The sequence below is a fragment of the Ostrinia nubilalis genome, chromosome 3 (assembly GCF_963855985.1).
Source record: "Ostrinia nubilalis chromosome 3, ilOstNubi1.1, whole genome shotgun sequence".
In the NCBI taxonomy this organism is placed as follows: domain Eukaryota; kingdom Metazoa; phylum Arthropoda; class Insecta; order Lepidoptera; family Crambidae; genus Ostrinia; species Ostrinia nubilalis.
In genome coordinates, this window is record NC_087090.1 from 698,481 (window position 1) to 770,569 (window position 72,089).

Consider the following 72,089-nt stretch of genomic DNA (forward strand, 5'->3'; position numbering starts at 1 on the left):
TACGTGTGGTAAACTTGTTTAGGTAGTCTTGTTGTAATACAGATAACAAAATGTCTGACAGTGCTGCCACCTAGTGTATGTATGTGTAATGTGTACTAACTACGGGTTTGTCAAATAAATAATAGTCTGTGCTGAACAACCAATGCGTTTTATTAGGTTATGGGCCCAGTCCCGACTTTTTTGTAAAAATTACCAGTTTAATTCACATTGAGTTGCACAAGAATGGCTGTGAACTTGTTAGTAAACGTTCCCAAGTTACGCGGACGAGAAAATTATGACGAATGGGCTTTTGCCGCCGAAAATTACCTCCTCCTAGAAGGCTTGGAAAACAGCATCAAGCAGGAAGATTGTGATGGCGTCAACGCTTCAAATGATGCGAAGACAAAGGCAAAATTAATTATGACCATCGATCCGTCATTGTATGTCCATATAAAAGGCGTAAACTCAACCAAGGCATTATGGGACAAACTCAAGAATATGTTTGACGACTCCGGTTTTACTCGCAGAATAAGTTTACTCAGAAACCTGATCTCAATAAGACTCGAAAACTGTGATAACATGACTGCATACGTTACTCAGATAATAGAAACATCTCAAAAACTTAGCGGAACCGGGTTCAACATAAATGATGAGTGGGTGGGCTCATTGCTTTTGGCCGGTTTACCAGAGAAATATGCGCCGATGATAATGGCCATTGAACACTCCGGAATTAATATAACAGCAGATGCAATCAAAACAAAATTATTGGATTTAGAAGTCAGTACCGGAAGTGAAAATTGCATAGAAACAGCATTTGCCGCCAAACACGTGCAGCGTAACAAATATGGCGTCTCTCATTCGTACAACAACAAAAGTAATAATTCAGCAATGAGAAATACGCAAGCTGAGTCAAGTAATTCAAGTGTGAAATCGACCAATGGAAAGACAATAACTTGCTATAATTGTAAAAATGTTGGCCACTTCAAGAATAAATGCCCATACAAGAACAAAGCATTCCAGAAAAATAAACAAATGAATGCATTTAGTGCCGTATTTTTGAATGGCTCATTTAGTAAGCAAGATTGGTACATTGACTCCGGGGCAAGTTTTCATATGACATGCAACAAAGACTGGTTGAGAAATGTGTCTGAAAATCCACAAGTTACAAGTATTATGGTTGCCAACAACAACAAAGTTGAGGTTATGTGTTGTGGTGAAGTACAAGTTACAACTTCTGTACATGGCAAAGAGTGTGATGTGATCATAAAGGATGTGCTGTATGTACCCAGCTTGGCCACCAACCTGATATCTGTGAGCCAAATGATCAACAATGGAAGCAAACCATCTTTCAAGTCTGATGAATGCCGTGTATACAACCAAAACAATATGTTGATAGCTACAGCATCACTGGAGAATGGCATTTACAAGTTGAACTTGAGTGAAAATACCAGTTCTTGTCCAGCAGTAGCAGCAGTGGTTGACAACAGAACTTGGCATAGACGGATGGCACATATCAACAGCAGAGCTCTCAATTTGATGAAAAATGGAGCAGTTGAAGGCATAAATTTTCCTGATGAAAGCAACATAAACATGACAAGCTGTAAAGTGTGTTGTGAAGGGAAGGCAACCAGGTTACCTTTCACACATGTTGGCACAAGAAGCTCTGATGTTCTGGAAGTGATACATGCTGACATTTGCGGCCCAATGGAGACAAAGTCAATTGGAGGCTCCCGCTACTTTCTGACTTTAGTAGATGATTATAGCCGCATGTTGTTCATCTATTTTTTGAAGAGTAAAGATGAAGCACTGAATTGTTTTAAGGAATTTAAGAGTATGGTAGAAAACCAAAAGAATAAAACAATTCAAGTATTCAGAACAGACAATGGTAAGGAATTCTGCAACAGTGCCTTTGATAGTTTTTTGAAGAGTTGTGGAATAATACACCAGAGAACCAACCCCTATACTCCGGAACAAAATGGTTTAGCTGAAAGACTAAATCGTACCATCATAGAAAAAGAAAGATGCTTACTGTTTGACGCAAATCTAACAAAGAGGTTCTGGGCAGAGGCTTCGCACACAGCTGTATACCTGAGAAACCGTTCTATTTGTGCAGGTTTGAACAGCAAGACCCCTTATGAAATGTGGACAGGGCAGAAACCAAACCTTGAACATGTTCGCATCTTTGGTAGCAAGGTTATGGTCCACACTCCCAAGGAAAAGAGGTTAAAATGGGACAGAAAAGCTACAGAATACATATTGATTGGTTACCAAGATAATGTCAAGGGTTACAGAGTATATAATCCTAGCAATGGCACGATAACAACAAGTAGAAATGTCATAATAATGGAAAACAAAGATGATGATCACTGCAGCAATAGCCAAATGTTGGTAGAAAACAGTGAAGAGATATTGCAAAATGTAGTTTCAGAGGGGAATTGTGAACAGAATACCTCAGATGAAGAAATGGATAAATCTCTAGAATACCATGATGTTGATACTACTGTACCAACTGCAGAGGAACCTGAACCTAAAATACAGCCACCACCACCTGTAACACAGGAAGAATCTGGACGTGGAAAGAGAATAAGAAGGCCACCTAAGAAGTATGGTTTTCTAAACATGACAGTTGCTAATGAAAATGAAATGGATGAAGGTTTTCTGACATTTACTGAAGCTATGAGTGGATCTGAACAGGAAAGTTGGAAGAAAGCTATCGCAGAAGAATTAAGATCATTTGAAGAAAACAGTGCATGGGAGTTAGTTAGTGTACCTGAAAATGGAACTCTAGTAAAATGCAAGTGGGTGTTTAAAAAGAAAAGTGATGTGGACAATAAAGTGCGTTACAGAGCTCGATTAGTGGCGAAAGGGTATTCGCAAGTGCCTGGTGTAGATTATGAAGAGACATTCTCTCCCGTTGTGAGACACTCGACATTGAGACTCTTGTTTGCCTTGTCAGTGAAATTAGGACTTAATGTAAGTCACTTAGATGTTACCACTGCATTTTTGAATGGTGAGTTGAAGGAAAACATTTTTATGGAATTACCTGAAGGTTTTAATAATGCTAAAGATTGTAATTGTGATAATAAAGTTTTGTTGTTGAAAAAGGCAATTTATGGCCTCAAGCAATCTTCTCGTGCATGGTACCAAAAAGTTGACACTTGTTTGAATGACCTGGGTTTTAAAAGATCTGAGCTAGAGCCTTGCCTTTATACAAAAATGAGTAATGATGTAAAGTTAATTATTGCCTTATATGTCGATGACTTTTTTGTGTTCTCAAATAATAGCACTGAAACTAGTAAATTAGTAGAAATATTGAGTCAAAAATTTAAGTTGAAAGATCTGGGTGAAATTAAAAATTGTTTGGGAATGCGTGTAACTATTGATAAAGAACTGAATGTTATTAAATTAGACCAAGAGCAGTATATTGAGAAATTGTTAACAAAGTTTAATATGTCAAATTGTAAAATGTCTGATACTCCTATAGAAGTTAAAATTAATTTGGAAAAAGCTGAAGTTTGTGATAAACAATTACCATATCAAAGATTAATTGGCAGTTTGATGTACCTTGCTGTGTTAACTAGGCCTGACATTGGATATGCTGTAAGTTTCTTAAGCCAATATAATAATTGTTATGATAATTGTCACTGGACACATGCGAAAAGGATCTTGAAATATCTAAAGAAAACTAAAAGTTATTGTATACAATATGTAAATGATGAATCAGAATTGCATGGTTTTGTTGATGCCGACTGGGCAAGCAATTCTTTAGATAGAAAATCTTTTACTGGATATTGTTTTTTAATGTGTGGTTCTGTTATCTCTTGGCAAACTAAAAAACAGAGTACTGTCGCCTTGTCGAGCACCGAGGCAGAGTACATGGCAATTTCAGAAGCTTCCAGGGAAGCAATTTACTTGAGAAATTTGTTTATAGAAATTACTGGTGTGTCATGTACACTAAACTTGTTTAATGACAGTCAAAGTGCTCAAAAGTTGCTCAAAAATCAAATGTTATATAAAAGGTCCAACCACATAGATGTGCGCCATCATTTTGTCAAAGATCTAATCACCAGCAATATAATTAAAGTTAATTATTTAGACTCGGGTAAAATGCCAGCTGATGTCTTAACAAAAAGTTTGCCATCTGTAAAACATTATTTTCTGTTAGAAAAATTAGGTTTATGTTTGTTGTGATTTATTAAAATGAAACATTTTGTTATAGAGGGGATGTTGTAATACAGATAACAAAATGTCTGACAGTGCTGCCACCTAGTGTATGTATGTGTAATGTGTACTAACTACGGGTTTGTCAAATAAATAATAGTCTGTGCTGAACAACCAATGCGTTTTATTAAGTCTAAATACGAGTAGCTTTAACTAACGGCGTTCATCGAAGCTGTAACTAAAGTATGCTGACAATAAAAGAAGATACAGTACCACCATTGACTCCAAGCCTTGTGTTGTTAAAATTACCCACGGAATAAATGAGCATGTGTATGTGAAATTCGATGTCAAATTCTATTTTGTAAACTCGCACTCATTCGGCACAACATGTCGAACAATACAATTTTTTTTACAGGATTTAACCTTAGTAGACCGCTATGAACATATTGATTTCACCTGCGAATTAAAATATTTTCTTCACTTTTATTAAGACTGCAATTAATTAATTTATTATTAAGTCGAGCTACAATTCTTCGTCTTCCTCGGTCCCTCACTGATGAGGGGCGTGACCACAGATAGTGTTCCTCCACAGACTGCGGTAATAAGCAGCTGTGTGAGCTACAACACAGCAGCTAAATATGTTTTATTATTCTATAGTTCGATTAAGGCCTGCCATACGAAAACATAACCCTCCTTCCAGCGCAGTTGGGTAACAAATACTCTGCACTCTGTAATTGTGAGTAACTGACAACTCAGTAACTGTTAGTGACCTGTTTTTGATTAGCAAGAGCTACTGTCCCCGAGTGTTTTGTAACTGCAGGAGAAGTTTTAATAGGGTGCGCGTGGTCTGGCCATTGATCACCTGCTAATAGCTTTACGATGACACGCTGTTTGTGCACTTACATCGCGGTATATAAGCTACAAGATTACCTAACGAAGTTAGAGAATTATAAGTAAGGCAAAGTAAGTAAGGTAAGGTAAAAAAAGAAAAAATTAAATTATAAGTAAGGTAAATAAATGAAAAAAATACTGAAAAGTATAGACTATAAACCTACTTCATTTACCGTTGGTCTCTAATGTATGTTCACAGTACATAAAGTAATGTAATTAAATGACCATCTATAATTATCATCATCATCAGCCACCGAACGACTACGGAACCTCCCTCAATGATTTACATATTGACCAGTTGTTAGCGGCCTTCATCCAGCACCTTTATGAAGACCATACACTTGATTAAAGGATGATAACACCACCTCATCAGTCAGCCATTTTTATGAGGTTATATTTTATTAACCTAAAATGTGTCATAGTGTTTCTATTCTTTGTTATTTTTATTTTATTTTTATTTTATTGTTAGGAAAACAAACAGCATTCTATAACACATATAGAGTTACCAATTAAACTTCACATTTGCCAAAATAGTTTTCACAAATAGTTTTAGCACAAATGCTTAAAAAAATCCTCAAAAAATCTAAAATCGTTGTCACCCTACCCCAACTACACGATCTCCTTATAAATCCTTGCATTTTTCCGAGCGGCACCGAATCGGGAAGTTGGGCGTTGATACATGAAGGGGCTTACGTAGTTTTAGCAACTGCCTCTATCTTTTTACTTTTAGCGTAATCTTTTAGGCTTTTCCTTGGACCTCCTTATCACTGTGGTTTTGAAAAGTTTTTTGCCGTTCTCATTTAGGCTAGTGGTAAAGAGAAAGAAATAGTAAATCTCTTCAACAGAAAACACCAACCTATCACTGTACACATACAGTAATTTTAAAGAAGAAAGATTTGATTGTTTGTTTGTATTGAATAGGCCTATGGGGCAGCAAGGTTCTGAAGTGGAGGCCGCGTACCGGAAAACGCTGCGTGGGACGTCCACCCACAAGGTGGACCGACGACATCATAAAGGTAGCAGGAAAGCGCTGGACGCAGGTCGTTACCAACCGGGCAACATGGAAAGCATTAGGGGAGGCCTATGTTCAGCAATGGACGTCATATGGCTGAGATGATGATGATGAATAGGCTCCGAAACTACTGGATTCTTTCACCGTTAGAATCCTACATTATTTCTGATGGACATAAGCGGGGTCAGCTAGTTTTCTAAGAAAGAGGATAGCGCTTTCTCCAAAACGTTAACAGGCTGTGCAGGAGTTCTGTTGCGTGATAATGCGGCTCCCGTTGTATTATGTGTGCGATTTCTTGATGCGCACTATCGGCACTATATGAATGCAGTTTCCACGTGTATGTAGGAGTAGGCACAATGCAGGAGTTCTGTTGCGCGATGATGCGGCTCCTGTCCCACTTTATACACATGAGGTGCAGACCAGGCAGTTCGAAGCTCGAAGGACCATGTAGGGCAGCGGAGATGTTTGTTGTTGATGATGTTGATTGAAAGGCCGTGTTTCACAAATGTAGTTTATTGCCAGGTCTGCACAGTTTAAAATAATACAGCACAATCACAGGTGTAATGGCCGGAGTACGAAACGCTACTGGGCGCGATGGCGCTCAAATACAAACGTCACAAGACCGATCGAATGAAAGAATGAATGAGTTTTAGTGTTGGAACCCAACAGGCTGCAAGCTCTCCAATAAAACATTCCTCCCCTTCTGGCACTATCGGGCAAAAAGATAGTAAATATTTAGGACTTGTTTGAAAAGGCATAACTTATATGGGTGTAAAGTTTATTCCTGTCAATTACACCCGTACGGGGCTACGGGGCTACGGGGGCACTGTCACAATCAATCCGCTCAGCATTCTCAGCCACGCCTCGTTCCAAAACTTAATAGAGCAGATAAAATTTTATGGCGCTGTAAAGCACAGGTGTACTGTATAGGTTTCGCTTTTCTGATATTACATAGATATATTAGTGAAACAACAGATCGGTGACGCGAGTTGAATTAACTTTGTTTCTTTTTTTTTCCAATATTCTTCGCAAACAAGGCGGTCTCATAAATACTACAAAGGTTATTAATTCCCTAGTATTTACTAACAAAATAATTACATAATATAAAATACATAAATCAAAAACACAATACATTTACCACAAACAACGATTATAACAATTTATTACTCATTTATCCACACAGCTGGCTACACTTGTATAATATGTAACCAATAAAATATAAATATATCAACATACATACGTAATAAATGTTGAGTACTTAACCTACGTAACGATATGAGTATGTACATTGACCGTGGGAATTGTAAGAGTGAAGTTTAAAAGACAAACATGTATTCTATTTCGCATCTTTATAATTTATTTGAACTTCCCTTTTGTAAAAGAAAAATCATACCGCTTATAAAATTTTATCTTTTACTAGCTTTTCGGTTTTTTATATAACCTATGTACACATAAATGTACACACAAACATACATGTAACCTGTGTACACTCAGCAGTAATGTGGCTTTCTATTGGTGAAAGAATTTTTTAAATCGGTTCAGTAGATCCCGAGATTACCCCTTACAATTTGACAAATATACAAACACACAAACTTTTACCTCTTTATAATCCCAACTAATATTATAAATGCGAAAGTAACTCTGTCTGTCTGTCTGTCTGTCTGTCTGTCTGTTACGCTTTCCCGCTTAAACCTCGCAACCGATTTTGATGAAATTTGGCATAGAGATAGTTTGAGTCCCGGGAAAGAACATAGGATAGTTTTTATCCCGGTTTTTGAAACAGGGACGCGCGCGATAAAGTTTTTCTGTGACAGACAAAATTCCACGCGGGCGAAGCCGCGGGCGGAAAGCTAGTATTAGTATAGATTAATCTTTGAACTGAAAATAATTCAAATTGGTAATTTGAATCCAAAATACTAACAAAATCTCTGAAGCACAACAAATGTGCTAAAAGTAACCCATTAAATATTAAATCAACAAATTGACGTTCCTCCAATAAGTAAATCGAATTGTCTCGCAAAGAAATAAGACAGATTTCCATTTTTGACGATTTATTATTGCGATAATAAATCTTGTTATCTTTCGCTGTAGTACAAGATTAGTATACAAGGTTAGTTTAGCTTAGTTAGATTTAGATAGTGTTAAAACAATGTATTAGTTTTGTTTATCCATTTTAGACGATTCTCACCTATCCACGATTTTAATTTTGTCAACTGCTATTCAGGGCCTTTATCATGATAGCAACTGCGTCAAAAAATAATAATAATTCCGCTAGGAGCGCTGTACATTCTGTAATGCATTTCATGTATAGTAATTAATAAAAAGAAAAGGTAGCCCCTATGGGGCACTTTATATGTCTCCTTATCTTTTGGGACCTACCAGCGCTTCGAGACAAACATAATTATGGCAAGTGTAATTTTTTACACAGTCGCTAGGGAGTACACCTTTTGTAAACTCATGGTAAGGGCCCTGGTTGTCGAAGTCGTTGGGCGACAGGGCGAATGCAAGTCGTCGACATGATTCTTTTGTAATAAAGCCGCCGGTCGCGGCCTGTCAACGGGCTTGGTGTGTAGAGTCCTCAAGCGAGACCGGATCGCGACCGGATAGCGTGGTGTGAACCGGCCATTATTTGAGGAGCAAGTTAATGAGTCCCTTTGAAGTGTTCGACCCTTTTGTTGGAGTTCGCAGCAGACGTCACGGGCGTGAGGTCCAGTGAGAGGTTGAGAGATTGCGTTTATTGCTGAGATAGACGTGTCAAATATGATTTACGTTGTAGCTTTAAATCAAAGAACAATAGAAGAGTTTAGGCCAATCGTTAGCTGATTAAACTATTTTTATATTATAGAATTTGATTTGTATGAATAACCTTCGGTAAAATACGCGCTCTACAATGTACCACAAAGGCTCTTCGTGATATTTTTTCGAACTTGTTAAGATTAAGGTTTTTTGATAATACATGTTACCTGTACTTTATTTAGTTCTATTAAGTAAGCAGGTTGACTAAATCCTGTAATCTGTTATCCAAACCGGGAAGCTATAGGAAATCAATTATTTGTTGGTTACCTAGATATTAAACTCAGAACCACCAAGGTCTAAACACGCACTGGGCGTGATCCTATCAAAATTCAGATGATAGAGAACTCAGTCAGTTATCCAAGTGCTCTCCTGACAGCTATCTACCAGAGGACGGCGAGCCTAGCTGCGTGCCGCGTCTCTCCCCGTAATTACCAATAAGCCCGCAATTAAGCCGGTTCGGTTTTCAGCGGATTCCAACTGTTTTATTAGCAGCTACAGTTTCCTCAACGCCAAAGGATTATCTCTCGCACTTTGAATAGGTTTTCATGCTCCAACTACGAGAATAACTTTGTTAAGGATTTATTTAAAGGTTGAGCATTAAAGTTATATAGTTCTGACGTCATAGCCTTTAGCGCCCGCCCTCGCAAACCAGTCAAGCGCGAGCGGCTATAGTTAGCCCAAATCATAACTTTTGCAATCGCCCCAAGGGGTTGACTAGCGTACTTAACGCTTATAACGATTCCAAGCCGTATTGTTTGTTTATTACATAACCACATAATGTGTGGCCACATAAAAAAGAGGTTTTCTGAAGTTTCTTTATGTAGTAAAACTTCAGCTAAACCAACGCGTGCAGATCGCGTCGGCAGGACTAATGACAGGAGGCGCGTCCTGTCATTGAATTATGCACGCGCATTGATCGCCATCGCCGATGTAATCTACACGCGTTGGTTTGGCTGAAGCTTTAAAGGTTATTCTGCTGTGTACTGAAATATGCAACTTTTATTATCATTAGCTTACTTTATTCGCCAATTAAAACCACAGTAACTCATTCCAAATCTTAAACCCAATGCAGTTTAACTCGTGAAACTAATTTCGAAGTGCCGACCCAAAGATTACAAGTCGTTAAGCGCTCAACATTCCGCCTTTCAATTTAACCAACAAAGACACAACAGATCAAGTAAAAACCCGGCATTAGGACAGCCCAAGACTAAACAGCCACATCACTACACTGAGAAAAGTGTTTGTTTGCTACTTACACAAAAATATTGACTTCCGAACTGAGTGTTAACCTATAACCAAACCAAGTTATGCTCATTAAAAATGTGTAAAGTATATTTTATTCCAGTATTAACCTCCAGTTTGCAAGCAGTAACCAAACTAGTTTTTCAGTGTTATAAAATTTGCAGATATATTTAGGTATCTTTTGATGGTGACAAGATAATTGATAAGAACTCATGTTATTACTGAAATTAAAAGACTTGGTATTGGTAGAGTTTTATACAGTCAGAGTATTTTGGGCACACCATAGCTAAATTAAATATTCTTATACAATAGACTCAGATTACTTTCATTCATTTAACAGAACTATCCATGTTTTCCTGTAGCTGAGGGCTTTTGTTGTGTTGTCTTTTGGACACACCAAAGCTAAACGAATGGATATGGGAATCGAATTAAATTGCTACATTTTTTTTACATATTACGACGATTTCTGCCATTCCTTGAACTGTCTCACTTCTCCCAGCTGTGGGCCGTAGTGAGCCGTGAGCTCACCGCAGCCAAACGGCTGGATAACGGAGTTTAATTGCCCGCATTAACCCTTCCAGCTGCAGATCACTCCGGCCGATTCTTTAAACTGCCATTATCAATTCGAGGGGCTGATGATAATACTTCGAAGATTCAAATGGGATTGGGGTTAACTAGATTAGTCTTATGACGAAAGATTGGCCGCGGTTTTGGATCTTAATTATTGAACTACTTCTTGAGACTTAAGAGCAACGCAGGAGAGATAGTTTTGCTTACTTTGCAGTCTTAAACCTGCACTTAACTATCCAAAATTAATTAAAACTAGCAGACTTGGGGCCCAGAAGTGAAAATGGAAAACAAATTACATAAGTTTAAAATAAAAAAGTAACAGACTCTACTAGCAGCTAAGTTAATCTCTGTTACCGATTTTGTTATTATTCATTACTCAGTTTCCAAGATTTTTTATGCAGAATAAGGCAGGTATTCATTACTAATTCTCATCAACTGAACTCCAACGAACTACTGACCATCAGTTGATGAGAATCAAATCTACGAGTAGGTTTGTGATCGTTATTCATCTTACTTTCGCATGAATCGGTACATACATGAGGGCGCCATCATCACGTTTACAAAACACGTGCGAACGTCTTTTATAAACTTCTAGCACAATATCCATCAAAAAACTACTCGTGTGAAGACAAACAGTCAAGCTCGGATATGACGCGACATTAATATCGGACGAGGCGTCAGTCAAACGGAGCATCAATATCCTCCTTATCTGGCCACACCAGCCCGAGCCGATATTCCTCATTTTTTTGCTGGCAACACATGTATTCTATTGCCTTTAAAAGAATCAGTTTCAAGGTTATTTATACATTTTTCATACATACTCGTACAATTTAATGTCAATCAATACTTAAGGCAAACTTAATGCCATATGTCATTCTTTGCCAGTTTTTCTCAGGACGAAGCGGCAAGCGAGAATTCAATATCACATCGGACATAGGTACCTTCAAATAAATAACTAAGCATGCTAACATTGGTTTTTTCGTTATTTCTATTGAATTGCCCGAGTTTTAGAGAATTATTTAAGGGTTATAAAATAAAAAGATGTGCATCAAACTATAAGGATATTTTTGAAAGTAATGGAATGATACGAAAAATCATATTTCTATTCTGAGTCCCAAAAACTGATGTATGCAACCAGGCTAATAGTCACATATTTGCCGAAGGCTATGTAGAGCAGAGCGGCGTAGAGTCGTTCTTTTTGGTTAGGAAATATGCTACACACCGGATCAGCTATATTCTTCTTGTCAATTCCATAAATGCTCGTATCTTTTCTACGAAACTAGGACAATTAAGGTAAAGAAAGCTTTATACATTGGAGACAATATTTATTCAGATAATTACAGGAGAAAAGAGAGTGGACAAAGTTTGCGTTAATGTAAAATACGTATGTTACAAGTCTATTTATTTATAATCATAAGTTAAATCGGCCCTTAGAACACAAACACACATTGTGTCTACCCCATTCTGTTTTTCTTCTGAAACTTGTGGGCACCAACACCTTTATACCATGTCTTATGCAAATAAACTATAATCATTTATCTTTTTTTTTTGTGTGACAGGAGGCAAACGAGCAGACGGATCACCTGATGGTAAGTGATTACATTATTTCATGTAGGTTCCCCGTTGCTTAATACCTACACATTAAGCCATGGACCATAAAAAATTCTTACAATGGCAACGTAACTTAACAAACAAAGTATTCCCAGAAGTCCCTTATAGTTTTAACAGAACAAAAGATGTTTGATGATATTTCACCCGGCGCCATCAATCCCCCCTTATCTAAGGCCCGTAGCGCCCCCCATTCCGGCGTGGAGGGACGCCGGATTTTTTAACGTCACCCGAATTATGTGCCGGCGTTAGTCAATGATCGTATCGGTAGACGAATATTGTTGTAACACCTGAGCAATTGAAAATCTTGCGGGGCGATGCGATAAGGGTTCTGTTTTTTACCTAAGGAATTTATTGTGCACTTGTATTGAAAAAGGGTAAAATCATAAGTAAGTGACTTCTGATGTGTCTTAAAATACTTAAGTTACAAATAAATAAATATCCTTGGACATTTTACACTGCGCCTCTAGTGCCAAACTAAGCAAAGCTTGTACTATGGGTACTAAACAACGGTTATAAACATACTTAAATAGTTTTTTAAGAATAAACCACTATCTTAAAATAAAAAAGCCACATTTTTTAAATATTTTTTCTCGACTGACCGAGCTGACCTAACTTTCAGGTACCTAACTAATTATTATCGGTCTTGTACCAGCCTTTTTAATACCTTAATTAGATTGTAAAATATTGGGTCTAATTATGCCTGCTAAGCTATTAATATTATGTTTTAAGCAAATAAATGTATTCTTATTCTATTCTTATTAATATCCACTAGTTTTTTTCTGGACGAGGGTTATGTAGCGTTAAATTTAATTAGGCTTAACATTTTCTTTAAACATACCTAACTAATTTTCTAATAATATTTTTGTACATAACTGATTTTTTAATAATTACTCGTACCTACATAATATTTTTTATAAATATACCTAGAATCAAACTCAAATATACTTCCAACAAATGCCATTCATATTACAATACAATACGTAACTGTAAATATCTTCGAACATCAAGTCTTTACGCTAACCTACGGGATATCACCCGATGACACTCTATGGTAGACATATTCAACTAGTTCTTTAACTCATACAACCCATAAGAATAAGCCATAACGAGTCAATAGTCATCTGAATCTGGCCAAGCACGCTCTACCGTAACCACAGCAAGAAAATTTTTATTAAAAATTTAATATGTGTACCGCCTTCCCCTTCATTTGTTTTAAGTAACTGTCCTCTCTATAGGTTGTCTGGAAGAGATCGCTTCATAGCGATAAGACCGCCTAATTGTACCTTATGTGTTCCTTTTCTTTCTATTTCTTTTATGTGGTGTACAATAAAGAGTATTTATTATTATTATTATTATGTGTTTTGTGCCCCATAAATTAATTGCAACTAAACCACATCGTTTAACATTTATTACACAAGTTAAGACGTCCACATCCAACCCAAAACGGTGATTGTTAATTCAGGACGGCCTCGACCGAGCTACATTTAATTCTGCGCCACAGACGCCTTGCAATCAACAAAGGTTCGCGCAAAGTTGGCGGCGAATTGGTTAAATTTTCATAGTTCACGTATGAATTTGAGTAATTTCGGACTTACGCTCCGCTCTAGGGTCGACACTCGATAGTATTTTAAAGAAATTAACTAAATTTAATGTAAACTAGCGGCCGCCCGCGACTTCGTACACGTGGATCCCGTTTTACCCCCTTAGGGGTGGAGTTACGTAAAATCCTTTCTTAACGGATGCCTACGTCACAATATCAGCCTGCATGCCAAATTTCAGCCCGATCCGTCCAGTGGTTTTGCGTTGATAGATCACTATGTCAGTCATTAAGTGTCAGTCACCTTTGAGTTGTATATTTCTTTAGATTTAGTTAATTTCTTTAAAATACTATTGCATTAAACGCAGGTTCGAAAGCCGCTCGACTATTGTGGTGAGCCCACTCGTAACACAAACATATTTAGCTTACCACGAGCTGTTAACGGGTTTATTAGTAATTTGTGCAATACAAATTACTAATAATCTTTTAAAAAAAATCTAAGTAAGTTTCAATATCCCATTGTAGAGTTCATCATTCTAACTATCGCATTGACATCAGTAGTTGTTTCAAAGAAAACAATACGAGCAATTAGTTAACAGCCCTATTAAACTCAGTTCTAATAATAAAATTAGTCACGTTTAACCCAAACTGCTTTGGGGTGTTTGACTTGAATACCATTTTGTGGTTGAATGAGTTTGTAAAACTCCCAACTACACCGATTCGAAAGGCATTGAAAACATCACTTCAACGTTTGTATAATTTGATTAAATTTTGAATCCAAAGTTACATTGTGAACATAAAATAAACTGAATTAGTCAAAAATGACTGTTGAATTTTATTTTAATTAGTCTTTTCACATCTCATGTTATCACAAATATAATATTGTTGAACTATTATTTATAGAGAAGGTGTTGTAAGTAAATTGCTTTCATAAAATAGGTGTATATTGACGGATTGCTAACGGATAATATTAATTGATACATAAAAATAAATAATATAATCCATGATAAAAAAACAAGTGGCCAACTAAACCAAGCAACTTCTAGCCTATTTAATTTACGATAATTTATAGAAAACAAGAGTAAATACGTTTATTGAAACAGTTGCATTAATTTATTTTATAATAAGTTAAAAATAATGTCTATTTATTTGCAAAATTACATACTTACTCTCCATAACTAAGTAGGGCACATTTAAGTTTTGACCAGTATTTTGGCACTAAAGAACGTCAAAAATAATTAAAAAAAAGTAGCCAATTAATTAATTTATGATATTTCTGATCCGAGGAACGCGGTTTCGAACCCCGTAGCGCCGCTGAAAGTTCTGCCCCCACTGAGAATCGAACCCGGGATCTCTAGACCTGAAGCAGGTGGTCTTAAAATTAGACCACAGAGACTAGTCTTATTGCTAGGAAGCGATCTCTTCCAGACTTGACTGACAGTAAATTAAGTGATCTTGAAAAATGAATGTGACTTGTCGTATCTATAGTAATCGTAACAGCAGTCGTGGCCGAGCGGTTAAGGCGTCTGACTAGAAATCAGATTCCCTCTGGGAGCGTAGGTTCGAATCCTACCGACTGCGAACTTTTTGCATTTATTATTTTATGATAATTTGTCAATACATATTTCCTGATCATCTTGGGCTGAAAACCTGCTAATATTTTTACTGAGTATTTGAAAGACATTACCTTTAACACAACAGTGTGGTTACCATGAGTTAACGTTAGGTGTGCTCGCTAGCGACTGCGTAAAACATTACATTAAATGTATGACAGATAGTATAGCGCCCCTAGCGGCTACTTTCAAGAACTAAAATCATAGAATTTTTTGACGCACTCGCTAGCGAGCACACCTAACGTAAGCTCGTGGTAAGCACACAGATAACTCCAAAATGCCTTTATAATGTTTTTGGAGAAACACTTAAAATGTATAGACTAAAACTTGATAAAATTACAACTACATGCAGTTATTAACATTTCCGCGGAACCTGGTGCCCTGGCTCAAATCCAGTCCACTTTTGCATTTTTGAACATGACGATAAAATCTTTGAAAAGGTATTCTCAGTAAATAAATGTTATAAAGGGCTCTTAAATAGTCTTCCGAATTCTCTTTATTTACATTTACTAAGTCTTCTATAATTCTCTCTACCATACGTTGCCCTTTCACCGAGACATCACTCTACAATCCGATCGGAGCGCTTATTTGCTAAGCCCCCGATAACGAGGTCGGAGTGAAAGTTGTGCGTATGAGTCACTATTTTAATGAACAGTAGTATTTGGTGCTGTTATATTTGGAGGTTAAATTAATGCCATTTTAAGCCAAACGTATTGAATTGGGAAAACGTTTATCATGAGTACTAATGTTATAAAATACATTTTCATAGTAATTGAAAGATAAAATAAAATAAAGCTTTGCACTAACCAGGCAAACTTATTCGCACAAGTCAGATCAGCTTCGTTTCAGCTATGACACTAGTGTTCAAAAGGTTTGGGTTACAAAAATTACAACCGGACATGAAGATTATTATACTTTGCTGATTTCTGTCCTATTTTTGTGTGATTATTTGTCTGTATATCAAAATTGTTTGTTTCCCTAATATAAATAGAGAAATATTTTTGAATGATATTCAAAGATTTATTTCTTCACCGAGATAGTGTGGTACCTACGATAAAATGTAGTCTTGAGTTATAGAGAAGCGCAGCTTATTTCACCAGCGCATCTGGCATGTGAATTTGTGAAAATTGTATCTATTGAACTGTTTAAATCTGTTTTATTTAATTAAGCTAAAGCTAACCAATACCATAACGAATCCTACATTGTAATAATTGTAAACAACAACAGCTGCTAAAAATGAAAGCACTATCAATAATATCTCTGCAATTTGTGTATTTGTAAGCTTTTTGTTTTCCGAATACATAAAATAATTTAAATAAATAAAGATTACAAAGTGAAAAGTATAGTTATTAACCGTTGCGTTGGTGTCATAATAAGTTGTTTGTTTGTAAGGAGTAGATCTTTCAGCAATATTTTATCTGGTGGTTCACGTACGGTACTACAAAGTCGTCTACGACTGCGGGTTTGAATTCCACTGGGGACACATCATGTTAGTGTAATGATTACGTACAAGCATAATACCGTTATTTGTCAAAATCAGTTGAGTACTTACTTTTAATTTAGTTTAGAAACAATATCAGTCAGCGTCAAATAGTTCGTGACAAAAAGTGACCAAAAAGTTGATAACACAACCTTATTCCAATTTTATTGTAACAAAGATGTGTTGCGAAGTTTTTGGCTACTTGTCACGAACTTATTTAACGCTGACTGTACCGTCATCATCGTTTAGTAGGTCAATATTTCAATTCAAGGTGAAAGTAATTAATGTCTCTACATACGTTTAGGTTTGTAGAAACGTGTATCAGCAGTCGTGGCCGAGCGGTTAAGGCGTCTGACTAGAAATCAGATTCCCTCTGGGAGCGTAGGTTCGAATCCTACCGACTGCGAACTTTTTGGATACCATTTTTGAACGGGGGTGTAGTAAATAAAAACAAAACTACTAACGGGGGTAGTATTATGCTAATAACTAAGCCTACAAGGTGGACCGACGACATCGTAAAGGTAGCAGGCAAGCGCTGGACGCAGGCCGCTACCAATCGATCAACATAGAAAGCATTGGGGGAGGCCTATGTTCAGCAGTGGACGTCCTATGGCTGAAATGATGATGATGATGATGAAGCCTCAGTTCTATCCTAGTTCGTTCGTTCGTCCACTGCTGGACAAAGACCTCCCCCAAGGATTTCCATAATAACTGGTCCTGCGCTGCCCGCCTCCAACTTCCTGCTTCCCCTGATCGTCGTGCCATCTATTAGTACCCCTTTAATAGTTTATCCCCTTAGATAAAATTGCCCGTGAAAGACTGACAGACACTCTTCTTATTAGTGCCCCGTTTTTACTACGGCAACTTAAAAAGTAGTTTGTTTTGCACCCTGTATATTTTCATCTTATAAGCTAGCTCCATGGCTCCCAGTCGTTTAGATTGTTGACGCGGGCGGCTAACAAGTGCACTCATTGCTATTACTAACTGCGATAGCGATCGGTCGCTATCAAACTCGCTGCACTCCGAAGGTGCAAGTGCTTAAATCCACGCCTGCATTTAAAAGAGTTTCAGTAAGCCCCAAAGGAAAAGTAAATCAGGACTGTCGAGTGCATCAGCACTAGGTCCAAACGTGGAATGCCTAAAGTACCGAGCTGCCAGCGAATAGCAACCATTGTAGCGCTAATAGAGAAGCCAAATGGTTTATTCAGTGGGTGATCTCAGAAGCTCATCCGCCTCGAGGCAGATAGATCGATGGTTCCAATCTTAGTGCGATAGAACTCATTTGATTTGTAGCTGGAGGACGTAATAATTTCTTCTACAAAAAGTGGTGACATTGCAGGAGGGATCCTCGGTGACTGAGCGCTGTCAGTGCGCCAACTCGGCATTGGTAGCCAACCACAGGGGAAGACCGAAGTGCCGGTATAACAGTGTCATCTCTCTCTTTCTCTCTTATAGGCTTTTTAGCAGATAATAATGAGGTCAAAGTGGAACTGGTTGCGAGTTTGATAAGACCAGCAATCCAAACTGATCGCGATTGCGTTCCGTAACACCATCACCGCTCCGGACGTCCGCATACACTGGACGCGCCCGCTCTGCTTAGCAGGGCTGTCCACAAGGCGTGAGACCATTAATAATATTCCACGATGCTACTTTTATAATGACACTTTTATGAGCATGATAAGTGACTGTGCTGCTCAACGAGTAAACAGTGTACTGCTCGATAATTAAAGTGGTTATAAAAAGTTAAGTGTTATTAGCGCTCTAATATTCGCGCCCGCACATGCAAAAAAAATGGCTAAAGAAGAAGGAGAAGGTATGTATTACAAAAGCTTGTATTATTAACCAATATTTAATGAATGGAAAACTGGCAGATAATGTCTTATTGCATTTAGTGTGCCTTACATTCCAATGTATATGGCATTCCTATAAAATGACAGTTTGCAAAGTAGGTCGTCATAAACGCTTCTAGTTAAAAAAAACACCAAATATTCTGCTGTTTCAGAATATTTGGTATTACAGAAAGTAAATACATTCTGTTGCGTCACCAAAGCTCATTTTTATTTCGGAGAAAAACCTGTTTTCATAATATGCATTGCTGTTAAAATAGTAAGACACGGGCCTTAACGCGACGTTTATTAATGAGATACATTATGTAGGTACTCACGGCTTGACGTCTCTTACTATTTTACTTGAAATGGAACGCGAAAGTTTAAAATCTTATGCAGTGCTGTATTTATTTCCAGAACGCTGGCAGCCCTACAAGTGTCCGGTAATTGGGTAATCCAGTTAGCAGCGATTCTGAGTATCATCCTTTAGTCCGCATCCTTCTCCGTTGCACTGGATTTCCGCAGTCGTGTGTTTGGATGAACTTACAGCATACAAGTTTTAGTAAACATGACACTGTCAACGTGGTTACTTAAACCAAGACAGTAAAGGCCTATTTAAACCTGAGCGATATTCGCTGCCGCTGTGGGTAGAGGTACATACCGCGCGGGTTTCGCTCAGGTATTTAGTATCAAGTACCGCGGCTAGAGCGTTTTCTCTGCCGCAGACGGTAGCGAATACCGCTTAGGTCTGAATAGGCCTTTGCTAAGGCATACGCCACTCATAGTGCTCGTGATACTGGGCTTGATTCCTACGTGGAAAATAGGTGCATAATGGCAAAATTACATTACACTTTCGAGGGGAATTTATACACAACACTCATTCGTTCGTTTCAGCCAAATGACATCCACTGCTGGACATAGGCCTCCCTCAAGGGTTTCCACGACGACCGGTCCTGCGCCGCCCGCATCCAGGCATCTCCCGCGACCTTCACCAGATCGTCGATCCACCTTGTAATTGTTATTTGAATGGAGACACTTAAATACCTCCAAATAGTTTGCGCCACGGACTGGACTATAAAGTTGTGCAAAATCTAAGCGAGCGAAGTCAAGGGCATGGTCTATACTAAGACAGATGTTTTATTACTATCATTAAGTCAAGGTGAAAGTGTTACACGCCTCTACATACGATGATGTTTGATAAAATGTGCAAGAGCAGTCGTGGCCGAGCGGTTAAGGCGTCTGACTAGAAATCAGATTCCCTCTGGGAGCGTAGGTTCGAATCCTACCGACTGCGAAATCTTTTTATTTTATTTTATGTAAATAATCGACTTTGCAATTTGTATATTTCATTAAAATTAAAAATTAATTTCACAGTCGTAGCTAAGCAAAGTGTATAGACATCGTTATCAATTTCGATTAGATAACATCACATAAATCAACTTTTTTTAGCTAACTTATTGAAGCGTTAGTAGGTATATTGAGGCCAATAGGATAAAATTAAAGTATCGCCTGCTCTACATTCTAGAAAATCTTCTGAAAACAGATCGAGATAATTAACCGACTTCTTTACACTTGAAATTCGCAAGTAAAGTCTATGTAAGTATGTCAGACCAATCGTCACATTCATAGCCCTCATAAACTCAATAGTCCATCAACTCAAGGGGATCAACAAAACATAGCTTGTAAGCTACGTATTGTTGGATCTCTCTCTGTTTTCACGTTTGGTAGCAGACTGTATCCATTGACTGCAACTAAACGCCCTTTGAGCTCAGAACTTTCGAAGTTCAATAAAAACTGTGAGCACATTATTATGTACTAAGCTTTAACCAAAATCGCAAAAGTGCCGAAGATATAAAAAAATAAATAAAAAATAAGTATACATACTTATTTTTTATTTATTTAGTTTGATTAGATTCCAAAGCTAAATGAACTAGTTTGTTTGAACACCTTGTATAAATCAACTGTGTGTATAACCCAAATTCAATCTAAGTATTCCAAATTCAATATTTTACAATAGTTTAAGGTGTACTAATCTAAGTTTGTGTAATCCCTTAGGGCCTGTAACCTCGGCTAAAAGGGCTGTTCCTCGCTTCTGAGGGTCGTAACCCGGCTCTAAAATACGGTTGACTTAGGCCGCTTACTATGATAAATACAGAACTTTGATAAAGTACGACACTTGCTAATGTTTTGTCTCGAGCTGGAATGACAAAATATTAGTATTTTAGAATGTATAATAATTTATGGCCAAAATATTCCTCACACTAACATAATGTCAGATTTATTTGCATGCCACCATAGGCATCTGACATGGCTCAATTGGATCAATAGTGTAACACCGTGTTTTTCAAAGAACGAAATCATGTTTCTTAAATAACCATTAATTTAAGTAAAATAAAGAAAGACACGGGTCTTAACGCGATGTTTATAATTGAGTAAAATTATGTACTCACGGCTTGACGTTTCGGCTGCTATGCTGCAGCCGTGGTCACAAGACCCGTGTCTTTCTATTTTAGTTGAAATGGAACGCGAAAGTTTAAGATCTTACATTTATTTAAGTATGTAATGTTCTTACAAAACTTAGAGCAATATCTGCAATTAAAGTTAATATGTGACATTATCATTTACCAAATGATCTTCCCGTCATGAAAGATCTTAAAATCTAAAATTATATAACTCAAAGGTGACTGACTGACTGACTGACTGACTGACTGACTGACTGACTGACTGACTGACTGACTGACTGACTGCTGCGGCTGAAATTTGGCATGCAGGAATATGACGTAGGCATCCGCTAAGAAAGGACTTTAGTACGAAACTCCATCCCTAAGGGGGTAAAACGGGATCCACGCATACGAAGTCGGCCGCTAAATATGAATATGAAATAAATTCATATTTAATTATCACTTCACGGGATTTATTGCAACAATATCTATTTTAACGGTAAATAATATTTACCCTCCCGACGTTTCGGCTCGGTTGCACGAGTCATGGTCGCGGGCAGACTGAAGATAGAAGACTGAAGTGATAATTTTATAGTAAAAAATGCAACATTATCCTGCTTTCGCCTCCGAGATTTATTTTACCGTGTAGTACCCCTGTACGACAAGCCAATCCGCACACAATATTCAGCGTAGTAGTAGTAAAAAACAAAAGAGCGGGCAACCCCACCCCTACCACGCTGTGGGCTCGTTGTCCGAGCGGTCTCATTCCTTTGTGCGCACGCGCAACGACCGCACGCAGTATAAGAAAAATGCTTAAGTGACGTCACCAGGACGTTTTTACCGACAAAAAACGTAATTATTTTAAGTTGTGCAGTGTAGTGACGAGAATTAGACCCAACACAAGGTTGGTTGTAACAACTATTTTGTGTAAGTGCTCGTACATTTTTATTATAAGCGTTGTGACACGACGCGTAACTTTGACCCATTTTTAGCTCCAAGTTAACGCGCGATGTTAACCAGTAGCCATTTTTTGCTCCGAGGTAATGCGAGATGTTACCCAGTAGCCATTCTTTTGCTCCGAGGTAATGCGAGATGTTACCCAGTAGCCATTTTTTTCTCCGAGGTAATGCGAGATGTTACCCAGTAGCCATTTTCTGCTCTAGCGAGTTAATACGAGATATTAACCAGCAACCACTTTATATTCGGTCATTTTTGCGGGTCATTTTTTAACCAGTAGCGTTAATACAAGATATTAACCAGCAGCCACTTTATGTTCGGTTATTTTTTAACCAGTAGCCGTTTTTTGCTCTAGCGAGTAAAAACGAGATATTAACTACCGAGATAGCCAGGTATTGTAATATTATTCACTTTTACGAGTTAAGTATCTTCTTTTCGGCCATTTTTAAAAGCCGTAAAAACAGAACATAATGAGCTCATACAGAAAAATGTTGCGTTTCTACGAAACTACCCACATTAAGAGCTTGCCTTCTTTGCCTTACACCTTATGAACCATCAACCGTCTTGGAGCATGATGACCCGGCGCCGCGGACGCACTCGCCCCAGTCGAGCCTCCGCCTGCTTTTATAACGACCGATGACCCTGTGGCCATACACATTGTTCAATGCTACAAAGGGTAACTGAATAATTTTTTTGTTTCGTATTTTTATACATTACACCAATCGATATTGGTCTAAATACAAAGGCTAGTAAGAAAGAAATAAGTATCAGATCAAAATTCAAAGTGCATTTATGTAGATTCATTACTTGCTATTATAAGGTCAGAATAAAAGATCCTAAATAAACCTTAGGCCGGTTTGTTGACCGAACCGAGTCGAAGTGGAAATAAATGCCTACTTTATATATGAAGTATGACAATATGTCGTGTTTTCTATGCAACGACTCATATTAACTGACATGGTGATTGTGAGTACTTATCAGTCTCACATTTTTTTTTGTTGGAAACTTACAAAGATCTTTCTACATTTCCGGTCGGTCGACCAATTACATCGACGGTCGACAACTATAACTCATTATAATCCTCTAAAACGGGAAAAGAGGTATTTATTTGATATGACAACTAATCCAGGCTGCTGCACTGAATATATAATTTAAGCTTTAGCCGTTCGCATAACTGTGTGAATCGAGGCTTTATACAGAGGCCGTACCGACAAGCTACGCCCTGCTGTATGGTATGATGGGCTAAGACCTATCACCCGCCCGCGGCGCAACCACGCCGCCTTCCACAAGCGCAGGCGCCTTTATTTACGCCGCAGCGCCGCGCCGCCGCCGCCGCATGCCCAGCGCTGCCAGCGCAACGCGGGAAGCGCCATTAAAGACCGACCAGAACACCAAGGTAACCCACGTCCCTAGACGACGCGCCATCTATGTACAGGTATGTGCTGGCCGCTTAAAATATTTTTATTTTAAATGCAATGTACATATTATCCGGTTACAGAATTTATTGGACCGAGATACCTATTCGATTCCCGAATCGAACCCAGATGATTTTTTTCATAATCATCATAACCATGCGAGTAAACATAATTAATTATACAAACAAATAATTATACACGTCGGCGCAGAGACGTTGATATTAAGAATATTCTTAATCGCATCCGTCGATACGAGTACATTCTGAGATTACCCACTTGTTAAAAAAAAAAAAAATGTTCCTTGATGGTGGACTTAGATAGCGTTTATATAAGATGCTAAACAAAGTTTATGTGGTTTAAGCACTTCAAAAGGGATGATATTTTAACCGCAATTAAACTTTTAACAAAAGATTCATTTATGGTTTAAAGAAACTTATTAATATAATATGTTTATTACATAAACACGATAGCCATTGAAAAGCAAATAGAATTATGGTCTTATTTTAACGGATGTTTGTTTTGTATCTGAACAAACAGGCAACATTTTTGTTTGTCTCTTTGCGGCCTTGCTTTAGCCCTGATATTTTTACAAAGTTTATTTTTTTATTCATGACGTCTCACCAGCTTGTATCTATAAATAATAGATAAAATCTAAGAGCTTCCTTAAACTGTATCGGTATCGGTACATAAGATGATGTCATTTTTTCTTGTATTGGAAAAACATTATTATGTAGGTTTGTACCTACTAATCAATGTATGATTAATGCTAATAATACTATTGATAGTCTTACAAAGTAAGGCTTCATCATCATTATTATTATTTATTTACAAAAAAAAAAAAAAAAAAAGGTCAGTTTTAACTCCATGTACTGTTTTACAATTGGTTCGTATAAATTATTTATGTATAACGTTAGAATTCTCATAAGAAGAGATGCGACATCATGAAATACATTGAATCATTTCTTATCTTGCTAAATCTTTTAGACAAGCAAAGTATCTAATTATGCGTTAAAGCGATAATAACTATGTCTTTATAAATATAACACAATAATAATTACATTGTAATCAATGTAATAGAAAATTATTGACGCATCAAAAAAGAAATCGGGCCGCTTGTAATAACAACCGGACTAGTGGACTTTGGTCAGTCAAAGAACGAATCAACCACATAAAATAAACTATGTATTATGTAGGTACCTACCAGTACTACCACTACTTGTAACCTTCAATTTAGATTAAGGACATTTTTTAATAATACCAAAAAATAATGCGATATTATTTTACGAATCGATAACGCTGCCACAAACTCATAATAATGAATGAGTCTTTCTTCCCTTTCTATGAAGTATAAATTGAGAATTAGTATTTTGTTATTTTTTCTTAACATGATTATAAAAATTCAATCATCACAGTCATAATACTGAAGCTGACTGAATAAAGACACGGAGTAGGAGCTTGGTTTAATATTGTCTCAGAAAATGTTAGACGCTTTGGTTTCAGTACATGACATAAAACTATTTTTTGTTTCTTGAACTTTGTTTGATATTTAGTCATAATTCATATTTTATCGTCTGGCGTAGAGATTTCTACACGATTAACATGAATTAATTCCAATTAATTCGCCTTAGAATGGCGACCATTTTTTTTTAGACGTTAATACGTTTTTTCACTAAAAATAAATAAATAAAAAATAAAAATAAAATAGAATGCCGGGGCAACAGGTACATCAGTAGTACCATATTGCCCATTTAAGCTTACCTTTCCTTGGCAGTGAGTTTTGTATTTGGCAGTCGTTGATCAAACAAAACGTACCAGACTCCGCTATACACTCCGCAAATAATAAATAAATTTTAATATCCTTCTTTCGACATTTTACACTACGCTCCTAGTCCCAAACTGAGCAAAGCTATGGGTCCTAGACAACGGATATAAACATACTTAAATACCGTTTTTATATACATAAGTACATATTATACATAGTAACACCTAGACCCATCACAGAAATTAAAATGTATCAATTCAATTTCTGCCCGGCCGGGGATCGAACCCGGGACCTCTCGGCATAGTAGTCCGTTTCGAAACCACTACACCAAATGACTGACAAATAAATATTTTTACAATGCTCAATTACATCATTGTACCTACCTTACTCTATTTTCTTAGCATATTCTAAAGTCGGGTGCATCCTATAATAACATTAAATAACCACCGCTTAGCAATATCGTTAGTGAAATCATATAATTTATTGAAATATATAATTATTTTAATAAATATTATAATTTATAGGTCAGGTTTCAAGAATCAAAAGATTGCTATTAAATAGTGCTATTAAATAGAAACCAAACTTTTTCCTCGCAACAGTGTTACTTGGAATCCAAATTAATACTGTTTTGGAATACTGGTCAAACTGTATCCAAATAAATTAATAAGTTTTAATTAACCACATTATTTATTTATTTAATTAAAATGCAAGTGAGCTTATGTTTTACAACAATCAGAGTGTTAGCCTTGCAGTCACTGTGATCGATTCGGTGTTAACCACTACCGTCGTCAAGCTCAGTTCTGAGATGAAACTGGATAAATATAGGAAAGGAGTGTCGACACGAGGGCGTTCGGCCCACACAGCACGCGACACGCGGCAGTATGGCCTGCGGTTTGCGCCGCTGTCAACGTTGACACAATTAGCCAGTGTGCTGGATAGACAGGATGCTCTGTCAACTGTCTTGGCAACTTTTTACAATCAGTAGTCGTACTTAACAGTTAATAGAAGTACAAATAAATGTATATAATAATACTCTATAATGAACAAAATCTTGTTGAGACCGTGATACTTGTTATTGTTATGAATAAGTGATGCAATACGATTATAATACAAAAATATTGCTTTATTATGTATTTAGTACATTGACATTTACTCTCTTAACCATTTAACATGGACATTGATCCATGCTCTAAACATCTACACGGTAAAATAAATCTCGGAGGCGAAAGCAGGATAATTAGATGATCAAACGAACTTACCAAGTGAAGTTCGATCTGAATTATCCTGTTTTCGCCGAAGAGATTTAAGGTCCCTCCCAACCCGAAGATTTCTATATCTTCTTCCCTGGAGGTAAACGTCAATGTCATCTCTTCTCTAAATATAATGAGACCGCTCGGACAACGAGCCCACAGCGTGGTAGGGGTGGGGTTGCCCGCTCTTTTGTTTTTTACTACTACTACGCTGAATATTGTGTGCGGATTGGCTTGTCGTACAGGGGTACTACACGGTAAAATAAATCTCTTCGGCGAAAACAGGATAATTCAGATCGAACTTCACTTGGTAAGTTCGTTTGATCATCTAATAATAGTTTAAAATATTATAAATTCATATTTGTGCCTAAATCAACTTTTACCAACTTCAACATCCACTGTAACGCACCTACAGTCAAGTCTTATAATATCTTTCTGCTACAATTTCATTAACCTCTGCAACGCCATTGGAAACAATTTAATTCGCCAGAGGGTCCTCAAGACGGCTACAATAAAATTTCTTCCACATTGAGTGGTAGTTATTTCACGAGTGCCCATCTCTAGCTTGGGACGAGATAGTTCGCAGTAGTGATGTGACTCTTCTAAACGTTTTTACGTTTGCGTGTTGAAATAAAAGATAACAAGTGTGGTTAGGCTAGGTTTTACACTTTTTAGTAGTCATTCGATGAGAGGCTCAATTTGCACTTAAGGAACATTTTTCAATTTAAATAATCTGACGCGCTTCGAAACAAATATTTGGCAAATCCTGAAAGCACCTGAAAAAAATAATTAAACACTGTTTTCAGGATAAAGCTCTTAATTAAAAATCCGTTAATTCTGAATTAATTAAATAATTGCCTGGAAAAGATTGATACCACTGATAATATCACAAATAATCGTTTATTTTCTGTTTGTACTTTAATTTCGCCCAGATAATCGATACTTATCTATGCTGTTTATCGACACCGAAGCATCCCTAGCCCGCATTGAACGAATTCACCGTTATTAAATTCTTGTCGGGCAGGTCATCTGTCGTCGCACTCATTTCGCAGTACGTGGGTTCGCACCCCGGGCGGGCCAGTGTTTTATTATTGTTTGATGCTGTAGGCCGGCCTCTCTGGTCAGTGATTTCCGCAGTCATAAAATGTCTGAGGCTTTTTTGCTTTGGATTTATTTGTTTCAAAATTATTTTGTGTTTTTTTTTCATAAAAAGTTTTATTAGAAAACAATCTATGAATGGCTCATCTGCTAAATTGCTCTAGCACAATGAAACCATTCAATTTTGAAGTACCTACGTTGTTTGTTGTATTGAATCATTCGGCTTGATTCCTGAATTTTTCACATGTGTACATGATGGACTCCATAACTATTTTTATAGTTTATTCCTATTTCTTAAAATCTATGATTACTCAAAAATTAATTACAAAACTGGGATTATTAAAAAACGCAACTGAAATATTATTCGGTTAGAATACCCAACAATTATGAACACAGCTACAATACATTGGGTACTTTAATGTAAACAAACACCCTCGCATCTCTATAAAACTAGTTCAAAACAAGCATTATCTAATGAACGTTATTAATTTGGGAAGTTCCACGCGGGTTAAGTACAGTCGAACTACAAAGCCGCGCTAAATCTGCGAGCAACTGCGAACCGAAACAATAATAATAATTACGATGCGAAATAAAGTATGCTAGTTCATGTGGGGCCAGTAAAACAGCGGGTAAAAGTTTAGCGTAGTTTTTAATGACAGTCGTGAGTTTTGCATTTCGTTCGTCCTTAGCGAAAGTAAGTAGCCCTTTGGGTCAAAACTCTTAACATTATTTCTAAAATTGGTAGCCTGTCTAGAATGATACCTATCTCCTAATTGGAACTCTCTTTACTGCAAATACTGTTTTTAGCTGCTGAAACTGTGTTTATTATTAAACAGCATGGCAATTTTATTTGTAATGCGTCGCTAAGTTACATTGTAACGCCTCGCTAAGTTAATTTGTCATTAGAATAGCCATCATTTTAAAAGAATTAATAACGTCCGTACAAAGGTACATCAACAGCACATTTTGTGTGAAATAGTACCTTTACAAAATACCACAGTATTAACTTGACGTGAATTAATTTTCTCTATAGCCTCCTGTTCGATAACGTATAGCGCTACGATTCGTTCCTGTTCGAATGCGTAGCGTTACGATTCGTAGCACTTGTCTACGCGTGAAATAGAGCAGTCTACGGGACTATTCCCACCTCTCGTTCCCACCACTGCAACTCCTGTGTAGCCAGGACACAGCTTGACCGCCACAAAAACCCAACCAATGAAGGTCAAGTTTGTCCAGGGGGAAAGTTAAACTGTCATTGGACCCGCAACGAAATTAATCAGAAGAACATAGGAGGAGTTCGAAATTAAGGTTCGACTTCGAAATAGAGCAGTCTAGTTCCCCGCCGTTTGCGTGGCTCCCGCTAAGCGCACTTTGATGGCAGGCTTACAAAGTGGCCTATTACACTTATTTACGGCCCGTCCAGCAGTTAGGGACAGCACGCGGATCATTACTGTTTTAACCTTCGCACCATGTAAAGTGTCTTTCTCTCTTGCCGAGGGGGCGTTAATTATCAATCGCCGTGTAATTTATTTCATTGAAACTTCAACCGGTTTAAAAAAATGAATACAGACAGTTATTAATTACAATCTTGCATCATGAAAATGAAAATACTTATAAAAGAGACTAAAAGGTAGTTCATCAAAAAATGTTTCATACATTTTATGAGCTCTGAAAATGAAATTCATATATTGATTTTAAAGTCATTTGATCGTCTTATCTTGATGTCAAAACAAACGAATGAAGTGTTTTGAGAAGTTACTTCAGCTTTTGATTGTGTCAGCTAACTAATTAACAAAAACTGACGTCATCATCCCTCCTCCACGCCCCTATCATACAAGCCCCCTTAAATTGTCTTAAGCCTAAGCCGCAGAGTTACAATGCGCGATTTATGCCTAGGTCACAAACTTTAGATTACGATTACTAAGCCTTATTTATCGCCTTTGTTTCGAGGGTAACTCGGCTTAGATAACAGAGACGTGACTTGCGATTAATATTTAATTGGCTTATGAATTTTAGAATTTAATTTAATTATAACAACGTTCAATTTCACGAAACAACATCGGCTTTTAGAAACAATTTTGAATACATTCTCAAACTCAGTATTCTAAGCAGCCTTTCAGCCATTTTAGGCCTTTAAACATTTTTTCTTTGTTGCTCTACAGAAAAAATGCCCACTTAAAGGAATACAATCAAGCCTCAAAATACATTCCTTTGATAGTAAAAACAGCGCATGTATAAATAACTTTAAAATAAATGGAAATAAAAGGTTTTGTCTAGACTTTCTTGACTAGTAAGGTCATCCAGCCCTTTTTTTATTTAGCAACTTTAAAACCTCAATGCCATTTTTCAACCGACTTCAAAAAAGGAGGAGGTTCTCAATTCGACCCGTATGTTTTTTTTGTTCGTAACCTTTAATCAAAGAGAATATAGACACTATCAATACCTTTTAATCTTCAAGCTTTACATAGAACTAACCGATAAAAGACAAAGTGAAAGAAAAACGCAAATTTCGCACTATTGGGGACGAAAATAGAAAAAAGTGTTGACCTAACAGGTGCGTTACAAATGATGACGTGTTTTCAATTCGATTTTTTTATTAATTTAACTGAATTAGAGACGTGAAATGTAGATCAAATAAATTTGAGTTTAACTCGATATGAACCATTGTACAATACAATTATTTTGCTTTGCGAACTTGGCTGCCACATTGCTGTGTGTCTGAATTCAAATCAAAATATTCCCCGCCCTAGGTCCGTCCCTGTCAAGCCGCCCTGCCCTAGGCCCTCACATTGTAATTAAGTTTTGAATAGGCCAGCTTGACGCCGCGAAGTTTGGTTTATTGTAGACATTTCCATTGAGCAAGAGTTATTCCTTATTTCTGATGAGTTTCCATCTTTGGACCGAAAAGTCACTGTCAAGAAATAGACTCAAAGTTTACTTGGACTTATTACCCCATTTATGTTGCTAGTACCTAGTCACTTTATACCGAAACTCAATCAAATTATAATAATACTAGCTTTCCGCCCGCGGCTTCGCCCGCGTGGAATTTTGTCTGTCACAGAAAAACTTTATCGCGCGCGTCCCTGTTTCAAAAACCGGGATAAAAACTATCCTATGTTCTTTCCCGGGACTCAAACTATCTCTATGCCAAATTTCATCAAAATCGGTTGCGAGGTTTAAGCGGGAAAGCGTAACAGACAGACAGACAGACAGAGTTACTTTCGCATTTATAATATTAGTTGGGATGAGTATCTACCGAATCATGACACAGACTTTACAAAATATTATGTGGTTCTGTGTTCCAAAACAAACTTACTTCACTTAGGGCTATTAGCGAAATTTTGACATCATTTTTAAATACTTACTTGCTAAACGTGATATGCGTGTGGTGGACGTCCTATGGCTGAGATGATGATAATGAAACGTGATATAATATGCTTGTGTGAGAATGGGTTGGTATACTCGTAAGTTCAGAGGACGACAAACGAACTACCAACCTGGTCAGTACTCCGACGTTATTATACCATCGAACTAATGTCGCCTGATTAGGTAAGTACTTCGTACTTTAACTTCGAACTCCTTCTATGTTTTTCTAATTAATTTCGTTGCGGGTCCAATGACAATTAACTTTCCCCCGGGACAAACTTGGCCTTCACTGGTTGAGTTTTTATTGGCGGTCAAGCTGTAGATCCTGGCTACACAGGAGTTGCAGCGGTGGGAACGAGATGTGTAGTCCCGTTTGTTTAGCTAAGTATATGTGTAAACATTTAAACAAAACTGTGTTAAAAAATAGGTAAGCAGATTAACTGTCGTCCAAATCCAGCCCTGTGGGAGCAGCGATGGGCAAGGGCCCTCATTGTAATTAAGTTCTGAATGGCCGCTCGCCGCAAACTTTGTTTTATTGTTCGAATTTTCAATAAGTGTACACTGTAAGTTAGCCCTTATCTCAATGTGTAACTTGGATATCTTGTTTTGATTGAGAAATGTATCTAATTCTAGTTTACATTTGATGAAAGTTTGCGACTAGTTTGTGGTTTTTTCACTTACAATAATTTAAAAAAATACAATAACAATTAAAATCTTACAGCTTTTTTACCTTTACATCGAGCGAGAGCTTTCTGCTAAAAAGTAGTGCAAGCTATTTCATAGAGACTGTTTTAAATGTTATTATAACCCACAAATAACTGAGAAATAAAAATTAAAACTTTTGTGTTAATAAACAGCATAAGTAGGTGGTAATCGACTGCCTAAAGTTTTATTTACTTTAACTAACTAAAACTGGTAACTAAATGAAAACCAGTCTAATTTACAATTACATGGTTCTAATTTTCAATTTGCTTTAAAAACATGAACCATCTTTGTAATAGTCGGATAAAAACGCAAAATATATTTTAAAACAATTCTCGGATGAATACGAAGTTGCGTCCACAAAGCGTTAATTTGACATTTTCCGCTACAAGCGTATAGTCAGGTATAAAAATCAGGTAATAAAATGTCTCTACCTATCTATGTATGTATAGTAGTAAGGTTTTTATCTTAGCAAATCGCTTGATTATTACATTATGATCAATAAGTCCTTAAAATGAAAACAACTCCCAACCAACTTATGGCCTAAGGCGTATAGCTTGTTACTTGGAAAAATTAACATAATTTATCTTTTTTAAAACTCCTAAAATAATTTGACCTTGCTAACAATATTATAATGTTCTGACTTTTTTTAGAAGTATAATTGAAAAGGTATTTCTGAATAGAAATAAAACACTAAGAATAGACAGTGTTCTCGATTACAACCTCAAGGGCGGCAAAAACGAAATAAAAGCTGTTATTACAATACACCTTATGTATTATTATCACATAGACGGTAATTAGTCATTAGTGTGCACAAAACCTATTCTAACTAAACACACAAACTTTTCAGAAAGACCACAAAACAATATATCTTGTTTTTTAGTAACTTGAAGATATTTAGGTCAATTTCGAAAAACCTGATTCTTCCAAAACTTCTTTTGATAACTACATCTCTTTGAACGGAGATGGGTTTTCACAACCCTGTCTTTCTATCTTGATTTTAAACGCAACCTCTTCAGGTGCAGTCGTTTCAAAACCACTCAGATTTTTTTAACATCGAACTGTACACGCATTCGCGCGATTTTATTAAAAATACCGGCTTTTTATGATCGGCTCTGCGGCGGCTGCTTTTGTGCCCAACACTTCCGCACAAATGAAAAATGTTAGACGCTTTGCGATCGCCAGCAATTTTTTTATTCATTTAAAACCTGTACGTTACAAAACAAATGACACAAACAACCGCCGCAAAAAATAAAGTAGAAAAGAGATTATCTACTTTTCTCATTAACGCTTACAGTGGACGTACATTTTCTTTTTGAATAAAATGTTGGTTACCACGCTGTTATTAGAATGAGTCCGTCATTAGCATCAAATAACATACTTTTATGATTAGTAAGTTTATTGTAAATATAGTTGTACGTACACTTTTAGTTCCTTTTCGTCCGCAACACACCCACTTCTGGGGAAAAAGCCCAAAGATTACCACAATGATCGGTCCAGTTCAGCCTACATCCAGGAACTTTCCGCAACCTTCACTGTCGTCAGTCGCCGTCGGTCCAATCATACCTTGACGATCTAGAGTGGACTTCATTTTAGTATTATACAAATTACGTAGTTTTAATTTCAAAATATAAAAATAGTTTAATGGAAAAATATGCAGTTATCAAAAAATAAAACGAAATTCCATAATTTTTGAATTAGAATAATTATAAACAATTTCGAAATTATTTTACTGAAATAATGCGATATGTAAATAAATTCTCAAAATAAATTCATGTTGCCGCTACGAGACTCAAATATTGAAATGAAAAATGTAGATATTTTTGAACAGCTATTCAAAATGGTAGCAATATTTTTTACGTATATTTTTTACTTTATTTACTTTCTACGTTTTGTATTGTAGGTACTTCGCAAATCAAAAGCACAGCAAGATTTCAGCCTGAGCAGTGGCGCCGCCCTGGTGGCAAAAAATCGCGAATGAACCCACTGAAGAATAGTCTGACAAAAGGCTATTGTCTATTAGGGGCGTGAATAGGCGCGATAGTGCTGAGTTATTAGCTGGCGAGCGAGTGAGTGAGTGAGGCGAGCTGATGCCGCAAGTGATAGGAGCAACCACACGCGAGCGAGGAGTCGCGTGATTAGTAAATCAAGTGATCATGGCTCAAACTTCGTGTTAAGGCTGGTTTACACCCTGTAGCTTCATTTAACTACCAATAAAAAATAGGCTACCAATAATAACATTCGTAATTCAGTTTATTACTCCAGTCAATAATTATAGAGAGAAACGCGTGGAACACAATTTGAACATACCAAAAGTCCCCGCCCTTAGCCCTTGAGCCGGAATATCTGAAAGCTCAAATAAACAACGTACAGTTTCATAGAAAAGTGCCCGGTGAAAATCCAATTAAAGCCAGGCTTTAAAATAGCCTTACAGCCTTCGAACGGGAGAATATGAGGGTGAAATTCGCGCAGGTTTCCATAGCAGTCGTGGCCGAGTGGTTAAGGCGTCTGACTCGAAATCAGATTCCCATTGGGAGCGCAGGTTCGAATCCTGCCGGCTGCGTTTATTTTTCTTTTGGACCCTTTAAATAGCTCGGTTTTTTGGATTTTTTATTTATTTGGACCTCGCTTCAATGTATCTTAATTGTTTATTGAACTAGATTGGATTTATCTCTACTGTTAAATGTTATGAATTATAGCAAAAATGTACTGCAAAAATTATATGTTTTATTAAAAAGTTTAACGAAATTTTGTAATTTAAAAGCTACCATGCAGGCACACATATTTTCAAGCAATTAACTAACAAAATAAACGTGTAGACAAAAATATAATAGGTAAAAAATTAGGCTGATAATATGACGACCATTTGGCCTAGTGGTTCACACACCGCCCTAATACCTAAGGTTGCGGGTTCGATTCCCGCACACTGTGCATTATCATATTTGTTTATTTGTATAACAAGAAACATGTATATTCTTCGAATATCACATAATAATATATCATTATATCAGGACAAATAATAAAAATCAGATTCTTCAAAATTCAGTTATGATTCGAAAAATTATTAAAATTCGCAGGTGTGGAATGCTGCAGTCACATAGGATTATGAAGGTAGTTCGATCAAAAACAGGCAGGCGGTGGGAATCAACATAAGCGTGCGTCCACACAACAAACTTGCAGGGACTTTCCAGCTAGTGGTAAGTAGAGTTTTCCTGCTCTTTCTTGTTGGTCTCAAAGCGTAGGTAGAGCAAATACATTTTTATAAAACGTAGAAATGCCTCTTAAGTTTTTATTAGCTTTTTATGAATTTGTAAATATTTAAATCCCTTGTTCAAAATTACTGATTTCTGATAAAGTTTCAGACATATTTCAGCCCTTTAATTGTAGAGTGAAAGTTAGTCAGGCCCAAATTTACCGGAAGTACAGACGACGGCTCATCAAGCTAAATACTTGAGCGCTTTCAGTTTCTGTAATAAGAACTATTTTGACACAAAAATAAACAGCCTGAAAAGCGCTGTTGAAAGTACATGACAGACCTTTTGATTTTCATTTTGTCGTGATGCATTTAAGCAATTTTGGAATGGGCTCGCAGACTAGAAAAACAATGCGATATAAAAGGTAGAGTCACTTGATCTCATGCCATAACTCCTTAATTTCATGAAAACATGACTTTTAGTGGCACATTACAACCAAAGTTGAAGCCACGATAGCCAAACGGTGAAGGGGTCGGACTAGCCGGTGATCCGGGGAACGCGGGTTCGGTCCCCGCCGCCGCTCGATTATTGTGGAGAGCTTACTCGTGATGCAAGCATATTTAGCTTAGTACGAGGGGCTAACGGGACTATTAGTAATTTGCGTAATATCAAATTACTAATAATCTTTTTTTTTTAAGTACATGTATTGCCTGATGTGCTGTCGACTCTATCACTCTACATGGCAGACCTTTTGATTTTCACCGTCCTGGTGGATTGCTCTGGTTTCGCCAGCAGCTCGTATCCGTAATTTGCCCACGAGCTGGTAACCCCGGCCTCTGGAGACGGCGCCGCCGGTTAGCATTTGTATGGACGCTCGCCGCCGAATCCCGCCGCTAACAAACGATTCCATGCAACGCACGCTAAACTCATGTGCGATGTTTCATAACCTCTACAATCAAAACATCTTTCGTTTGTTAAATACACAGGACCATTGAGGTTTTCTACCATTTTTTAAATAGAATAATGTGGCAGGTAGGTACCCTTAGAAGATCGACATACTCGTACTGGGTTCTATCTCTATTTACAAGAGAGCGTAGCTGAGTAGGTACAGGCAAGGAAGGTTTATTTTTATAGTGTTCTGCTATTGTATGATGGTCGCTGCACATAGCCCGATGGAATAGTAAGCTGTAGTGGCAGTGGGCAGGGCACATAGTACGCAGAACTGACAGCCGATGGGGCAGCAAGGTTCTGGAATGGAGGCCGCGTACCGGAAAACGCAGCGTGAGACGTCCACCCACAAGGTGGACCGACGACCTGATAAGGGTAGCGGGAAGGCGCTGGATGCAGGCCGCTACCAACCGTGCGATGTGGAAGTCATTGGGGGAGGCCTGTGTTCAGCAGTGGACGTCCTGTGGCTGAAATGATGATGATGATGATTGTATGAGCCTTACCGTAACGGTATCAGAGTGCAATAGTTATCAGATGTAGGTACATAGCTCAATCGCGTTTTCTTTGATACACAAGTCCTAGTACTGTACTTCTTTTCCACCGATAAACGGACATTAAACAAGAAATTGCTTCCAAAAAGGCTTATTCGATACCTTGATGCGTTTTTAACCTCCATTATGTACCCGAAGGTCGCCGGATAAGGCCGGCTAAACGGGATCCGAACACTTCCCCGGGATAACCAATTGTGATCCCAATATTTGTAAATACATCGGATGTTTTATTCAGCCGACTGGTTAGGGTGATTTGATAGACCGGTAACTTTTTACGACTTAAAAATACTGTATGTATTTTAAAGAAACGTTTAAAAATGATATGGCCGAATAAAATTGATCTAGTGTGCTGACTAATGAGCATATTATATAGATTTAACTTCTGTTGCAGAACATTTCGTATGCATTAATTATTCTTTCCTTCTGATCCTACTAATACTAGTAGGATCTAGTTCAGTTCTAATACGAAGTATAATTAAGAATCAAACGAACTTACCTGTGATGTTTGATATCTAATTATACGAGTGTCTTGACCGAAGATGATTACGTTTTACATCTAAAATATTTCAACAAAATAGCCCTTTTTATTTGTGTTGAGCGGCTATTCTAGTTCAATAAAGTCCAAGTATCACTGCGACCAGTACCGATCTATTGTGATGGCCGCTATTTTCCTTACAGTTCGCCACCGAGTCCTGCATCCATTAGGTAGTGCAGTATATTTTGGAGGGCGATATGTTTTACATCTTGTGGGCTTAGGATGTGTTTGCCCAGGTGTAAGCTCCGCTTGCGCATCAAAGGTCCGCAGTCCGTGAGAATGTGTTGTGGCGTTTCATCTGCCTCTTGGCACACCCTGCACGTTCTTGTTTCGGATAGTCCCATAGTGGACAAGTGCTAGTTAAAGATGCCTAAAATAGCCTTACAAAGTCGCACCAGCATCGCGTGCGCCTTGTAACAGCAGCACAGAACGGCGCGTAATGAGCAGTGACGAGGCATTGTGACGCGCGCTCCGCCGCCTTCGGCGTGCACGCCCGAGCGCAGAGCGGCGAACGTTCGCCGCATTGTGCCGCTAATTGCTACCTTAATACGCTGCACTTTCGCGTTTTAGGGTTTGATACAAGTGTGTTGTTGTTATATTATTAATTATGTAAGGAGGATGTCATGTTATGTAGTGTATTCTAGCTTGCTATTTGTGCTTTCAATGTACAAGTATAGAACGATCGTTCCTAAACGAGCGGCCGTATAAATCAGAAATAAACAATGAATTAATGTTATGTAGTTCACACAGTGTTCAATGTTGTTATAATAAAGAGAAACGAGCCTGGCCTAATTATTTAAGCTCTTAATAGGATAGTCTATAGTTTCAGATATAGATAGGGAATTTAATAAACGTCATGAATATTACACAGTATGTAATAACTAGATATTTATTTTATTTTTGGTAAAAATAATGAAATTAAGCTCGAAATTATATGTGTATGTAATTACCTATACTACATCATCATCATCATCATCTCAGCCATAGGACGTCCACTGCTGAACATAGGCCTCCCCCAATGCTTTCCATGTTGCCCGGTTGGTAGCGGCCTGCGTCCAGCGCCTTCCTGCTACCTTTATGATGTCGTCTGTCCACCTTGTGGGTGGACGTCCCACGCTGCGTTTTCCGGTACGCGGCCTCCTATACTACATACGTTGTGTTTATTGCTTTCAAGCATAATGATTTCATCAACAGGGCTCTAAAATAAGAGCTTTTACAGCAGTATTAAACATTTCAAAGACAATAATTGCCATTTCAACGTCAGATCAAGTTACTTCCAAACAATTTGTCTACATGAGACGGGGAGGGGTGAAGCCTAGATATTGCAATTAGGGGAGTAAACTCGAGTTAACTGCATATTATATATTGTTATGAGGCGCTTAACGTTTGACAAGCTTTTAAGTAGCGAATTCGCATTTGCATAAACATATTTTGGTTATAAATGTGGTTAACACGCTGTTTAGCGTTAAGTCTGAATATGTTAAGAGCTTAAATTAAAGAGACGACTAAAGCCTTTGTAATAGTAGAGTCTTAACACAAATTAATTTAAAAGTAGGTAGGTACCTAACGAAATTTTAGTTTAACATCTAAGCTAATCTGAAAATGAATACGTTATGTTGTAGGTACGTAATAAATAAGTAAATTTAGACTTTAGTAGTAAAAGCTCTGATAACATTGGTCGACTTGTTACTTGAGTCTTAGGCTGAGTTACACCATCTTATTGTGACATTAAGGCTGGGTTGCACCATCTCTCTTTAACTTTAATAAAAGTCAAATGTCTATCAAATTCCACACCGGTTATCATTATGTTTACGGTCAGTGTTTGGTGGTGCAATTCACCACTCACACACTAAGAAACTTCAAAAATCTGTCAAACTCAATACAAAAAACACTGGTCATTGTCATAGTTACGGCATACGGTTAAAGTAAGTTGGTGCAACTCAGCTTTAAAGTCTAGTTAATCCATACTCTTGATCATGTAATTCTAAAACAACACACACAATTTTGTATTATCATTTTTTCAAAAGTGTCCCAAACTTAAGCTCTAGAACTAGATGGCTCTCTTGAACAACCGTTAGTGTGACGCCAAAACTCGGCGGTCACTCCTTTAGGTGACATTTAGCTTTTGAAGTCTGCCCATACATTTTCCGCATAAACCGGCTAGTTTTCCTCAAGAGAGCCGTCGCAGCGAGCCTAAATTATGCCGTCAACATAGTTTTGAGTGGAGATGAGTGTTTCTATGAAAAAACATTACTTTTGTTAACACATTCACCATTTTAAGGGTTATAAGCAAGGCAAAAACAGCTATCACAAAAATCTGGGCAGGTAGCTTAATTCTTCACTAGAAACTGGTAAAAAATTCATTTAAGTTCACCATTGCGTTTAAAAATTACATTCACTTGACCAGGACCAGTCGGATTATTTTCCTGACAATTCCTCAAATATCAGGTCCCTGAACTACTTTTTAAATAGGAAAAAGAGCTGTTGACGTAGCTGAGAGCCAGATCTAGAGAATATGATGGGTTTTTGGGAATTATGAAACGCAAATTTATAACGAGGATGACACATCTAATTCAAATAATAAAAAACTTTCAGTCTTTAAGTAAATCAAGTGCCATCATAATAAACTGTTTTTGAATAAAATTTTCCTTTCCTATAACTTAAAGCACACATTACACCTTTATAACACAAACATAGTTTTCCTTGACACCTTCGCTCTGTCACCTGGATCTCCGTTCATCCACTCAAAGTAAATTGCACTCAGATTACACATTTTAGGATGCATTTTCGGGTGCATCCCAAGGAACATATTCAGCAGTCCACATCGGAGGCGTTTGTATGATAATGAGGCACCTGCGACTCATACGATCATGGCGGCACGCTCGCAAACAACGCTTACCTACGAACGAGAAGAATTTTCGCAAAATCTAACTAAAATGTATATATATAGCAAATGTTGTGATAGTGATAGAGACATGCGATTTTTGGTTTTACAAAGATAATACGATAAAGAATAATACAAAGTAATAAAAACCACCTGTTATAGGGGCATTTTTTGAAGAAATTTATCAAATAACCAAAAAAACACGAATTTAAAAGCAGATTTTTTTCAAAAAGTATCATTTCTTTATTATATTATTTGTTGCCATTTTCTGAGCATTTTATGTATTTTTTTAGTATTGCCTGTTATTTGGCATTATTACTGTTTTTATTTTATCAGGATATACCTCTTAGTTTAAAAGTTATTACGTTTTCTTTACAATAAGTAATTGAAAGAAAAAAAATCTATAAAAAAAATCTCAAAAATTTTTTGACCTCTTTTTTGTCGATAAAAATTGTTCTAGTTTCACCTAATTTCATATGTACACTTTAACGTGACTCACACTGTATTTTTATGGGTTGGTTTTAGCGCGCGAGAGGTGTTATTTATTTGAGTTGGTTTATTTATTTCGTATTAACGCCCAGATAGGTAGGAGATGCGGCGCGTTGCAATGCGAGAGCTAGACTGAAAGTGGAAGGGAGAGGATACGGAAAGGACTGTCAGAGTGAGTGATAGAGAATAGTGTGACATGAGTTAGAATTGTTTGGGGTTTTAATACTGGCGCGTACACATTTCGTTAAACATGTTTTCTATAATGAATAGTACGTCAAACTACCTACACATTTTTGTTGCGATATCGCACCTAAAACAATTTACATAAGATCTCACAGTGATACAAGATAATGTTTAACTTAATATGCCTTTGTCTACACTACTTAATTTGTATACGGACAACGGCATATTGAAGTAAACACTATGACATCTTCAACTTCATTTCAGGCACAGGACGTCCACTGCTGAACATAGGCTTAACATTATGACATGTTATGTAATATTAAATAGGTTCAATTATGCAACAAAATTAATGAAATATGCTGTCAACTGTACCTACCAACATTCCCTCGATTGCAGCGCATATTTTCACCTGAAGCCGACTGAAAAAAATATTTCATTTTAATAAATATCTGCCCTTAACATCGCAGCGTCGCGGAGTTCCAGCTTAGCGCTCCCGAATTCATTTTCCTTATGAATATTATAAATTCCTGTCGCGTGACCACCCCGGAGTAATGGCGACGCGTTATCCCGCCAACTTTAGTATCCAGGTAAAAGCTACGACGTTTTATGAACTACACCATTAAAGGTACGTCCTTGACAATGCCAATTATTATTTTTAACTGCTTCTTCTTTATTGTCTTTAAGAGAAAAGCTTTTAACTATAAAATAGGTAACTAACTTCTGTTTTCAGCCGCAATCCTAGCGCGTGCGGGACAGTTCATACTCGTATACGTCTATAAAGGCTACTATGATCCTTTTTAAATACATTTACGTCGATAATTTGACCTTATGACCTATCTACGCATATTATATTAATTCTTAAGAACATTTAGCAGAAATGCGTATGGTACTCGTAGGTAATCAAACAAAGACTAGATTATTCAGTTTGATTACAAGACTGTCTGGAATTTTAATGAAAGTTAATTATTACAAGTATAACATTCATTTTGCGTATAATTATTTGTTTGATTTAACTAATAAGTTGAAAGACGTTCAAAAAGTTGTCTTAACCAAACCAGCATTACGTAACCAAAACTAACTTATCCATTCCAAAACATGAAAGTGCTGACGTCAGAGAACTTAAGTCGGTCAGATGCTCACACGTAGACAGGGTATCGTAAACGCGGTTTGATTCCAACTGGATAAGGGAGGCGTTGCCGACGCCTGTGAAACCAACAACGCTTTTACAAAACCTTACCATCGCAATGAAGGCATACATCGACTCTTAACAAAGGGCGAATTTAAGGAAGTTAGTAAAGAAGTCAGTGATGAGGATGAAACAAATGAAGATGATCGAGATAAGCCCCGCAGAAAAGTGATCGCAGGGGCGGAAAGCGCAATGTAAATAACACCTTTGTTGATTGATCATTGTGAAATAGTACTGTCGGAGATAGCGTAGGCTCAATTTTTTCATGTTACGAGGCTAATTTATAAGACAGGGCAGGGAAGGGCTACAACGTTTTAATTAGCGGACTTATCCACTACAGATCTGTGCTGACATAGAAATAGACCTATTAGGGTCTAGTTTGATTATATCGCTTTGGTTTTAAAAGGGTTGAAGTTAGTATGGAAGGGTTGAAGTAGATGTAAATATTTTGTTTAGTTTTTGTTAAAGATTGGTAAAGTCTCTGGCACACAGCCGACGCCACTTTTTCGGTAGGTAACTCAGTTGACCAACCGTCAAATACAGTTTTTGTTAAAGATTTGAAGTCTCTGGCACACAGCCGACGCCACTTTTTCGGTAACTCAGTTGACCAACCATCAAATACTTAAGCTTTTAAAATCTTATCTTACAACTAATTTTGAAAACTGTTTTTTTTTTTTAAGTAACGCCGAATCACGCTATACAGTCGCTAACTCAAACAGAGCCTTATAAATGTACCATTTTGAAATTACCTACCATAATTTTTAAGTAACGTGTAAAAAAGTTTTAAGTGAGTTACTTTAATTCATCTATTACTATAATTTTATGTTTAGCAAAGGGTCAGGCCCTTAGGAGATAAAATTTTAATTATCCAAGTTATTAACTTCAAAAACTCCAAAAATTCAAACAGAAATAACTGTAAAGCAAACCGTTGGGAACTTCACAATCGTAAACTAACACAAAGCTATTTAACAGCACCTAAGCAGTTTCTTTAAATTCGTTAAATACACCATTTTCCGTAATGTTGGAGGATAACGGATATCGATAAGTTTAATACAGATATTGTACTGTAGGATATAATCATTTAAGCACGGTTTTATTTGCTTATCAGTATTTGGCATTTATAAATCCAAATACCTAGTTTTCCAATTAGAAGAAAACATGCTTAAAATGAAATATCTAGGTACAACTTATATCGGATCTATAAATATCTGCTAAAATTGGCTATAACAGCTCACATTGTGACACGTGTAAGTTTCAAGATAATATTTTTCTATGGGCAGAAAGTTGTTGAGTTTAAAATTATACCAGTCATGTTACATTACAAATAGTATAGCTTCTTTAATTTCTCTCGCTCTCTGTCTCATGTTAGTACAGTTTAAAATTAATCGAATCATCGATACCAAGCCACAACACTAGCCGGAGTTCCTAATCCAATAGCTGAAGGGTCTAAAATTTATAACTGGCCAGCGGCGGTCAGCGAATTGGCCTCTCACCGCGGAACCTACAAGTTATTTGACTTTCATAAAGGTGGGTTTGTTTGGCGTAGCATAGTATGGTAGAGCTATATTTGGGACACGTATACCTTAATTCTCTAAAACGAGCCTTCATAAAGTTCATAAGCACTGCAACGTAATTCTAGGAAACTTTTGTACCATTTCTGACTATACACATTTATAAATTTATTATTCAGTATTTCTCTCGTTAAAAGTTTTTCTTGACAATTTTCCCTAAAAGGTAGATATATTTTTCGTCGGAAATAGACATTCAAAAAGAATATTAAACGGAACGCAAAAAGCTATTCAAAATCTTTTTTGTTCAAAAACAGCACTTCTGCTCACCTGAATCTGGTGTACGAAAATATTGCTTTTTAAAATTCGGGTCCACGAATTGAAGGGCCTGAACTGTACGCTCGCGTTCCTAATTAACAAAATAATTAGCTCATTGACAGCGACTCATATTTATTGCTAAGCCCAGTTTTTAATTAGAACATTTGTTTTCGAGACGTAAATGAATGAAATACATATTTTTGTCCAAGTTACCATCTTATGAATAATGCGTGTTTTTAGAATGTTTAATAAACAAAAAGTTTGGCTAAGAAAACATATTTGTTCTTTCAAATATTCTTGCATTTAGATAAGTTATTTGTTATCTTTTCTATGAAAAAACCCTTTATCCTTCACAAATTAATTGAAATATTATTTCTTCACACCAAGTCGTAAGTAACATGCATATTCGGAAACTAATGCGTTTCAGTTCGAGCCTAAGATGGTTCCGATGTTCATCTCACTATTTGCATTTTAAAAATATTCCAGCACTTGCAAGTTGCGAACTGAGAAGCACTGCGAAGTAGCGCGAAGTACTGCGAAGTTGGGCGTCTCTGTCGCAGCCTTCGACATTCGCTACATGTATTATCCTCAGTCTAGGGAACTTTTTCTGCTAAGTGCCTCTACATATTAATATGTTAGTTTATTTTACACTCCTCGTTTTCAGTCACGAGAACTTGTTTTTATTGCGTTTTCTTTGAATTACTCGGGCCATTTGCACGAAGAGTGGTTATGGTTTCAAACTAGAGGCTCTTTTTAATTAAGACAGAATAATTTATGAAACTTTTTGTCTTTATTTTATATGTAAGAAAATACCCCTGTACCGAGTTATTCGTCATCTCGCACCTCTAAAGATGCGACTTAGCACCTTCTGTTTTTTATGTCATCAACTCGCACCTTTTTGAAATCTGACGTGTTTATGTATAGTCATCTACAAAAATGTTTTAATAAATTACTTAAAGGATTGTGTAAGCCACTTGCAATGAGTTGAGTTTAATAATAAAACAAAATGTACTTTTCAGATAGGTTTATATTCTAATTCAACATGCTAATAAATATAAATCGGGAAGAAACAAATTATCAACAATATCACAATGTCTTAAGGATACTTAATACCTAGTATGTAAACTGTCTACTAATATTTAAGTAGGTATATTTAAAAACAAAGCTAGATTTCTAGCTATTTAGTAATGACCAGTTGGAAGAGCAGTCGCCCGGCAAGCGGAAGGTCATGGGTTCAATTCCCTCCTTAGGCAGTTCGATTTTTTCAAGTAACTATTTATAATTTTGAAATTACCCCTGTACCATTTCAAACTGTAAACATAAACATCTTCGTACCCAGAATTAATTTCAAGACCATGAAAGTTGAGAACAATACCCGTTATTACAATGAGAATCTTCTATACAAGTCAAGTAAAAGCCACGGGCACCACCTAGTGTTGTATAATTAGGTCTTACCTGCTAGGTTCCAACTTTCAGTCTGCGGAGTTGGCAACTCTTGTCTGTGTCTGGCGCTTATTGTTGAAAGTCCGTGTTTACTGGGACGGAATGATTGTCTCGGGGCTGATCGAGTTTGGTATTTGACTAATAATGGAATTGATTGTTGATTGGAGATTTAAAAATTTAAACAGTAATTTTTAAGGATTTGGTCACCGATTTTTGTTCCTAACGGCCTAACAAACAGTTCGAAGCATATCTTTATTTTTACCTACTCGTGAAACCTACTGTTAGTGATATTTATGGATCGGTTTCATAAACTATAATAAAGTTTGAAACATTAAGACATAGGTAAGTTTAATTGGTTTCTACTTCAATCTACTTAAAACAATTGAGTAGGTATAATGCAGGCTAATTTAAAGAGGAACTTGAAGGAAAATCACGAATGTAAAATCATCCCTCAACAGCCTTTTATCTGAGATTGGGAAGTTAAGCGAATTTTGAGCTTTTCCTTGTTTATTCTCGGTAGATTTTTAAAATCTTTTACGTCCCATGCATAACTAACTAAACGCCATTGTCTGGTTCTTTTCTATGTTATTTGGGTAAGATTAACTATATCACTTACAAACAATTACAATAGGATGAAATTTAAAAGCACGGCTCAGCATATTGAAAACTATTACGTTATAAATTTTGACATAAAATAGTAATAATAAGTTATTCTCGCATTTGGCTCATTTTTGTAAATCTGAAAATTTTTGATTAAAAGATTTACCAAAAAATTGGTCCTTGCATTTTGCCGTCAGTATTACAGGAAACGTGGATTTCAAAGTTAAATTTGATTTTTAATGTCTCATTTTATTATTCCGAGAAATGAAAAAAAAAGGAGGAATACTGCGAATTTTTATGAAAATCCCGAAATATGGCGATTTACCAAGTTTAATCATAAAACATCCTACTAGAATAAGTGTAGGCACGTGCGGTCGTTCTTATCTTTAATTAATTATTGTGACATTAAAGAAAACTAAAATAAACCCATAAAAGTCGTGCCCAAAATGATCTCAGAATTTATAAAAGCTTTTTAATAATTTAACCACGCGGCAATAATGAAAGTGTGTTTTATAATCTCATTAAAGCCATTTAATTTTCGCAATATCGGCCCACTGAGGGTGCTTATACGTTTCAATACCTTTTATTTTGCAGATTACATAACACTGGTGTTGAGGGAAAAATGATTTCACTGAGGCGAATGTGCATTATTTACTTTCAATGTTAATCGTATATTTAGCCAAATGCTTAGCAGGTTATTGTGCATTACGTAATAGATATGAGAAAATGTAATGGTGAATCGTAATTAGATATATTCTTTTGGATTATTTATGAGCCAGTGAATTGACATTGAAAATAACTTTCAATCATGTAAGTAAAAATATGCATATTTAATAGTATCTACATTGCGTTCAAGGGATTGTAAGTTTAGAATTTACTTTTTATAAGCAAAGTCAGCTCACGAAGCAAAGTTTTAAAGCAAAAATAACCAATGTAAGGCGAAACGAAGTCGAATAATCGCGCTACAACCGCGCGAGCTCTAGGACATCGTGGTATTCCGCGGCACTTCGTACTCGCTCGGCTCTCCACGCCGCCCGCGCCCCGCGGTCGGCCAGTCGCAGGCTATCACGCGCCGACTACGCGTCGTTTTCGCGAATAATTAATATCTTCTGTGTCCCACACCTCTTCTTCTGTGCTGATGATTGTTATAAGTTAGAACTTTAGATTAATAAACGAATACAACCATCACACCAATTAATTAGAAAAACATGAATGCACTATAAAACTGTAGTTAAGCGCAATATTGAAGTTTTAAAGTCAAAGTTTGGCACAACAACTATAAAAATAGTTAGGCATCTTGGTTAGTCGTTATTAATTTACAAGATTAGTTTTGAAGTACTTGAAAGTTTTGGTTTAGCGGCTCAAAGTGCAGCAATGTGTTTTGTAACAAAAATTTTGTATTGAAGCTTATTGAGATTGATAAAAGACAGTTTAGTGTTTTATTTTATTTTCATTACAGATATATTCTTCTACTTCTACTCTATTTAACTCAATGGAATTGACTTATTAAGGAATCGACGCTTAGTGCAATTATTAACTATTTAAGAGAATATAAATTAACGCTGTGGCATCTTAAAAGTTGTAATAAATGCAATTTCAAAGCAATAACTTACAGTCTGATGAGCTTACGTATTTACCTCCTAAATATGATTTTATCAGATACTTTAAAATAGAACAAAAAAAATAATAATCGGAAAATTCACTCGGTTGAAAATCTGAATCACGCTAAAGGGAAAAAATCTCAACCCAAAACGATGATACGGACTTCAATTAAAATTTTTTGGCCGAAAAGTTGAGGCACTCTAATAAATTACACTTGAGTTGTTAAGTGAAAAATATTTATGAGTATACAATAAAATGTTTTACGGGTGCGGCGCGAGCGTAATGACCGCTGCTCACAACACAGCCCCAACTTTGCTCATTTAAGTGGCCCGGTAACAGGTCTTGTTGTTTGTAAACTCTGGACAACAATTTTAGGATGTCATTGTCACAAATAAATTGCGATTTGAATAAAAAATATGAAGTGTGACTCAATAGGAATTGGATTGATGATCTCTTGATCATTTCAGGTTTTAGACTTTGTAAGTGATGTAAAAGCATTTCTTAAAAACCTCTATTACAGAACAAATATTACAAACCACAAATACGTAGTTTAAGAACAAAATTAACCGCGAAAATTGCATCCTAACTCAGATTTTATTATCACTTGACCAAGTGAACTTTACGAACAGCGTTCTAACTTCACAAGTTCTGCGGACACAGATAATTTTCCGAGCTGCGTCGTCTGCGGCGGGCTGAAGGCGAGTGCTTGTAACTCGGGCGATTAATATCGTTATCTTGTGGAAATTGTTTGTGGAACAGATGTATCGCTTCACGGCATTTAGTCGGCGAGGATATTTATGACGGCCTGGCAGATAGAGATAGAGAGCTAAGTTTTTGTTTACAGAACTAAAGGTGGCTTATCGTCTGATCTACGCGGATACACAAAATAGATAGAAACAGAAGACGATCTACGTACAAAGTGCGCTTGGGCAACGCATACAAAGACCACGCTCATGGAAATGCTACAAACCAGTCTAAATCAGTGTGAGCGCGAATGCCACCCACCCGCTTGAGACAGGCGTCTGTGTGCGTGAGCAAAATTTAGTACATACAGGTGATTGTCTTCTGTTGGCACATTACTGTTTTATGGCAGATAATAAGCCAACCACATGCAGACCGCAGCATCACAGCTGGATCAAGACATTGATATCAAGTGCTTATAAAAAATCTAAAACCAAGTCTACGAACTTAGTTCCTACCTACCTGGATGTTTTTTTAACCGCGTGCAATACTTTTGCCAAAAAGTGCTGCCCTTATCATTGCTGTTATTGTGAAACAGAAATGTAGTAACTAAGGCAAGGAAATAAAAAATCCTCATACTTAACTATGTTTGTATCCATATACGTTACACGGTTTTTCGTGTCACCGCACTGAGAAGCCGAAGCCGAAGCCGAAAAAACAAAATCGATAGTTCTTGTGTCGTTCTGAAATGACGAACGACATTCGATTTCTTTCTCTAAAGACGCTCGAAAGTAATTTATCATGGCCGTTTGTAAATAAGTACACGCGACGTTACGCAATATAACAAGGCGTAGAAGACTCTCCAATCACGCATGGGTGCTCTATAGAGATGGAATTTTCGGAATCATTAATTTGATTTATTTTATGAGCGTTTGTTTCAGGGTAGCTAATTATGTTTTGAACTTTGCCACATATTCTAGTGGCCCTTTTTATACCGGTCTTTTTACCCTACCCATCTATAAATTAGAAATCCTAGACTGCACCCCACTTAACATCAGGTGCGATTGTGGTCAAATACCTGCCTTGTTATGCATAAAAAAAAATTGGTTCCATAACAGAAAGGCATTTTTTTGATTTCCTACATGAACGCAGTAGATACGCACCTTTCAGGGATTCTTATCAAAAAGATTTCAAAAAGGAACAGAAGATAAGTGGGTGCTATACCTAAGCATTAGCGAGAGCTTCTGTTTCTCCATCCATTGTGATTCTGCTATTTTTGTACGTTTCCAATAACCGATCGGGTATTGGGCAAACAGAAAAAAATAAATTACGATGTTACCGTTAAACATAATACCGGTTTACTGCACTAGTTTCTTGGAGGAAATAACATTTTATATTTTTTGAGATCAAATTAATGCCTCGTTCCCAGCGAATATTGAATAAGGAAATACTATGATGGCATGAAATGTAATCGAATATACGGGCTCGATATCTGACATCCATTCACTCAGAACGAGCCGGCAATAAATATTTGCTTGGATACGGATGTGTAGATCTATGTGCGGTCGGATAAGCGACGTGGCTTTTGGATTTGTCAAAGTAACGTTTTGACATCCATTTAAGGCTCCACTTAAGTTATTTGATCACATTATATTTTGTTTTGGTAAAGGAAAAATCACAGTATCGTAGTATGCACCTACAATGGTAAATATTTTTTCCTAATCTCACTACGAAATCATAATCCTATTCTACTAATATTATAAATGCGAAAGTTTGGATGTCTAAATGTCTGAATGGATGTTTGTTACTTTTTCACGCAAAAACTACTGAACGGATTATGCTGAAACTTTACAGTATTATTCTTTATAACGCAGAATAACATATAGGCTATAATTTATGACGATATGTTACAAACTAAAGTTTACGCGGGTGAAGCCGCCGGCAAAAACTAGTCATTCATAAGACATCTACGGGAAGAGTGGGACAAAAAAGGTGAAAAATGAATTACCTACATTACCAATTAATTTAATAAGTACGAGCATGATTGAATGCCACGCACACGTATCTACCATACAGCACGCTCTATCATGTTTCTGACATTGAGGCTCTTTTTACTCTTTTAACCAACAAAAGACCACTAAAGAGGAACCTTAAAAGAACAAACTGTACGTCTGGTTCTTAAAAATATTTTCCAGATGTTTACCTTCCACCTCCTACGCTTGGAGCAGCAAATGACATCGAATCCAACACCGGCTCTAATTGAGCGGGATCGATTGATAAATAATGGCAGCAGACAAACCGTCCACTTGTTACCGTAATGGTCGCCAAGGGTGCGTCTACACTTTTCAAATTCAACATGGATTTCTTTATTAGTATGTAGGCTCTTTTTGGAGCATTTTTACACGCCTCAAATATAGCCCCACATCGAGACAATATTATCGGCTGCTACTGACACAAGTCTCGGACGAAACTCAGTCACTTTTGTCAGCCTCTTATTTATTATGTCAGGAAATTACAAGATATGTATTAAGTACGATTTCATACCTTGTAAATTGTAATAATAAGCACACTTTCTAACAGCCATAGATTGTGAGTGACGTCTCTTTTGTACACTTCTCGAATGCTTCTCGAATCGTTCTGTTCACGAAGAAGCGAAAATATAGATAGGTAAACCGAAATTATTACTTTATGCAAGTAAGTTCTAAAAACCGAACAGAAATTGTAAAATCAATAAAATAATATGCGAGTAGAGAACTGCTCAGCAAAGGACTGACGTTAAGTGATTTATAGTGATACTGAAATGTTTGAAACATGCAACTTGTTGGGCTTTTAGCTAGCAAAATCTAAGAGAAATGTAAATGTAAATGTAAAAATGCTTTTTCCAACCTACTGCGTTCCGTCACTAGTAATAATAATATTGGCAACATTGATTTCCTTCAGTAATTCATTTCAGTCACATTCACAACTAAATAATTACAGCTCACATTGTTCTCGCGTTCAGTGTAACGTTCGTTACAGACTATCGGCCCAGTGTGCGCGCACCCGCGTCGTCCTCCGTACAAATTCGATTTACCCGCACGCTCGTAATGATCGCGCTGAAATATGAGTTTTTATTTGCGTAGCGTTTGTAAAGGACGTTGTTATTCGCGTATTAATGTGTATTTACGGAGGCTCAAATTCCACGTGGGAAAGTTTCTTTTTTTGTACACACTTTTTATACATCATGCCGAGAGTGTACCTAATTTCTGTTGATGAAATTGGGGAGCTTTTCAAAAAAGTATCATTTCATAACACAAAATTCTTCGTACGATTTGTATTTAAATTCATATTGCTCAGTTTTCAATTTTGGTCCTTTTATTACAAAACAACAACATTTCTACGTTCTAATTAAAATACTACGTTCTACATATTCGATTTTTTTTCTCCCATTGTGCAAAATTACATTCTAATAAAATGCAAACAAAACCACATAGTTTACAGTCATGTGCAAAAACTACAAACACTGCAACTATTTACTTTAACCTTGAATATACTGATATTTTCTTACAAAGAAACCAGTAATTACGCGAGATCCATCGCCAAAAGTGCTGTAAAGTGGATTAGTCGCCTTTGTGTTTGATCTAATGACAGGCGCCGAAGGGTTAAATCGCCGAAATTGATTTTTTGCGATCGCCCGGCCTGAGCAATTTGCGTGGTTAATGGCCACTTGTATAGGATATTGGGCGCTCGGATGATTCCAGAAGTTTGTTGTCATGGCAACAGATACCTACCATTTTTTCCTAGGCCGTCATTAGACAGACCTGTACAATAGAGGTGTCCTTGTAGCTGTGATCTAAGATTAGCTTGTCTCCTACAATGTGAGAAAAAAGTTCACATTAAGGTTATTTATACTCACGGTTAGAATAAGGTGATCAGCTGAAGTTTACAAACGGTAAAAAGTTGGCAAATAATAACCTCACAAAGCAAAATAGAAAAAATGAAACTCGAGTTTTTCAGTGACCTATGGAGAACTGACACAGTCGGCGATACACTCTGAAACTTGTATCAATTAGGGATGCTAGGTCTGAACAAGTGGACAAGTGGGAATCAAATAACCATAAAATTTTCTGAAGATGGTATCGAAGAAACACAGGTTAATATATCAACAAAAAATATCACTGCCATCAAATATCATACGGAACCAAATCGTGTCCAGCCTCGGAATTGAACCAGGGCGGCCATTAGTCAAGCGCCAATATTTCATTGTTAATTTTAACGAGGATCCCGATCGGAAGTTCCCGAAGGATGGGGGAGTTTTTGAGTGAAATTAAAAAAGTTTCAGTGCGAGGACGCATCTTGGAGGCATGTCCAGTCATCGGGAGGAGGCGGCCATTATTAGCTCAAGTAATGTGAGAAATCTGATAAAAGATAATACCTACGTAACTAAATAGATCAAAATTAATTCTGCTTTATCAATAACGTTTTAAAAGAAAACTGGTGTCTGATATGTGACTTACAACATAACACAAAGTAGCCATGGGAAAGTTGGTCTTATGTGTGTGCCAGAATGTCATGGCCATAATAAAATTTTATGTACTTCTAAACATTGAGATTTCATTTCGTTCAATTAAAACAAGAGATGGTTAGTTTTATTGGAAATAGAACTAGAAACCCCTTAAACACTAGCCCCCTTATTATAAAAATTAGATTCTGGTTGAACTCTGGTTAAAATTGTCATTTAGTATGGAAATGTCATTTTAAACTAGAGTTGAGTGTTCGTCCCGGGTTTAACTTTTTTGTAATAAGGGGGTAGGGATTATAAAAATAAAATTATCACCTTGATGGACAATGAGATGGTTGTAGTCTTACAAGATTACCTTTAAAATCTTTACCAGTCCACTTCCAATTACTAAATACTCTTAGAAGAATGCTTTAAGACCTAACTGCAGCACAATAAGATGACCTCCCCCTACCCCCTAAGTAGCAGGCCCTACGCCACACTCCCGCTATCAACGCCGATAATTTCCCCCAGGCCCGTATCGGAATTGACTTATGTAACGGTTACACGGTGGCGGAATTTTAACAATTCATCATTTTTAATTCAGGCGGCCATTGGACGCTGGCGGGAGAGAACGGCCACTTAATAGGGCCACGAAAGGTCCCGTAATAATATTTGATATCTTGTATTAATTTGCTTCAGTTTTTTCAAGAGAATTTCAAGAGACTCGAATTATTGAGAAAAAGGGCAAAGAAGAAGACTTTTTCGAGAGCAAGACTTACGTACTCGTATTCAGTAACGATGCTTCCTTATGTAAAACAAGAAATCGAACGCACAACATTGAATAGAACTCTGTGATTGGTGACCCTGTGCGTCCAGGCGCACTGTGAAACCTCATAGTTATGTTTGTAATACGGGCGTTATGATACAACTCATGTTCTCCCAGGATAAGTCAATAGCGACAATAGTTCTTGATATTTTGTAATCGTAAAAAATATAGTTTCCAAAGTAAGTAAGTGTTGTCATTTCAATAACTGCTTAGGACCTTGGTGATTTTATTTTGTTCAAAGGTAGACAATTTGAGAATCATAATCCAGCAAATGGTTTGGCTATTCTAGCTTGCTTCAAAATGGAGACCATGTTTTTTATCAACTTTCTCGCCCCCCACTTTTTGAATAACCGGTTTCCTTCGATTTCCATTCATAATGAAATCGCTCCGTGACCTTTTTTAATGGTTACCATTCGAAAAGTTGGCTATTCGTTTGATGATTAAATCCTTCTTTTGTTTTTACGATTTCTGGGAACACTTTTCAATTCCAGAAAAGTTGTGGATAAAAATTTTCAACGATTTTAATAAAAATCAAATTCACAGTCTGCCATTATGCGTTTTATTCATGGACTTTTAGCGTGATACCATTTGTGATCATTACTTTACTTCGTTTTTTTTTTTTATGGAAAGTTTTCTTTCTAAAATCTTTTAAATTACTTAATATAGGTAACTTTCATTTGCAAAACGTAGAGTACCATTTCCACATTACATGTAATGTGCCAACAAGTGGTGTGTATTTTTTGTTCCTGTCGCAACGAACGTGACACATAACTATCACATAGTGCGCTATGCGCTCTATCAAATTATTGATACGAGAATCATTCGAGAAGTACCTAACCTACCAAAAGATAGCATCCATTTTGCAAAGTAGCGCCGCCCTGGCGGAAGAATCCAGAACGTTCCACTCAAAGCACAGTTTAATCTATCTCATAGTGTGCATTAACACAGCACAGTCCGCCCCAAATCACAGCCGAGACGCGCTCTGAACTGCAATCGGGAAGAATAACAATTGGGATACTGTGCGCAGTCAATATGAAGGTAAACCAAGGATATAAAGATAGTGGAAACGGCATTACAGAAGTTTAAAGTAACTTTTACACAGGCTCATACAGTCTGACATCAGGACACTGCAATATCACTTACAACACAATTTTTTGATTGACACATTTTTATAGCTCAATTAACAATGTTGCAATAAATTTTCTTTTTAGTCCATAAATTTAGGAGTAAAAGAAAATAGAAACAACAAGCCTAACACTGTGGTAACAGTCGTAATAGTGGCCATTTCCGCTACAATTAATTCGAATAAACCTTGAGCTATCTAGTAGAGACAAAAGGTGAAAAACTGTACTGTTTCTCTGATATTTACATCAATATAATGTAATATTTTTGTATGAAATTGACATGACGACATATGACTTTAATTAATTCTATCACAGATATTGTTTTTGAAGAGGTATCAGAATGAAAGATTAAAGAAAAATATTTATTATTGAGTCTCGAGCTCTCGTGTTGTTATTTAGTATGAATTCCCAAACGACTTTTAAAACCAATTCAGTAGAAAAATTGCAAAATGAAAGCGTTACAATTTCACGAGCTTTTATTCTATTATCCTTTTGAATGTTTGAAGAGGTGACACCGAACTAACGAATTTCAGTCTGCTATTTATTTACCCTCGCAACCAAAAATGTTTTTCATTGTAAGCAAATATTGCAAATTGGTCAGCACATGATGCTTAAACTTTACAAGCTTTTACATAAATAAGCTTTTTTATAAAACTTCCAAGTACGAGTATCTATAAGGTGTCATCTCATATCTATACTAATATTATAAAGAGGTAAAGTTTGTGTGTTTGTATATTTTTTAAACTGTAAGGGGTAATCTCGGGATCTACTGAACCGATTTTAAAAATTCTTTCACCAATAGATAGCCACATTATTGCTGAGTGTCATAGGTTATATAAAAAACCGAAAAATTCCACGTGGGCGAAGCCGCGGGCGGAAAGCCAGTTTTAATATACTTTTGTCAGTTCTTAATCCATAACTTTCCATTTATTTTACTTTTATTTTATTGTTAGGAAAACAAACAGCATTCTATAACACATGTATGTATTATATTTAGTCATAATCATAATGTTTTATTGCAATCTAACCTTAGCTACTCGTATGTCACATAAAACACTGTTCACATTTTTTATTCAATCAGTAATGAACATAAATTGTAATAACAATTAACACTAATTGTCGTTTAAATGTTTCTTTTATGAAAATACAATTATATTCTCCAGTTTTGCGAACGTTTCCAGCAAAACATTTGTGTATCCACGTTGATTAGTTCGCGATTCTTCGCAAATAATGAAAAGCTTAGTATTTGCACTCGCCGGGAATAAAGTCGGTATTCCATTTCTCAAGGAAATGTTCCTCCCTAGAAATTGCAAATTTATCTAGAGCGAGACAAAGAAACCTGGAGTCGTGATATTGCACAGGTTTTAAACATAGTATATTGGAGAAAGTTTGACCTGTAATTAGGCCTAAGACTTAATAAAATAATATTTGATAAGACAACAACGCAGAAAAATTGTATTGCTTTTTTCAGACAAAAGCGAGCTGCGAATGTGTAAAATCGATTAACTGCTTTTTTTCTGCTTTTTTTATACAAATTTATCAAATCAGCCAGTATTAAGCATGAAGGTATTAAACATAAATATTTTATTAAAGGTTGTTGAAAATGCTGCTAATCAAATCACTTCCCGCCCAATGTGAGACAGTAACGTGGAGATTACGTTTAGGAATATTAATATAGAATATAATTTAATATGAAAATAGGCCTCCTCAATGAAATACAAAGAGATAATTAAAAATATAATAGGTATTTTGCGATTAGTTCATGTTTTGCTGTCTCTTTTAAAAGAAACAATTACTGAAGTTATTATCTCAGTAATTGTTTCTTTATTCGTGGTATTGATTTATACGTAGCTGTATACTAGCTAATTCATACCTATGCTCAATTGTGTGACACATGTTTGTTAATTGGACACAATAATTCCTCTTAATTTATTAAAATTACGGGAATACCGACATAAACAATAGACATTTACGAGTATTATTGTTGATCAATAGTCATTAATACACATGTAAATTGCTTAAAATGACAATTACTATGCCTTTAATTACTTTGAAACAACATATAAAATACTTTAACTGTCTATTTACTAGGCTAAAAGTAAAATGAACGGAAGCCATATATTTTTTAAGGCCCATGTTACAAAATGACTCTCAAAAATGACTCTCGCCATTCGGGCCTTTATTAATACAATCAGTTTTGATCTTTAAGATCGCCTCTACGCTACAGTTGTGCGCCAAAACTTGGTATTTTGACAAACCCAAGATTATTAACCATTCAGCTGATACGCCAACCCCTTTCACGAGTACTTATCATAAATCGCAAGCGTTAAGTTCACTAGTTAACTACTCCGAAGCGATGATCGCTATACGATAAGTATGGACGTGTGCAAGCGACAGCTAAGCGCAGTTTGAGCCTACCATATTACAAGCGGATTAAGACCGCTCGCTCCGCTCAGCTCAGCGTCCACCGAGTTGAGTTCGTTAATGAAAGCTAGTCAGAAGCTAGATAGTTTTTCTGTGATGTGTGAAGAAGCGAAACATTTTCAATACGAATCGAAAGAGTCTGCGTATATGATGGGCCTTATGATTCGTACAAAGTGTAATATTACATAAAAGCTTAAAATCTGAACTTTCAGCATTATTTTAGGTTTTCACCTTTTTTCCTTCTTCTCCTTATTCATTTTGCTCTTGGCAGAATGGTCGTGGTCACGTTGAGGCGTTGTTCACATCGGTTGTAGAGACAGATACAGCTCTCCGCACAATCTCCTGCCATCTCTCTCTGTTGGCAGACTGGCTGGTGCAGTCACATACACCGTCTCCCATGCCAATTTCTCTCTTTGGTCTCTTGTCCTTATGTGACCATTAATTTCATCTATTATTGTTTTCGTAAATAGTTCGTTCATTCGTTCGTTTCAGCCGAATTACGTCCACTGCTGGACAAAGGCCTCCTCCAAGGTTTTCCACAATTAACGGTCCTGGGCTGCCCGCATCCAGGCTCGTCCTAAATAATTAGTTTCTGTATTTTATCTCACCTAAGCTACAAAAAAGTTACTTAATACAAAAGCGATACCCAAACACATCTTTACACTCCAAGTAGACACTGGCCCTAACGGCTCGATTATGTTTTACTTAGCAAAAGTTCGGGGCGGCCTGATCTTTGGGACTGTCGTTCGTTAGGGGCCATTTTGATTCGCGTTAATTTGCTTAGCGTTAATTCGTCGCCGGCGGAGGGAAGAATCAATCTTGTAAAAACACTTATTTAGTCACTTTGGAAACATGTTTATGTTGATTACAGAAATATTAACGCCTTAAAAACTCTTTCAATGCTTTAAAAATAGGTCTTACGTGGGTCTTTTTAGAATAGTCTTCTGAGAGTTCGAGAACATTTTTCGAACAAAAAATTACTTTGTCTCATTGTAATATGACGTGCGTGCTTTTACCAAAGAGAAGTGAAATAAACAAAAGCATTCCAATAAACAAGAATTTCGCACGAAACCGTTCGCACGTAACAACGCGTGTATAAAATTACGTGCGATTTTTAAAGCGTCCCTTTTCGGCTGCGAACCCTTCCGGTGACTATTTGTCATCGCGCAAATGAAACACATCGAATTACAACAAATGCGAGCGGAATCCGATAGGTGGCGCCCGCAAATTGAGCGCCGCTCGTGTGTGTTGCGGGCAAAGTGGGAAATATGAAAAAATACTAGCTTTCCGCCCGCGTGGAATTTTGTCTGTAACAGAAAAACTTTATCGCGCGCGTCCCTGTTTCAAAAACCGGGATAAAAACTATGTCCTTTCCCGGGACTCAAACTATCTCTCTGCCAAATTTCATCAAAATCGGTTCAGTGGTTTTGGCGTGAAAGCGAGAGTTACTTTCGCATTTATAATATTAGTATAGATTAAACAAATCGGTTCAACTAACACAATGTTCGCCTTTTTGTACCGCTTTTTTGTATAAATAAAGATTTTAAATAAATAAAAAAAAAAGTTAAATAGAGAGGTTAGTTTAAAAAGATCTAACGAAAGAATGAAAAGAGTCAGTCGTGGCATTTACACTTTTAACTCATGAAATAATAAGTTAAAGTGGGAAACTTTTGCCTTTAATAAAATACTTAGCATTAGGCGTAGACCTGAATACATGATAAAAACTGTGAAAAGTAAAATAAAAACTCAACTTACCCATTACGAAGTCTCCGCCCGTCCCGGCTGCCTGGAAAACAAAAATGAAAACAATTTAAAACAGAATAAAAAAGGCAAAAATCATTACTTCTTGTTTTAAGGGCAGATTTTTCAACGTCTGATATATTTTATCTCAAGATTACAATTGTTATTTAAGCATGTATTTCCCATACATAAACTAAAGTTCAGATTATGTAAGCCATACATAAACTGTCAATAGGTCAATTATATTCTTCAGTTAAAAGATATTCGATGATTTAAAAATAAGCACTAAATTATAGTGATGTCACAACTCAACACCCGTGTTTTTAAAGTATTCAACGTCTTGAATACTCTTAGGAATTCGTAAGAAAGTGTGTTTCAACATTCTGACTGCGGCATAATTTGCACCACACTCGGGTAATTCACACCGCTCGCGTTACAACAATAAACTTCACCTGAGTGCGGTGACAGACCTATGTTGCTTATTAGTATGTAATAGCCTATTCCTTGTTATGACTTTCTTGTTAATAATGTAGTTCGTAAAGTTACTGTAAAGTTTTTTGAAACAATGACAGTTTGTTAATATAAGACTATATTATCTAAGTACTGGGGCTTTAAGAGTGAAATGAATTTAATAATTACTTACTACTCCCACTAATTCAATTATAAAGTAACACCTTTGTCTGTAATAAATTTAAAAGCATTGTTTAAGACTTAAATATAATTTGACATACATGTTATTATGCACCACTCCACACACTGGCAAATACTGTCTGTGTCCATCAAGAAGAAATCAAAACACGTTAAAGCTGCATTAAATGCTTAATAGCTGCTCCATTTAGCCATAAACCCGATCCATAAATTAAGCAATTAGTACAAAAATAAAAATCGAAACCCCAACCAGATTAATTGCATTCTGAAATTACTAGCGACCGATTTCAAAAGAAAATATGACAAAGGTGGCTCGTTAAAGTTAATGGTCGATTTGCGAACCTTCTAGTCCATTTGATTAAAAAAGCTTTTCCCGTGTCGATTGATTTTCTTTTACAATTCAATCATGTCCCGTTTACACTCCCCGTCGACCTTAGGACATTACGCTTAAAGCCCAATTTCAAAGTTTACAGCCGCATTTCATCGTGTAAATTCTTAACGGCGAACCTCTTCATTTTGAACGGCATTACTATAAAAGAAAAGGCTTCAGTGACTATAAGAATCTTAAAATTTTCCCCCTATTGTTCACAATTTTTAAAAGCTTTAATGAATCGTTACTAAGCCCTTGTGTAGTCGTTTTAATTATTCTTATCGATATTTCTTGAGCTTTTAAAATGTAGATAATTTTAAATAAAAAGTGGATTGTTTGAAGATATTTTTCGAGCAAAAAATTGTCTGGCTTAGTTTCTCTACTTACAAAGTAGTTAACACGATTAATTAACAATTTTAAGACACAACTTTTAAAAGAACACTAAGTTTCCTAAGTAGCTCTGAATGCAGATAATTAATTGAATAATAAACTGTAAATTAAGATTTTTGAAACTTTGACAAAAATTATACTTGACAATTGGCAAAGAAATCTTTGAATGCGATAAGCTGAAGACAGGATAAAATGGCGCCTATTGGAATAGGTCTATGTTCAGCAGTGGACTGCTATTATGCTGATGATGAAAATCATTACAACGTTACAATTAAAAATCGTAAAATTAGTTGATAATGAAGTCACTAAGATTGTCAGATAACTTTTCCAATAGCTCCGTCATAGACGCTCGCATCCACGAATACCGTCGGTGACTTATGAAGCCCGGCCACGCCCGCGGCAAGCCCCGGCCGCCGCGGGAAGGCACGCGCGAGAACTTACCGAGTACCGCTGATAAAGCTACCCCATTATCATTAGGAAATGCATATTTACACACACGTTACAACTGTGACAATTTTATAAGTAGGCAAAGTTTTTAAGTACTCAGGTAAGCTACAACTGTAACTGTAACCGCGTAGGTAACATAAAATGCCACGTTCATTTTTACAAGAATTTACTTAACTTCACCTGTCTCGGTCTGTCTATAAAAATCAAATCTGACAAGTTGATCACCTGCTCCGGTAAGTCCCATTGAACTAAATTTTTAGAAATCGTATGTACCTACTCGTAGATAACATTACAATGATAGCTTTTCAGATGACGAATCCGAAATAGCTACAGAAAAGCCTTTAGTTTAAAAATTTTCTTTTTTCATTTCAGATGTTTAATATCCAAAAAAAAGGTTCCCTTTTTATCGGTTCATTTTATTCCAGGGTGTACCTTTCTCGCCGTACATTACAGGAAAACAACGCCAAACAAGCTTCCAAAACGGCGAAATAATAAAACTGCACGCGATACCATTCCAGCTCGTAACGGAACAGTTCCAATATCGGAACGTAACGCGTATCCTTAACAGTTATCGAGCAGTTAGCTTCCAGAGTCAATAACGTTTGTCCGTAAAATTATACTACGGAGACAAGAATTGAGCCTTTACGGATATGTTTGTGGATACGCCCACGTGAGAACTTGTTTTGTATTGGAAAAGAGTCAAATTAAAGTGAAAATATTCTGTATCTGCATTCGTTTTCTATTGTCAGGTTGGTTATTTGCAAATCGCATAGTACAAAACTAAGATGAGAATAAGTTTAATAACTTTCTAGAACACTATTTTCCGGGCCGTTTCAAGGCGAGAGTGAATAAGCACTTACAGGGCAAATATGTACCTACCCATTCTATACATCGTCTTACTTAACATCAGGTGCGATTGCGGTAATATACCTACCTAACTTGTTCATAAAAAAAAGTACTAAGTAGGTCATGATATCACTAAATTGCACGTCTAAATGAAAACAACTTGATTCTAATATGTAGCAACTTTCTTTCTATGAGTGATGATATGGAAATCCCAAAAAATATTCTCATTCCATTAATCTTTGAATGAAGTTTTCCTTATTCAATATTCGTCCCTTAAGAAATGTGCTCAAATCCAAGCAACGGAGTCATCTATAAGGATGACTAACGAAATAGGACCATTGTAAAACTCTATCTATTACGTGGAGACCGATCTATCACTGTGAGGTGGTTCCTACATCGTGACATGATTATATTTTTCTTTCGTGTAATATTGTGGCAACTGATGTCACAAATCTGGTGTGGCTACAGGCTTGACAAGCCGCGATAAGAGTTTCACATGGTTTAATCAAATCAACGACATTGCTTTCCGAGCCTTTAAGGCCATTTTTTTTTTTTTTTTTTTTTTATATAAATCTTTGGACAATTTCACACAGCGCCAGCTAGCCCCAAAGTAAGCAACTTAATGCTTGTGTTATGGGTGCTAGCTTAACGGATATACTACTTATATACTTTTTTTTTTTTAAATACATAAATATTATACATAGTCACACCCAGACCCGTCACAGAAATTAAAATTCATCATTTCAATTTCTGCCCGGCCGGGAATCGAACCCGGGACCTCTCGGCATAGTAGTCCGTTCTGAACCACTACACCAAACGGCCGACAAGACATTTTCTCCTGTCAATCAACACACAACACTAGGAGCAATGCAGTACACAGATCTGTTTTTCGTTCTAAACGATCAAGAGTATCCTGCTCTTTATCCACTAAAATCAAACCACATTTAGTACGTCGCCAAACAAAAGAAGTAATTAAAGAGAAGATGGAGGAAAAACAAAACAACATCACCTAATTACTACAATGCAACGCAAGCTCCTATCCCAGCGATTGAAAACAAAACCGCACACGTCCCTGAAAACAAAACTGTACGTACACGTCTCTCGGAGAGTCCCTAAGTCCTGTAATTCAGCTGTTGCTGTAATCCAGCTCTTACAGGTCTAAGACTGCACGTGCAGCTGCTCGCGTGCAGGTCTTGCACGATTAATATTCTACACGCTGTTTTATAAGCGCACTTTATTAATCGTGTACACGACGTGCCTCCTTTGTGGAAAAGATTTAATGTTATGTTTCTTTATGATTAATTTGTTTGTTAGGTTAATTTAGAATACATGTAAAAATGCGATTCTATTACGTAAAGTTAGGAACTAAACACTAAATTCCAATTCGAAATGTCCATTTATGTACACAAAATCTCTTGAAATGGGTTTGGCATTAAAGATTTTAAAACATTCATAAAAAGACTCTATATTACACAAGATCATTATTTTTCAAAAGACTAACAGGTTTTCATTCAATATATTTTACTGAAAGAAATTATTATTATGTAATATCGCAAAAAAAAAACTTATTGAACATTTAATAAAGATTACTTTACTATTCATAACCTACCGACAGTTGAGTAAAAACAACTTTAGCAAAGTCAAACGAAAAATATTGAAATTTTATTAAAACACCGTCCACGTAAATTACTTGGTGTTGAACTACGCTTCTTTTTAATTTATCATTTTCACCTTCAGAAAGTATTTTAGGATTCGGCAGGCAATTGAGACATTTGGTACCAACTCAAACGAATATTGTGTGTAAAGGTTCGTTCATTAATAAACTACCTATACCTGTCTGGTATTTGAAAGCTTATTGAAAGAGAAAATATCTATATTGTCATAAAACTGTACCACAAGGTGTGTTACTAAGGACAAAACTCAACAACAGCGAGACCGAAACGGTAATTATTTCAGATGGTCGTTAAAGTCCGAGGCACTCCGAGGTAATTTATTTTACAGGGTGTCCCAGAATAGGTGAATCAAACTGCTATGGGAGGTAACTTGACCTCTGAATTAACCCTGAAAAAAATGAAAAAAAATAGTACAAAAAAAATTCTAAGTATGCAAAGCCGGGGGGAAAGCTAGTATTACGACTTATAGAAAAATCGGAACCTGTACAAGATCACCATGTGTCGTCTGTAACGCAATTTTTACAGACTATCAGCAATTTTTTCAGAAAGTACTTGATGTATAGACCGAGGTATGTATGATGGAAACTTCCATTTGATACCTACTCGTACTTGCCTACTACATTAACTATGGACGCGTCAGCATTTGTCATTGCATTTAACAATTTTAAAAACTAATTTTGTATAATTTGCTTCCTACGAGAACCTTCCCTATCATTTTGTAACATATTGCAACTGTTTTAGGGTTCCGTAATCCTGACAAGGAACCCTTATAGTTTCGTTATTTAAATGGAACGGATCAATATACATTGGAAAATCTCTCGAGCCATATTATCGAGCCTTATAGTGCTCGAATTGTTTTGTTTTTTTTTTAAGATTATTAGCAATTTGTATTGCCCAAATTACTAATAGTCCCGTTAGCCCCTCATGGTAAGCTAAATAAGCTTATGTTACGAGTGGGCTCATCACAATAGCCGTGCGGCAGTGGGATCGAACCCGCGTTCCTCGGATCTCGAGTCGGCCAGTCCGATCCATTCACCGTTCGGCTATCGTGGCTGTAAAAGGATGCATCAAAATGACGTCGCCTGACCGTGTGCCCTACACCTCATGACAAAATCCTGGCTGAAAAACGTCAGAGCATACCAGGCTGAAGAAACCCGAATTAAAAAAACACATCTGTAAGCTGCGAGTTCATTCGCACTCGAAACGAAATGACGGCGTTCGACGGAGGACGTGCGCAGCAAGCTAATGGCGGTAGTTTATTCACTTTTATTGGCAACAAGATCGGCTGATTTGTTTCACTGAAATAAATTATACAAGAAACACTGAGGAGAATAAATCCGCGTTGTTAATACTGATTTAAATAGAAAACTCTTTTTTGGTTTATTCTAGCTTAGCTCTATTTGAGTTGGTCTCAGTTTATTCAGTAGGTACGATTATACTCGTAGCCTGTATATTGCTTGTATTGTAAACCATAGTAAAACAATTTTTCAATTATTGTAAGGCCGTATTAGTACGGCCTCATAATCATATTTTATCATCATATTGAAAGATGCTCAAAACTACATTCAAACTCAAACATCATGTATGTACTTGTACATTAATTAATATGTTTTCTATTGCGATTGACTTTATCAATATCGTAGTTCAGTACCTTTCTAGTCGTAATTAATAGAAATGTTGGACCGAAACAAATAACAAATAATATTTATTAGAAATTTTCAACAATCTCACAACGTTTTGGAAGTTTCAATAATATAGTAGGCGCTACGAAGTACATCTTAGGGTAGGCTTTGATATTCGACTATACAAGTACTATGTGGTGAAAAAACAAAACCCTCTTTAAAAAATAAGGATTAGATGAGGCTCTCTACGGGTTTCCCCTTACTGGTACAAACGCGAAATGTTACATTATTGTTATATACCTACCTAAACACTAGTTTTACCCGACTAGGTAAAAGAAAAAAACAGAGATTTTGATTTAAATGTTGTACTTCTCTGCTTGAGAAGCATTTGAAATTAAAATATCATTTTACTACAAAGTTTCTTTTGTCTCACTGATATCGCAGCGTCTCAAGTTAGTTTCTTGTGAATGACTACCCACAGGAATCTTGGCAGCACAAACGCTTTAGTAGTTTACCTAGTAAAGTTTACCCTAGAAAACATCTACTTATTTACTTGTATCTATATTATGTGCTTTACAGGGTGTTAGGTAAATGGGTATATGAGCCGACACTAGCCCATGGTAACATATGCATATAAATGGTATGGAAGTCAGAAATTTGATATCATCATTTAATTTTTTTTAATGTTTATACAAAATGATATTTATAAAATCAGATTTGTATGAAAATTAAAATAATTAAAATGATGTTATCAATTTTCTGACTTCACCATACCATTTATATGCATAGTAGATATGGGCTAGTGTCGGCTCATATACACATTTACCTAACAACCTGTATATGCAACTAGCGACCCGCCCCGGCTTCGCACAGGTACCTACAATGTACGATACTTAAAAACCTTCCTTTTGAATTAGTCTCTATCTATTAAAAAAAACCGCATCAAAATCCGTTGCGTAGTTTTAAAGATCTAAGCATACATACCTAGGTACAGATAGACAGGAAAGCAACTTTGTTTTATAATATGTAGTGATAGTTATTCTAAAAGTCTACTCTTCCATATAATGGCTTAATTTCCTACCAGATCACATGCAAAAGCGATAGAGCGCAAAGGCTTACGTCCACTATTGGTCTAAGGACATTGGGACAAACATTGGCCCGTAGCGGCCAGTAATCCCTCTGATACTAATCCCGTCTAATATCTAACTCGAACTAGCCAAACAGAATCGGCTAAATTATGGACCGGTATCAATTCGGCTCAGACACAGCGCAAGAACAGGAGACAGCCCATTATTGAAAAATATTTTGTTGTGAATTTCAATTGAATAGTGCTAACATAGCTGTTTCATATTGTATTGCTGTTTGTTATAAATATCAATTGTTTATTGTCCAAAAGACCACCTTTCTTCGTAAAATATTAATTTTTAAATTAATTTAAGAATCGTGTTCCAACAAACTGTTTACTGCTATGCCTTGAAGACACGAATTATAATTTATCAAATAGCATTAACTATAGTCTACGGCTAGATGTAAGCCTCCCCTCTAGGGCGCGTCTCAAAGCACGATCTCCCGCTTTTTTCATATGCCCAGTACCAGTTATCTTCTTAAGGCTCTATAAAGCCATAATAGATAGGTACTATTAAAACGAAGAAGTGAGTTGTAGTATGGAGTTTCATACAAAAAATACTGACCGCCTCGAGTTGATACGGCTACGATCTCTTTCCGGGTTGAAAAATAAATAAACCTTTCAACGGGGCTCACTAAGGGACTCTTACTCTGCCTGAGAGGCGGGAGACTGTTCTATGATTGCTAGAACCGATATCAATTCGGCTAAGCCTTAGAACTCAAAGGATTGCCGCTGCATTGTCTTTGGCGCGGATTAAAACATTTTCATATTCGGCCACCCTGATTAATGTCGCCCGTAATGGCTCTAGTTTGTTCGGAAACGCTTTTAGGAAGATATCTTTAGAATCGATTTATTATTACTGTAAGATTTCAGTACGACTAAATGCCTGAAAATTACATTTTATACAATTTATTACTTGTCATTTAAAAGACCTAGTATTGAATCGAAGATGAGGCACATAAGCTGAAGGACAACTAAAAGTGACATCAAAAGTTGTCTTGCTAAAAACTTTACACAGAACTTTTTAACACATAATTAGGTATTACGACTTCTTCATCAAATTACATTCACATTTTATTATTTACTAGCTGACCCGGCGAACTTCGTACCGCCTTAGCGTAGAGATTTTCTTTATATTTTTTTCCGTAAAAACCTTGTACAGAGTATTAGAAAACTACAAAAAAAAATCAGCCAAATCGGTCAAGCCGTTTTCATGTTATGTCGTGACAACGGAAAACGGGTTTTATTTTTATATATATAGATTTAAGCTATTAGTTTTATTACAGAAGTTACAGCTAATAGTTGAATTAGTTCAAACCTCGTTATTTCACATGTTCGTAAAGTTTCAATTCCAACCGATGTCGGGGTCCCTAAAGAATAAAATGATACATGTTTCCGCAAGCCAAAAGGCGCCGTTTGAACTGCACATTAAGCGGTTCAAGCGCTGTAATAAAGCACACTCGAGAACGCTTGTGAACAATAACAGCGCTAATTAAGATCTGCTTACCTAACTAATTACAACCGCGATGATACAGTGCAAGCGCTTTTTACGAATGAAAGTGTACAGTTTTGTGATTTCAGTATAATTTGAATGAGATTCCGAGTAATCATAGGTTCGTAAGGTAAATGTACAGTAAAAAATGAAAAGATCACAAAATAGGGTTTCAAATGATTAAAAGATCTCTCCATTCTTATGAACCCTATGGGTAATTAAATAATAATATTCAAACCAAACCTTGAAACAAATCCATAATATTTTAAGACTACAAGGTTACTGGGTAGAACCTGGATTTTTTTACAATCATAAATACCCAAATGGGCAGCCTTTAATGTGATTACATGATCACAATTACATAAGACTGGAGAGGTAACTAAAATCCGTACACAGACACAAATTTTAATGTGAGATGATACTGTTTACAAAACTTAGCTTATAATTTTGCCCGGCGTATAAATTAAGCTCTTTGCGAAAGGACAGTGCCAATCCATGTATGGAAGTTGGACCAAGTGCTGCCCAGAATGAAACTATAGTGCATTTTGTTCCTCAGGCCAATACTAATTTGTAAACCGAAGCGCACTGAAATCTATCCCTGGAGTTAAGAGAAAAAAAGAGTTTTGTTTTGAATTATTTACATACAAAATATCATCTATGTATACCTACTACGTATAAGATTTCGCGATTTTGGCATTAAATAACACTCGCTATGTTGAACTTAACCATACTGCATCCGTACACCTTACTTTAGTACGACTTCGACATTATTTATAAGCGATTAAGCGCTTTTTCAGTAGTTTAGTTAGTTGACCGAAATTAATTATTTCCAAAATGGAGCAAGAAGTTTTAGCTTACCTACAATAACTTCAATAATCGATTGTAATACAACAAAAAATTGATTTTTCGCAAGGATAGATTTACTAAAACTTCTTGCTTCATTTTGGAAGTAATGATTTCTGTCAACTAACCAAACTATTGCAACAGCGTTAGATCGCTTGTAAAGAATGTCTAAGTCGCACTAAAGTAAGGTGTACGGATGCAGTATGGTTAAGTTCAACATAGCGAGTGTTATTTAATGCCAAAATAACGAAATGTTATGCGTAGTACGTATATATCGATGATATTTTGTATGTAAATAATTCAAAACAAAACTCTTTTTTTCTCTTAACTCCAGGGATAGATTTCAGTGCGCTTCGGTTTACACATTAGTATTGGCCTGAGGAACAAAATGCACTATGGGTTGATTCAGGGCAGCATTTGGTCCAGACCCTGGCACTATCCTTTTGTACACAAAACAAGATATAAAGTAATAAATTCACGAGCGTGTGAAAATAATAAGTAAAAATGCGCAACTCAAAGCAAGAAACATTGCAGCGAACGTACGAGTATTACACACGTCCCGTGCGTCGTCACCGCGGGCTCTTTTGTTGCATCCCATATCTGCTTTTAGTTGAAACCAACAGATTTTTGTTGAAAATGTTTACCATTCAAACGACTGGGGCCATGTTAATCCATTCTAGTATTTGATAGCGCCCTTTTGTTTCCAATTTGTAAGCGTCCTCTCGTAACAACTCTACTGACAAAACTTTTGTTCAAATTGCAAATGAAACGAGTCATTTTCATGCATGATTTATACTTGTGTGTATTCGTTTATTTCAATGCTTAGGGTAGACCGGGTACAATAGTACCACGGGTCAATAGTACCATCGGCGATATTTCTTCATACAAGCGACGTTAGATTGTGTGCATAGCGTCAGAATATGCGCTTTTTGTGTTTCCATCCGCTCACCAGTCGGCGGCGCTTGCGCTGAGAAACGAAGGTGTACAGGAAGGATTTTTGTTTTTTGCCCAGCCGCAGTAAGTTTTTATGTCAAATATATGAGCCCATAAGTTGCCTAATATGCTATTTGTTACCAAAGTATTGTTGTCAATAGTTTATCCAGACTCTAAACTTTGTATCGACAGCGAATTATTGGCATTCACTGTGAAAATGACTGAATTTTAGGTGAAGTTCTCTTGACTACCTACTTGGAAGAATTGTACCAGTCTCCATGGGGTCAATTGTAGCGGTACAATCAACCCCGTGGTACAATTAACCCCCGAAACCTTATTTTATACTTACTACATAATATTTTAAATTGGTTTTAAAGTACCTATACTTATAATAAAATAAGTTATTATAAAACATTCACGTGGTTATTTTAAATTTTTACAATTATAGGCATACCTTCCTACTGAAAAAATTGTCTAGGTTCATTCATAGTTGCATGCATTAAGCATTAATTAGATACATACTTAATGTGTTTGATTAAATAAGTAGGTAGATATCGATAAAAAGGTGATATAAGTACCTACCTAAATGCCTACTTAAAATATTTTAATATAGGTTTCTAAAACCCTTCTGAATATGTACATTTTAGCTTAATTCATTAAGTAACTAAGTATTTGAACGTTTTGTTTTAGATGCCTCGGCGTAGAGTCAAAAGTACGGACCGCGGATCAACGGATCTATTCCTTTATAAACAGGCTTATGAAAAAATCTTGAAAAGTCGAAGCAGTAGTAGGTATAAATAATCAGGGTCAATTGTACCAGGGGTCAATTGTACCCTCATACAAAAATAGATTTTTCAGTTTTGATATTTCTATCATTGTTATTATGCTTATTGTTGTTTCAGAAGCAATATCCGAGCCAAATAGATGGCATATTATGTAGAAACAGATAGTTTTTTCGTTTTTATGGAAGAAAAGTTATTGTTTTGTTTTTAAACTTAAGTGTTGATTTTTCATACTTGTTCCTACATATTTTCGATCTCAATTAATAAAGACTGATGATTTTAGGAGATTAAGAGAACAGAATACCAATAAAGGTGATGATTAGATAAACATAACTACTTTTATTGCCTCATATATTATTGGTACAATTGACCCGTTGTAGGGGTCAATTGTAACATGAGACATCGTACATTTCAAATTCGTTTTTCATTAAGTATTCGAAATAATAGTTCAACTCTGCATGCTTAAATTTGTAGCTTAAGAGTCTAGTTTTTACAGCATCCTAACAGAATAAGTTATATTTCATTAGATTTCTCAATATTGAACAATTTCCAAAAAATGGTACTATTGTCCCCGGTCTACCCTACTTTAAACAAAAAACAAAGATTTGCATTGTTAGTTTAGTCACAGAATAATATAAGTACCTACTAGTTTAGTTTTTTCAAATGTCAATTATCATCATGAATGAATAGGCACACGATTAACAAGTGAATAAAATAAGCAAAAGCGTAAGTTAGCGTGACATATAAATCTTTGGACAATTTTTTTTTTCACACAGCGCCAGCTAGCCCCAAAGTAAGGAACTCAATGCTTGTGTTATGGGTGCTAGCTTAACGGATATTATATACTTTTTTTATAACTACTTATATACTTTTTTTTTATTAAATACATACATATTATACATATTTACACCCAGACCCGTCACAGAAATTAAAATTTATTATTTCAATTTCTGCCCGGCCGGGAATCGAACCCGGGACCTCTCGGCATAATAGTCCGTTCTGAACCACTACACCAAACGGCCGACATATTGCATGAATACAGCTACCTCTCTTATAATTTCCCGCTGTCTACTACGGAACTCTACTTTCATTATTTGGGAAGCTTTGGCTAGTTTTTACAAGCACTAAGAATAAATTCAAAGCGACATACTGCGATCAGTTTGGATTAAATTTTCACCGCGCTGTCCGGCCCGGGCGGAAAGTCGGTTTCATTATTTGTTTACTATAGTATTTATTTTAATGTGTCTTTGAATCTTGTGACTGTTGACTTAAAGTTTTGGTTCAGCTTGAGGTGATATCACACCTCATTGTTATTAGTTTCACCTTCATGTTAGGTAGGTAGGTACTCGTGGGTAATAATTAAAGCTAATAGTTGATCTGATTCTTTTATTTTTCTTTAAATTTTTAACTTATTTTCCTCTCTAGGAGCTAAAAATGTCTTGATTAATTAGAAAGATCTTTCCTTCTTACAATAGGGACGCAAGTAAGGCTATTTTCCACGTGCCGGAAGACTTAGGTATGAAATTTTACTGATTTATTTACTTATCTTTTGTTCAAAGTCTGTGATCGTATTAATTATTAAAATTTTGTCCTTACGTAATTAGGATTCACTGTTTCAGTTAGCGTTAGTAGCAATAACAAGCTAATAAGGCCGATCAATTAGTATAATTGAGTTTATTTAGTACAAAGTCCTATAAATAATTTTAACGGTTCGCTCCCCATTAATTTACAAACTTGACCTTCATTGGTTGGATTTTTATGGCGGTCAAGCTGTAGATCCTGGCTACACAGGAGTTGCAGCGGTGGGAACGAGAGGTGGGAATAGTCCCCATTTATCACTAGATTCCTGCTTAAAGCCGCTGCACATCAATAGATGAAGTCACGTGCAGAATTAAACGATACATTCTCTTCTTTACGCCATTCATCCCTTTATTATTACTTCTCTGACACGAGACGTAACTTAACCTCTCAACCACTTGCAAAGGTTAATCTGCTACAAAACAAAGAGGGGGCACTAAACTTTACTAAGGCCATTCGGACAAGCGCAGTAAGTAATATTGCGACGGTAATTTTAAAAACTCGTAAGAGCATTTCGCTTTTTACAGCCGTATATAAAACGCCTCTAAAAGGATGATATTCGCAAAAAGTGCGCCTAGTCTCTGTTATAACCACATAACAGAGCTAGGAAAAAGTGTAAAGATACGGCCGGGGGCGCACAGGGCGCAAGCAAGTGAAATATTTGGGTCTGTTGCAATTAAAAAGATTTTAAAGTCATGTTTTTTGTCCTATTTAAAGATCAACTAGTACAAAATTTGTTTCCATTCATCAAACTCATATCAAAATCTATAAATAGCAAATCTTTACTACCTACTTCTTTATCTTTATGAGCATATAATTTATTTTGTCGTTAAGATCTTACAATATGAAATAACAAATCAATGTTTATGAAAAAAATTCATCAATTTTAGTTTCGTTTTAAGTTCTCTTAACTG

General features: G+C 36.5%; 4 non-coding genes across 4 annotated transcripts; all 4 read left to right on the forward strand.

The window, feature by feature from the left end:
• Nucleotides 1-15,298: 15,298 nt before the first annotated feature.
• Nucleotides 15,299-15,380, forward strand: Trnas-aga (transfer RNA serine (anticodon AGA)). Its single transcript has one exon. It is a non-coding gene; the product is annotated as a tRNA-Ser (tRNA).
• Nucleotides 15,381-17,216: 1,836 nt separating this feature from the next.
• Nucleotides 17,217-17,298, forward strand: Trnas-aga (transfer RNA serine (anticodon AGA)). The gene has a single exon. It is a non-coding gene; the product is annotated as a tRNA-Ser (tRNA).
• A 2,632-nt stretch (nucleotides 17,299-19,930) lies between these two features.
• Nucleotides 19,931-20,012, forward strand: Trnas-aga (transfer RNA serine (anticodon AGA)). The gene has a single exon. It is a non-coding gene; the product is annotated as a tRNA-Ser (tRNA).
• Nucleotides 20,013-34,190: 14,178 nt separating this feature from the next.
• On the forward strand, nucleotides 34,191-34,272 carry Trnas-cga (transfer RNA serine (anticodon CGA)). Its single transcript has one exon. It is a non-coding gene; the product is annotated as a tRNA-Ser (tRNA).
• The last annotated feature ends 37,817 nt before the right edge of the window (nucleotides 34,273-72,089 follow it).